Genomic DNA, 72,089 nt, shown 5'->3' on the forward strand with positions numbered 1-72,089 from the left:
CATTGGATAAATGTATGTATTTATACATATATACTAATATACACCCTGACTGGGCTCCTGTTGAGGTCAATGTAAAGGATCCCCTTGACAGCAATGGTCTTTGCATCAAGCCTGTAAAGCTCCCAGTTAACACTCAGGAACATTATTGACATAATTGTCAAAAGTAGACATGTATATACATTTGCCTATACCTAATTCTGAGAATCTGGCCCTATATAGATATTGTGAATGTATGGATATCATTTCTTAGATACTCTGTAATAAAGTTCTGTTCCTGTAGATGCTCACACAGTACAGTTTTGTTTCCATATGTTTTGTGTTAGTTAAAGGAGTATTGCCCGCTTGTTCAAATGAGCACAACTGGATTCTAAACTTAAGAAACATGTCTTAACATAAATAGTCAGAAATCTATGTCACTACTGTTGAGAGCTTATCCAGTAGCAGCTGAATAACTCTAGGATCTGAAACAAAATCACTGTTAGAACCCAGGAGGAATTTTTAGGGTCACAATACCACAAATGGATTCAAAATTCAAAATTGTTACATTCTTAAGCTATTTAAAATGTGACATTGTTGAACAATTCAGAGAGTTACAGAGCTAAGAACACCAGGGAGTTTAATAATTGAACTAAATTGTAGGGTTATAATAAACCCAAAGCATGAATAGAAATTTCTTGTAGTAATGGACACAATACTGTCCAGAATTGTGCAGTTTAACTTCTAATTCTGGGAAATTACTTTGATATTGCTAACAAACTTTGAACTGAACTGTGAATGTGCCTAGCCTGATCTCTTCCTTGGAGTGTTTTGATTTGTATCTCACAGCATTAATTAGTGTTACTTAAAAGATAAGGGTAAAGATGGCTTTAAACATCAGCAGTGCAGCTGAATGCTTGACATTATTTTTTCTTTAAAGTCTCTTCTTCTTTCAAGGTATTTTTCATTGTTATTGGATTAGCCAGCAAGCAAGGTCAGCTCTGAAGGGTTCTCGGCTAAACCAAAGAATTGGTTTAATAATCTAAGACAATGTAGAGTATGCTATCTCCCTAGAGCCTCAGGGTCAATTTTGATAGGGATGAATCACTCTATCTTCTTTCTGGGGGAAAAAGTTTGATTAATCTATAGTTCACTATTTCCATTCTTTCATGACACCTTAAAAACCCAGTCTCTCTCTTCTCTGCACAGATATTAAAGAACTGGAATTTTTCATAAACTTAGAGATTTTTTCTGGTGGATTGGGTAGATTTGGACTTGAACCAAAAGTGTGGATCCAAGCATATTTGGATGCAGATCTGATTTATGGAAATAGCGATTAGTTTTATAATGAGCTAGACCAAAATCATGTATCTGAACAGCCTCAAATCTGGGGTTCAATTCAGATTTGAACTTTTTAACCTTCTGGTATTTGATCAAAATTTCCTTTTCCATCCCAGAGATGGCTGCCTTTCAGGAAAGCAATCTATCTGTTGCCTGTTGAGAACAGAGAACTCTGCTTTGTCCTATCAGCCTGCTTTATCAGGTAATTATTCAATGTTTGATTATCTCAGTTTAATGATGTTTCTGGTGTTGTTTCAGGATATTTTTGACAGATCTATAGCTATTGACTGTTCTTAGTATTTAGCAACAAAATCTGCAATTAAATGGGAATGTATATATATTTGCCTATACCTAATTCTGACACTCTGGCCCTATATAGATCCTGTGAATGTATACAATTAAATAGGTAACCTAGTACACTGTTAAGGAAAAGACAGATGACTGGAATGCAGGGGCAGCAATGGAAGATTATGTAAAATGCCTCAGTTTCTCAGAACTAGGAACCTGTGGTAGTTCCCTCCTGGTAATTTTCTGGAAGCATAGACCAAGGAGTAGTAATGCAGTGAGATTTAAAGGTCACAAAGTATGAATTAGAAATAAATTACTTTCTTTTACATTGAAGTAGGACAGTCCTCAAATTGTTATTATATTGTAAGGTGTGATTTACAAATCTGCAGCAAAGGCAATGCCTGCTTGCCAGCTAGACTCCATAGCAATATAGGTCTCTTTGTATGCTAAAGAGATCACTTTTCTTTGTGCCCAAGGAAGTATAATCTCAGCCTTTCCTTTCCTTTATCTGCAGTCCAGGTGTGGATTTAAAGGCCCTATGAAGATAGGCTGGGAAATTATAAATCAGTGTTAACAAATCCAAACAGGTGTTGAGCAGAACAATCAGCTTGTCTCCATTTCAGCAACAAGAAGTTGGGAGGAAGCAAAAGGGCCCTCCCTCCCTTTTTGTCTTCTAATCCCATCTGCTCTCCAAACACACTTTTTAATTTCAATAGTTGAGGTGTATTCCAAAAAGTCATCTTGCCCTGTGCATAGTGGGGTGATCAGAGAGGAGGAGGATCAGTTATATCTGAGGGCTGGTCTACACTACAGGGGAAAATCGATGTTCGATACGCAACTTCAGCTACGTGAATAACGTAGCTGAAGTCGAAGTATCTAAGATTGAATTACTCACAGTCCTCATGGCGCGGGATCGATGTCTGCAGCTCCTCCTGTCAATTCCGCATCTCCGTTAGGGTTGGTGGAGTTACGGAATCTATATAAGCGAATTCGGGGATGAATTTATCTCGTCTAGATGAGACACGATATATCGATCCCTGAGCAATTGATTGCTACCTGCCGATACGGCGGGTAGTGAAGACGTACCCACAAAGTTGGAAAATAGCTGTTTCGAGTCCCTGCTTAGAAATGCTATGGTAAGTTTGTCTTGTTAATATACCTTCAATACTCTCTGGACAGGGATGGAACCAGCTGCTGCTCTCTGAGCCTTGGTCTACACTATGGGGTTAGGTCAAATTTAGCCTTGTTAGATAGATTTAAAAATGATTGCGTCCAAACAACCAACCCTGTTCTGTTGACCTAAAGGACTCTTAAAATCAACTTCTGTACTCCTCCCCGATGAGGGGAGTAGTGCTAAAATCGACCTCACTGGGTCAAATTTGGGGTAGTGCAGACACAAATCAATGATATTGGCCTCCGGGAGCTATCCCAGAGTGCTCCACGGACAGCACTTTGAACTCTGATGTACTAGCCAAGTACACAGGAAAAGCCCCAGGAACTTTTGAATTTCATTTCCTGTTTGGTCAGCGTGACAAACTCAGCAGAGAAGTTACCATGCAGTCCCTCCAGAATCGCAAACAAGCTCCAGGACGGACGGAAAGAGAGACACTGGATCTGATTGCTGTATGGGAGAGGCATCTGTGAAGGCCGAACTCCAATGAAAAAGAAGAAATGCAAATGTATATGCTATATGGCATGTTGGAGAGACACTACAACAGGGACACACAGCAGTGCCGTGTGAAAGTTAAAGAGCTCAGACAAGTCTATCAAAAGACAAAGGGTCGCTCCGGATCAGAGCCCTATACATGCCACTTCTATGATCAGCTGCATGGCATTCTAGAGGGGACCCTACGACTATCCCATCATTGTCCTTGGATACCTGCAAGAGGGGAGACTCACACAAGAGGGAGGAGGATTTTGTGGATGAGGAAGAGGAGGAGAAAGAGGAGGAGGAGAAGGAGGAGAATGTGCAGCAGGCAAGCGGTGAATCCCTCCTCCCCGGAAGCCAGGACCTTTTCATCATCCTGGAGCCAATATCCTCCCAAGGCTGGATCCCCGAGCTGGACAAGACACCTCTGGTGAGTGCACATGTGTAACTACATAACAGGGTTTAAAAGCAATAGTGTTTAATGTTTGATTTTCCCTGAAGAATTAGAATGCATTCACAGCCAATACAGCTACTGGAAAAGTCGGTTCACATTTCTGGGGATGGAGCAAGAATCCTTCAGGGACATTTCCATGAAGCTCTCCTGGAGGTACTCTGAAAACCTTTGGAGAAGGCTTCTGGGGAGGGCTGCTTTATTTCGTCCTCCATAGTAGGACACTTTACCATGCCAAGCCAGTAGCAAGTAGTCTGGAATCATTGCAGCACAAAGTATGGCAGCAAGTGGTCCTGGATTTTCGTTGCATTCAAGCAACATTTGGTCTATATCTTTCTGTGTTAGCCGCAGGAGAGTGATATCATTCATGGTCACCCAGTTGAAATAGGGGAATTTTTGTAAGGGAACAGTAAAAGGACCCTGTTCATGCTGGGCTATTTGTGCTTGGCTAAAAGGGATCATCCCAGAGAATAGCCACTTGTAGGGGTGGGGGAAGATGTGTGCTTCACATCCACATGAAAACTGCAGCCCCTACTTTTAAATGTGAAACCCAACCCTTTGCTTGCTCTGGGAAAGGAGGGTGCTGCAGTTTGAAAACATTCTCACATGTTATGAAGGTGTAAGAAGCCAACCCCGTGTACCAAAAGGCTTACCATGGCTGCCTGGAAACTGAATTCTCTTGCCCAGTCATGTGTGTGTGATGTGTCACCAAACTGGCAGGTGCTCAACATAAAAGGCAAAATGAAATCTTGGACCTAAAGCACATGTGCTGTGTGCTGTGAATTGTTTGATTCACTGTCAAAGAATCTCCCTTTTGTTCTCAGAAATGTATCATCTTAAATTTTACTCTCCTTTTTTATCTGTCCCAGATGAAAATGTTTTTACCCTCCCCCTATCATCTCCATCCCTGCGGTTATCACAGATTACAAGTCAGCAAACAGCACCAGCGAGTTTTTAAACATCTAAAGGCGCATTCTACAACATTCTGCACTTGCTCACCCTATAGTTGAACTGCTCTTTACCACTGTCCAAGCTGCCAGTGTAAGGCTTAAAGAGCCATGGGAGCAAGGGATAGGCTGGGTCCCCAAGGATAACTATAGGCATTTTAACATCCCCAGTGGTAATTTTGCGGTATGGGAAGTAGATCTTTTCTTGCAGCTGCTCGAATAGCCTGGAGTTCCTAAATATGCGAGCATCATGCACCTTTCCCAGCCATCCCATGTTGATGTTGGTGAAACATCCCTTGTGATCCACCAGCATTTGCAGCACCATTGAGAAGTACCCTTTGCAGTTTATGAACTGGTTGCCAAGATGGTCCGGTGCCAAGATGGGAATATGCGTTCCATCTATCACCCCACCATAGTTAGGGAACCCTATTGCAGCAAAGCCATCCACTATGACCTGCACATTTCCCAGTCACTGTCCTTGATAACAGAACATCAATGATTGCATTGACTACTTAAATCACAGCAACCCCCTCAGTAGACTTGCCCACTCCAAATTGATTCCCGACTGACCGGTAACAATCAGACATTGCAAGCTTCCAGAGGGCTATCACCACTCACTTCTCAATTGTGAGGGCAGCTCTCATCTTGGTATCCCTGCATTTCAGGGAGGAGGAAAGCAACACACAGAATTCTAGGAAAGTGGCCTTACACATGTGAAAGTTTCACAGTCATTGTGAATCATCCCATACCTGCAACACTATGTGGTCCCATCAGTCTGTGCTTGTTTGGCTGGCCCAGAATTGGCATTCCACTGTATCAATCAGCCCCACTGCTGCCATGATGTCCCAATTGCCACAGCCCATGCTTTCAGAAATGTCTGTGTCCATGTCCTCCTCAAAATCCTCCTCGTGATGGCGTCTCTTAGCCCAGTTCTGCATATAGTCCAGGATCATGCACAAGATGTTTACAATGCTCACAACAGCAGAGGTGACTGTGAGCAGTGTGGGCTCCATGCTTAGTGTGCTACGGTGTCTGCCTGGGTAACCTAGGAAAAAAGGTGTGAAACAATTGTCTGCCGTTGCTTTCATGGCAGGAGGGGCGACTGATGACATGTACCCCAAACCACCCGCGACAATGTTTTTGCGCCATCAGGCATTGGGAGCTTGACCCAGAATTCCAATGGGTGGCGGAGACTGCAGGGACTGTGAGATAGCTACCCACAATGCACCGCTCCATAAGTTGATGCTAGTCATGATAGTGAGGACGCACTCTGCCGACTTAATGCGCTTAGTGTGGACATATGCAATCGACTATATAAAATTGATTTCTAAAAATCAACTTCTATAAAATTGAGCTAATTTCATAGTGTAGACATATCTTGAGACAGCTTCCACACTGTGAATGCAACTACAATTGCTGTGGACACAATGACAAGTTCCCTCTTCAATCTTCCACCAGTACAACTTAGAGTATGTATTCACTGCATGCTAATAATCGGATAACCAATCACAAGTTAGTCAATATACAGTAGCATAGCTCCCTACAAGATGGCCACATTGCCAATACCAGCATGTCTGCTGTCATACCCTGCATCTGCACTGCCCCTGTATCTGGTCATGACGAGGCATACAGCTGTCTGGGAGCATATCCCAGGATGCATAGTGCCACAACTCACTGTGTTCTGTAAGCTTTCATTTGCAGTATGGTGTGCAGCCCACTCTGGGGAATGTGGGAGGAAATGGTCTAGACCTGGGAAATTCATTTCCTGGCAAGAGCCAGGCAGGTGTGGTCTACTGTTTTATGCTGAGGGTACAGATCATGCTTTCTTTAATAAATAGGACTCGCCATTGCCTCTTTTTCTGGAGGCAATGTTTCTCTCAGAAGCTGCTGCCAAGACATAGTGTGGCTATTTCAGGTGCTGCTTTTGGCTTAGGGAAGACTAAAACAATGGCTTATAGTTACTTGCAGAAGTCAACAGCATCAAGAGAATAGCGGAGCTGGTGGTGTTTTCCATGGCAGTCTCCTGCTATGCAGAGCACCACATCTGGGCCAGGACCACAATGTAAGGCAAACCCAAATCCAATCCAGAGCAGATCACTCAGCTGCCCCTCTAAAAGAGCTGCACTGAGTCCTCAGTCAGGTATGCGGCAACAACTCAGCTGCACTAACTTACCTTAAGGCATGTGCCTACAGCCTATCCCAGAGGAGACCATAGGTCAGATGACCCACCCCAGGCTCAGGTATTTCCCAAACCCAACAGACCTGCAGATCAGTCTGTGCAAATGCTCACACCTTTAGCTATGGCGGTTACAGGGTCAGTCCCCAATGTGTTGGCCAAGATGGTAGCCCCCATACATGGATGAATTTGTTACATGTCTGTAGAACAGGCACAGGGATTGAAACAGCAGTTTGAACTATGGGAGTGCAATGCTGCAGGTTGTTGTAGGTGTTTTATTTATTTATTTTTGAATAAGAGCTCTCTGAGTATCATCATTTTTGTTCTCACTTAAAATGACAAAACAGTCCCTTCTGGCACTCATTTTATCTGTCTGTACCCATAGTACACATTTCACATTGATACCAGTGAACATAAAGAGATTCCTGGAGATATTATTCAGCTGAGGAAAAGCTATGTCACCGTCTTTGTGAGTCTGACTAAAAATATGAATCTATGTAATCGCAGATGTCTGTTGACAGAGGGGTTCCCATCTACAAAAAATAAAATCCCAAATAATTAACTGTTCAAGATTATGAGATCTTACATCCCAGATGTCCTTAGAATGAGAACTTGTATTAATTCAACATAAAATCAGATGGCAAAATGTAGATTTTAACAATATGCACACACATAGACACAGTTATACAGGCTGATTGAAATAGATAAGCTATTATTTCTTTTTCATTTCTCATTCCTATAATGATATGATTTGTTCCCTAATTCGATATGCTCAAAACTTCTCAGCCTATTTTGCCCTTGTCTTCAATGTCTTTTTTTTTTCTATAGTTTGTATGATCAGTTACTAAATATGGCCCCAGTTCTTCAGAGATGTAGTAGGAATTCAGCAGTGAAAGATCAGGCCCTTTGACATGGAGATGAGTATAGAATAAAAACCAAATAGGTTGATGTCATAAACAGATGGTTAAGAGTTAATGTCTCTTTTACCTGTAAAAGGTTAAAAAGTTCACAGCTAACACCTGACCAGAGGGACCAATGGGGGAACAAGATGTTTCAAAAGGAAGGAGGGAAGTTTTTCCTTAGTTTAAAGTTTCAGTTTCAGCCAGACTGAAAAAGATCAAGGAATCAGCCTCTTCTCAGAGTAGTAAGTTTTAGAAAGGAATAAACAGGTTTATGTTTGTTTCTTTGTAACCTGTCTTATGCAATTAGAGGTGGAATCAAATTGGGTATTTTTTTGTGTAACTAAATTTGTGCTCAGGGGAACAACCTCTGTGTTTGAAATCTGTTGTCTGTGAGAGTAGCTGGTATGCTAATCTCTCCCAAAGGGTTTTCTTTTACTTTTCTTTTCTTTAATTAAAAGCCTTTTTTCTTAATACCTGATTGATTTTTCCTTGTTTTTAGATCCAAGGGGATTGGATCTGGACTCACCAGGGATTGGTGGGGGGAAAGGAAGGCAAATGGTTAATTTCTCCTTGTTTTAAGATCGAAGGGGTTTGGATCTGTGTTCACCAGGGAATTGGTGAAGTCCCTCAAGGCTACCCAGGGAGGGGAAGGTTCTGGGGGGACAGGGAGTGATCCAGACACTGAAAATTCTGGATGGTGGCAGTGATACCAGATCTAAGCAAGTAATTAAGCTTAGATCTGTCCATGCAGGTCCCCACATCTGTACCGTAAAGTTCAGAGTGGGGAAGGAACCTTGACAGTTGAGCTTAGAGATTTTTATGAGATTTTTATGTTTCTTCCCTACTCTCACCTTGCTGAAATGTGACTAATCAAGCACTGCCAATAGCAAAGGGTCCAATCCTGTGATCCCCATTATTATTATTTGTAGTAGTACTACAGTAGTATATAAGAAACCCCATCATGTGCCATCACCCCTGTGCAAGCATAGAAAGAAACATGTTAGGAGCTGTGCAAGCACAGAAAAAAACATGATCCCTGCCCCCAAAGAGGTTACAATACAGAGGCACAATTCATTGAAATCAGTGGGAATGTTGTCTGAATAAGGAGGGTAGGAGGATCAATATATCTTTCTATGTGATAATGCCATCCATATTATTGTGGCATCTGAGGGCCTTACACACTTTAAAATTCAGCAAGATTTCAACCCCTCATTACTTCTCTCCTCCACCTGAATAAAATGTATTACTTTAATACATTATTAATTATTATTATTATTATTATTATTATTTTGTATTGGCATTTTGCCAAAACTACATTAAATAACATTTTATATTTTATGCTGAAGCTGGTAAGATTTGTGACTATTTTAGACACTTTCAAAATTTCCAGAGGAGGGAACTTCACTCATGGAGCTGACATTTCCATTAATTAGGAAGAAGGTGGACTTTGTGGAGAAACCTAGGTACCTAGTGAAATTTGGGGCTTTAGCATTGGCTAATCCTCCGCAGGGCTTTCAGATTAGGACCAAGCCCTTCAGTTTTATGCAGAATTAATGGAGGTGCAAATTTAGTGAGGTGAGTATTGGTATTGTGTTCTCAGAGATCTTTATGAGTAAGATTCTGTATGTTGCAAAAGCATTGGCCATCCAGGCAAGTTCAGTATCTGACAGGATGGGGTTCCACTTCTTGGTAAGCCATAGCAGGAAGCAGATATTTTTAGCAGAACTAGTCATTTGAATATCAAGTCGCAGTGAGAAATTCAGAAGGATGTTGAGGCTACAAACCAGGAGGACCATTTGAAGTCAGAGTCCCTCAGTGGATGATGATAGCTTCCCCTTTCCCACCACAAAGTATTTTGTTCTTCCTGTCAGCATAACCTCTATATAGTCCATATGTGGCTTCAGTCAACGTGTTTCATCCAAGTGCTGGTCTTGGACATACACTAGGATACCTAGGGCAGTGTTTCTCAAATGCAGCCACTGTGGGGGCTTTTCTTGTGGCCACAGCATCCTGGGTAGTGATGGGGAGGGGGCAAAGCAGCCACCCCTACCCAGGGCTGCCAGCAGGGGTTGGTCCTGGCCCCCTTCTGAAGCCACAAACACTGTAGGAACAAGTGACCAGTGTGAGTTCCCCACCTTCCTAGGGTTGGTGGGGCTTGGACTTCGGGCTTCAGCCTGGGGTGATGGGCTTCAGGCTCTGGCCATGTGGCAGCGGTTTCTGTCCCCTAGCTGCAGGGCTTCGGGCTTCAGCACTGGGCTCACCCTCCATTGCCCCTGGTCCTCCCTGCCTCACTACCCTTTTCCCCAACTAGGGCTGAATTTGTCCCCAAGCATGCCAAGGCTGAGTAAGTCTGCTGTGAAAAATGTTATTCACAAATATGACTTTTCTCTGTAGTACATTTACTAGCTAGCATGACTAAAAAAGAATAAAGACAACTGTACATTCTTTTTTTATTATCAAGCCTGCAAAAAACCGAAAACAAACCCTACATAAATAAATTACAATAATTTGGACATGTATATGTGTATATTTATTTGGTTTTCCTGAATTAATTACGTATTTTAGGAAAAATTGTCAGAGTGGCCACCAGCAAGAGTTGGTGGCTGCACTCTGAGGCCACCAAAAATTTTGTTGTGAGAACTCCTAACCTAGGAGATGGTAAAGAAGTTACCTATAACCTTCATATTGTTGGCTCTGAGTCCATGATGCATTATGATTTCCAGCAATGGCTTCATGTATATGCTGCACAGGATGCAGGAGTAGCACGCTCCTGGTGAGAGATTTGGAGAGAGAAGAGCAATTGCGTAACAATAGTTGGTGTTAAGGTGGAAAAGAAAGAGCCAAAAGAAAGGTGACGGAGAGAAATCAGGCCTAGAGTTATCAAATAAAGGTTCTTTCATTTCTATTGCAGTGTTATTGATGGGGGGTGGGTCTAGCATGAGGAATTAAACCCCAGTTAAATTATCTATATCTGAAAGATTCAAGAGTTTGGGATTTGTGGGCAAACTCTCCTTGAAACTGCCCATGACAGCTGTGCTGCTGCTATGTTTTTTTATCAATTTTAAAACAGCTCATATTGTTTTTAATATATTTGACACTGCAAGCTCTGAGCTTTTAGAGCAAGACACAGCTACCGGCTCAGCATTGAACACGATCACCATTTGTCTCTAGGCTCTCTTCAAGCATTGTCCTCTCAGTACCACATGCGTCTGGCATTTTTTACCAGCCCCAGGCACCTAAGATTTAAAATAATAATAATAAAAAAATCCTATAACTTCACTGACAATATTGAGTTGTCTCTGCCTCTAGCCTCTGCTATCCCCAATGCCACAGTTCTGTGACAGCTGTGCCACAGGCACCTATAGCAGGTGTGCCAATATTTAATAACCTAAAAAAACCCTATTTTTACTTACTTACAAACTAATTGCAATGGACAGACTTTTAATCAAAGCATTTCCCCTCTGCTTCCACAAAATTGGGCTGATTTACTTTTTGCATGCATCTTACATGGAAGTTGAGAGAATCGAAAATATAGTTACAGCTGTACTTTGAAGTCCAAGCCAGACGTCTCTACTGCTGAAGATTACACAGCTGGACTCAGACAAAAATAAGTGTCTTCCCATAAGGTGGGAATGAAAATATCTCTGGATTGACTGAGATGAAAGAAAGGGCTTTTGTGTTCTGGGGAGAGAACAAGGCTCCACACAACCTCTTCAATCCACTGCTCAGCATGAATGACATCTGTGCAGCATTAACTTAGGTTAGCATTTCTGTTGGCAGGGAGGAGGGAGACAACTTTTAGAAAGAGTTGTGTTCCATGAAAATCACTGACAGGCAGACTTCAATATTTTAGTTCAGATGACATACACTATGAAGATTTTGGAGCCATATCCATACTTGTGGGGGTTTTCCATCACCAAGCCATCCTTCCCTCAACATATACTTGTTCCATTCCTGGCCCCAGCCCTCCTCCCCCCATACCCTAATTACTTCCATGTGACCCCCTGCCTTCAGGGATATTCTGAGAGGAATGGGAGCATGCATGCTGAGAGAGAAATAAAAATATCACATCCAGTTTTGGCTAATTGATCTAATTACATCATAATTTAGACATTTGTGGGGGAAAGAGATGGTCCAAAAATTAATGTAGCACCTGGAAAGTGCCAAAACATGTGGAATTTGAATGTAGCAGTTGTTCCAATAAAGGCTATGAGATTGATTTCAGGAGAGTCTAGAAAGGTAAAGGGAGACTTAGCCATGGAAGACAGGTCCATCAAGATGGCCAGGGATGCAACCCCATGCTATGGGTGTCCCTGTGTCTCTGACTGCCAGATGTTAGGACTGGGCAACAGGGGATGGATCACTGGATGATAGCCGTTTTCTGTTAATTCCCTTTGAAGTATCTGGCATTGGCCACTATCAGAAAACAGGTTACTGGGCTAGTGGGACCTTTGGTCTGACCCAGTAGGCCATTTTTATGTTCCTATATTATGTTGTTTAAACAAAGTTTCAAGATTCACTTTATGACCAAAACTCCAGTAAATGTAAGTAGTTTCTTATTTCTCCTAAACTGGATCTGAAGCATCGGCAATCAGACCAACAGCATGAATATGTCGTGATTGTCACTCCTACTCAGACAGACTCATGTATCTGGAATGAGATGACCACTACTGACTCCCATTCCCTTTTGTCACCATGTGGCGGAGGGCTGTTTGCTGGTCTGAAGATCCACATGTAAGCAAGGAGCTGGAGGGAGAAGGTTTGCAGTGTGGCTGTGAGTAAATGTGTCATTCCCCACAATACTCCCTCAACTCCAATGTAAGATGTATGCAAAAAGTACTTCAGTCCAAGCTATATTACCTTTTCTGTGGCAGTGCCCTTTATGCTGCAGGAACCTCTGGCTCCTGCCAAGCACCTATGGAAGATACCCTGGTAACAGGGCTCCAAGGGATTCCAGATGCTGGGCAGAACCAAAATGGCTCCTGGAATCACATCAGGCTAAACCTGGGGATCCAGAGGATCTTTCAGTTTTGGGAATAGGATCCCTGCCGCTTCTAGGAAGGGGAAGGGCAAGGCAATCATTCTGAGGAAACTTTCTATGAAGTTCCTCCTATAAATTTCATCTTTCCAGGCCCTATACCAGGAAATCCTGTGGAAATAACTATCATCTCCCTGTGCTGCTTTTTTTTCTTTTTCCTTTTACCCATATATGAAATATCAGACATACAATGCAGATGTCAAGAAGGGTACTTCTCTCTCACATATCCTACATTATTATACAACTGATGGATGCAGAATGTGTACTGTATATCTTTACATATTCTGCTGAGCATCAGGTTTTCATTACTGCAAAGGTTTGATACTGGACATGACTGAACCGCGCTCAGATATGCAATGGTGAATCCTGTGTTTCAGAAGGAATTGCTCCATCAGTTTCACAGTGTTTCTGGAACTATTTTTCTCTCTGCAGGAAACTACCTCAACAGCAGCTGCCAGTTCAGGGCCCAAATCATTAAAATAGTGTTCTGGCTTTTTCAGCCTTCCACGGGTTTGTTAGTAAATTAGATTCTTATTTGGGAATATTATGACTCTTTCTAGATTCAGTTAATTATTGCTAAAAGCAGCGGGTCTATGTGTTATTAAATGTTAACACCATATTATGATAGCTCAGCTACAACAGTAAAATTATGTCTAGATTATAAAAGATAACCAAGATATTTTATGTTCAGTCCCTGATTTACCCAGCACCCAGTAGATTTGATTTTTTAGGAGTTCATGTATGGGGTTCCCTTTATGCAAAATGTTATGATCTTATTTAAGATACTAACATTGCCTCTGAGTATATATTTTTTGGTTTTTTTTGTTTTGTTTTTTAATAAATACCCAAGAAATCTACTTTAAGGAATTTATAATGTTTATCCAGTTATTCATCCAAGCTACTATTATCTAAACCAAAGAAAAAAGATGTTTCTCTTTCATTCTACAAGCTGCTTTTGAAGAGATTAGAGGTATCTGGTCTATTGACCTTTCAGTCTTTCTCACAGATTTCTGCAAAGTGTTGTTAAAGTGAGCTTTTTTTCTATATAGCAATACAGGGAGAGGGGGAACAAGGGGAAAACCCCTATTTTCTTCTGCTTGAAGGAAACACAGGAAATGGTTTATGAAAGTTGTATTCATGAATTGTATTTCTAATGTAGAACTGAAACAAAATGATTGATTTGAATCTGTATGTCATAAACAGATAGCAAAGGGTTAATGTCTCTTTCACCTATAAAAGGGTTAACAAACAGTGACCTGAAACACCTAACCAGAGGACCAATCAGGAAACAAGACTTTTTCAAATTTGGGGGGAGGGAAGTTTTGGGTGTGAGTTCTTTGTTCTTGGTCTCTTCTCTCTCTCGGCTCTGAGAGTGATCTCTCTATCTCCAGGCTTTCTAATCTTCTGTTTCCAAGTTGTAAGTACAAGGATAGTAAGACAATATGTTTATATTGGTTTTTTTTTGTATTTACATGTGTGTAGTTGTTGGAATGTTTTAAATTGTATTCTTTTTGGATAAGGCTGTTTATCCATTTTTTCTTTTAAGCAATTGACCCTGTACATTGTCACCTTGATACAGAGACCATTTTATGTCTTTTTCTTACTTTTTATATAAAGCTTTCTTTTTAAGACCTGTTGGATTTTTTTTTTTAGTGGGGGCTCATAGACTCATAGACTCTAGGACTGGAAGGGACCTCGAGAGGTCATCGAGTCCAGTCCCCTGCCATCATGGCAGGACCAAATACTGTCTAGACCATCCCTGATAGACATTTATCTAACCTACTCTTAAATATCTCCAGCGATGGAGATTCCACAACTTCCCTAGGCAATCTATTCCAGTGTTTAACTACCCTGACAGTTAGGAACTTTTTCCTAATGTCCAACCTAAATCTCCCTTGCTGCAGTTTAAGTCCATTGCTTCTTGTTCTACCATTGGAGGCCAAGGTGAACAAGTTTTCTCCCTCCTCCTGATGACACCCTTTTAGATACCTGAAAACTGCTATCAGGTCCCCTCTCAGTCTTCTCTTTTCCAAACTAAACAAACCCAATTCCTTCAGCCTTCCTTCATAGGTCATGTTCTCAAGACCTTTAATCATTCTTGTTGCTCTTCTCTGGACCCTCTCCAATTTCTCCACATCTTTCTTGAAATGCCGTGCCCAGAACTGGACACAATACTCCAGTTGAGGCCTAACCAGCGCAGAGTAAAGCAGAAGAATGACTTCTCGTGTCTTGTTTACAACACACCTGTTAATGCATCCCAGAATCATGTTTGCTTTTTTTGCAACAGTATCACACTGTTCACTCATATTAAGCTTGTGGTCCACTATGACCCCTAGATCTCTTTCTGCCATACTCCTTCCTAGACAGTCTCTTCCCATTCTGTATGTGTGAAACTGATTGTTCCTTCCTAGGTGGAGCACTTTGCATTTATCTTTATTGAACTTCATCCTGTTTACCTCAGACCATTTCTCCAATTTGTCCAGATCATTTTGAATTTTGACCCTGTCCTCCAAAGCAGTTGCAATCCCTCCCAGTTTGGTATCGTCCGCAAACTTAATAAGCGTACTTTCTATGTCAACATCTAAATCGTTGATGAAGATATTGAACAGAACCGGTCCCAAAACAGACCCCTGTGGAACCCCACTTGTTATACCTTTCCAGCAGGATTGGGAGCCATTAACAACTACTCTCTGAGTACGATTATCCAGCCAGTTATGCACCCACCTTATAGTAGCCCCATCTAAATTGTACTTTCCTAGCTTATCTATAAGAATATCATGAGAAACTGTATCAAATGCCTTACTAAAGTCTAGGTATATCACATCCACCGCTTCTCCCTTATCCACAAGGCTCGTTATCCTATCAAAGAACGCTATCAGATTAGTTTGACACGATTTGTTCTTTACAAATCCATGCTGGCTATTCCCTATCACCTTACCACCTTCCAAGTGTTTGCAGATGATTTCTTTGATTACCTGCTCCATTATCTTCCCTGGCACAGAAGTTAAACTAACTGGTCTGTAGTTTCCTGGGTTGTTTTTATTTCCCTTTTTATAGATGGGCACTATATTTGCCCCCTTCCAGTCTTCTGGAATCTCCCCCGTCTCCCATGATTTCCCAAAGATAATAGCTAGAGGCTCAGATACCTCCTCTATTAACTCCTTGAGTATTCTAGGATGCATTCCATCAGGCCCTGGTGACTTGCAGGCATCTAACTTTTCTAAGTGATTTTTTACTTGCTCTTTCCTTATTTTCTCTTCTAAACCTACCCTCTTCCTGTAAGCATTCACTATACTAGACATTCCTTCAGACTTCTCAGTGAAGACCGAAACAAAGAAGTCATTAAGCATCTCTGCCATTTCCAAGTCTCCCGTTACTGTTACCCCCTCCTCATTGAGCAGTGGGCCTACCCTGTCCTTGGTCTTCCTCTTGCTTCTAATGTATTGATAAAAAGTCTTCTTGTTTCCCTTTATTCCCATAGCTAGTTTGAGTTCATTTTGTGCCTTTGCTTTTCTAATCTTGCCTCTGCATTCCTGTGTTATTTGCCTATATTCATCCTTCGTGATCTGACCTAGTTTCCATTTTTTATATGACGCCTTTTTATTTTGTAGGTCACACAAGATCTCAAGGGTAAGCCAAGGTGGTCTTTTGCCACATTTCCTATCTTTCCTAACCATCGGAATAACTTGCTTTTGGGCCCTTAATAGCGTCCCTTTGAAAAACTGCCAACTTTCCTCAGTTGTTTTTCCCCTCAGTCTTGATTCCCATGGGACCTTGCCTATCAGCTCTCTGAGCTTACCAAAATCCGCCTTCCTGAAATCCATTGTCTCTATTCTGCTGTACTCCTTTCTACCCTTCCTTAGAATTGCAAATTCTATGATTTCATGATCACTTTCACCCAAGCTTCCTTCTACTTTTAAATTCTCAACAAGTTCCTCCCTATTGGTTAAAATCAAGTCTAGAACAGCTTCCCCCCTAGTAGCTTTTTCAACTTTCTGAAATAAAAAGTTGTCTGCAATGCAGTCCAGGAACTTATTGGATAGTCTGTGCCCCGCGGTGTTATTTTCCCAACATATATCTGGATAGTTGAAGTCCCCCATCACCACCAAATCTTGGGCTTTGGATGATTTTGTTAGTTGTTTGAAAAAAGCCTCATCCACCTCTTCCGCCTGATTAGGTGGCCTGTAGTAGACTCCCAGCACAACATCACCTGTGTTTTTTACCCCTTTTAGCCTAACCCAGAGACTCTCCACCCTTCCGTCTCCTATGTCCATCTCCACCTCAGTCCAAGTGTGTACATTTTTAATATATAAGGCAACACCTCCTCCCTTTTTCCCCTGTCTATCCTTCCTGAGCAAACTATACCCATCCACACCAACATTCCAGTCGTGTGTATTATCCCACCAAGTTTCAGTAATGCCAATAATGTCATAGTTGTATTTATTTATTAGCACTTCCAGTTCTTCCTGCTTATTACCCATACTTCTTGCATTTGTATAAAGGCATCTAAGATACTGGTTTGATCTTGCCTCCCAGCTTTGCCCTGACCCTCCTTCCTCTCTGCTATTATAGCCCGTGCTCCCTCCTGTTTCCAACCCATCTCCCAGGTCTTGTTCCCCGCTTACCTGTGGGCTTTGCTCACCTGTCCCCGTCGAACCTAGTTTAAAGCCCTCCTTACTAGGTTAGCCAGTCTGTGTGCAAATAAGGCCTTTCCCCGCTTCGAAAGGTGAACGCCATCTGTTCCTAGCAGTCCATCCTCAAATAGCATCCCGTGGTCGAGGAAGCCAAAGCCCTCCTGGCGACACCATCTTCGCAGCCAGGCATTCACCTCCACGATGCATCTGTTTCTGCCCAGACCCCTACCTTCAACAGGAAGAATCGAAGAGAATACCACCTGCGCTCCAAACTCCTTAACCCGTACTCCCAGAGCCCTGTAGTCACTCTTGATCTGCTCAGCATCACACCTCGCAGTATCATTTGTGCCCACATGGATGAGTAGCATGGGATAGTAGTCAGAAGGCCGGATAATCCTCGACAAAGCCTCTGTAACATCTCGGATACGGGCCCCTGGCAGGCAGCATACCTCCCGGGATGAACGGTCAGGGCGACAGATGGGTGTCTCCGTCCCCCTCAGCAGAGAGTCTCCAACCACCACTACCCTACGTTTCTTATTAGTGGTGGCAGCAGACCTCCCAGCCTTAGGGGTACAAGGCTTCACCCCCTTAACTGCTGGGGGTGATTTCTTCTCTCCTGTATCAAGAAGAGCATAATGGTTATCTTTTACCACAGCAGGAGGGTTCGCAGCAGCGGTGGAGCACTGCCTGCTGCTAGTAGTAACCAGCTGGCTGTGTCCACCCTGAGCCTCCTCCTCCACTGGTGTGTCAGACACACCCGGAGGCATCTCCTCCTCCACTGGTGTGTCGGTAGTCCTGTCAACTGGGACAGCACCGTCAGCTGTCTCCACATGGATACTGTCCAGGAATTGCTCATGGACATAGATGTTCCTCAGCCTGGCCACCTCCTCCTGTAGCTCTCCCACCTGCTGCCTGAGAGATTCCACCAGTAGGCACCTTTCACATTGGTTGCCACCCCCAGCCTGGATATCAGTAAGTGAAAATTGCAAATTACAGTCTTAGCAAGCCCACACCAGAATCTGGGTAAAAGCATCCATGCTTTGGTGCTCTGTCTGGCTACAGGCGCAGGTGGAGGAGACAGAAACAGTGCTGGCACGGGTGTTGCGGGTCCTCCTCACCATTGTAAGCCTCCCTCTGTCAAACTCTTGCAAATTCCCGTCTACAGCTCCCTGTCCACTCCTCTCTGCTGTAAACAGAAAGGTTTTCGATGTGGCTCAGGTTATGGGTTCAGGGGACCAAAGGGACCCCCCCTCCCTTCCTACTCCCCTTCCAAACTCCCTTGCAAAACTCCCTGTTAGCAGCTCCTGTTCGCTAAGCTCCCTGGTCGCTTGTGCGCAGCTTTATAAAACTGTGGCCTGAGTGAATGCCCCGCCCACTGGTTAAGGTTCAGCCAATTACCAGAGGCTTCTAGCTTTTAAACCTTCCTAGTAGCTCCACCTCCAACTGCCAGCTACAGCACACGGTCCTTCAAACAAACAAACCAAACAGACTGACAAACACAAGCTCAGCACACAGCAAGTAACCCCCAAACACACACACACACACCCCCAAACACTGCAGACAGTCACTTACCCCACAGATGCTGTATGTATAAATATAGTTGACTTATCTGACCTTTAAAATAAAAGACATGATTAATTTTAAGCCAATGGTACAAAAACAGTGCATCACAGTGTTTCTGTCACTCCTTTCATTTTTAGCTGCATATTCTCCTATGAGTAACAATGCTATTGAATTTGATTAAAGTGTTACTTAGATAAGCGTGATATCACTGGTGTACCATTTGCATTGTTATTTTTGAGGCTGAGTTGGTCTTGTTATTCCTGTTTGATCTCTCCTGGAGGCCAGTCACCTTTTTATCATGGTTTTTCTATTGCTCTTCTCTTTTTATCTCCTTATTGGTGATGGACATTTTCTCCTCTCCCAACTCTTAACACTCTAGGACAGTGTTAAAAGCAAAAAGAGCACACGGGCCTTAGTCATTAACTTGTCATGTGAGGAGTAGGTCATTTTTTGTTTAGATACCCAACACCCACTTGGGACTCAACTGTGAAAAATTAGGCACAGCCCTTATGCAGGGGCAGTGTAGTGCTGGATTGCTCCTGGGGTGGGATAGGAAGACAGAATGCTCCTGAGAGATAGATAGCCTTGCAGAGGTGCCAGGCATACAGTAGCAGTGCATTAAAAAATCTCATTCATGGGGTAAAGCTGGCTAGTGTGTCAGGTGGACAGAGCCATAGCCCTGATTTTTTCTTACTTCTCCATGCCTCACGGTGCTGTACACCCACAGGGGAGTAGAGAAGGAGCAGTCTGTGCGCTCAGAGGAGTGCAGGGAATATAATGATATAACCTCCTTATGCTGGGCATGTGGTGAGGATGATGAAGGAGGTTTCATGTGACCTTCCACTCATCCACTCTCTGCATATCCTTGGATGTCCTTTAGAAAGGGGCCTTTAGAAAAGAAAAAAAAACACAATTATTTTCTGAGTAGGTTTAATTAACCATCATTCTTTATAGAAAATGGGAATGACCACCTTTGGTAATGATTAGGGATAGTCTGAAATGTCTGTACATCTGTTTAATCAAAGGCAGATGTTTTATCTACAATGTTATTTTCATAATGGGCAATCGTGTCAATAGAAAGCTATAAAACTAGTAGGAAACATAAGATCTGAATAACATGCATTTCTGTGATGTTGACTAATTATTGGTATTGGTCACTATTATTTAAATCCTGGTGTGATAAACCATGATATTTGGTACGTGACTGTATGATATAATCACTTTCCCCGTTCTCTACTGTTCTTTTGATTTTGCTTTCTCTATATAAATGGAGAAGATATAGATATCGACAAACATAGCTATACAATATATTTAATGTACCGCCTCTAATTGCTGCATTCAGCTGAAAGCCAAATAATTATAAATGTTATTCAGCAAAAGTCAAATTAGAAGATGAATTAGTCATCACAATATTATGTGCTGAATGTTCCAAGTAAACAATACGAAGGACATTGGAGCACTTCTGTTTCATACAGTTATGTTGAGAAAGTGTCCAGTTGCCATAAGTCACTGGTTCCCATTTAATGTGTCACACCAGCAGATAATTTTCTACTGTTGTCACGTTCCTAAGTGCACTGGAGACTGGGTGGTCTTGAACTGACCAGATCAGACTACGCTTTGAGGTCATACACAGCATGGTTATGGTTTGAATGGGATCCTTGTCTTCCCCAGAGAGTAGCTTTATAAAGTCAGTTAAAATAAAGTGCCCTACTCACTCTGAGCACAGTAGGAGACTTACTTAGCTTTTGTCAGCTAGAAGGCACTGTTCAGTATATCACACATATTGTTTGGCAGCCTTTATTCTCAGACGAGGAGCACAATAGCAATAATTTTATACAGTTATTTTTAAATACACCTAATACAATGGTGAAACATGTACCGTATATGTTTTAATTTCCTCCCACCTACTGATTTGACATTAATGGAGAACTAGCAATTCAATTACTGGCAAACTTGTCCAATGTGCATGCCCTAAATAGACACACCAAAGTGGGGGGAGGAGTTGAGGTGCTAACGTCACCTTCCTTTCTGCTAGCAAAGATATCTTTCCAGACAAGTAATAAATTCCAACCACATTATCTCTCCGCTCATTTACAGCAGCCTTTCAGTAAATCATCATGTGAGTCTCTTATGAGATATAATAATGTCACTGGCTAAAATAATGAATCACAACGTTCCACTCAAAATATGAACAATGCTTTAATTTGTCTTGCAAATGCCTTTTGCTGTTCACTATACAGGAAAAGAACAATCTCTGGATTAACATTGCAATGACGGGAGAGCACTCTGAAGTGGCCAAAAAGTTTCAGATGATTAAAAGTGAGGTGTGTTTAAATAAAATGAGAAAAACGGTAGAAAGATCATTTTACTGTGCTTTGCTGCTGTTTGTTTCGGTCTCTCTCATTTACTGAATGGGGTAAAGTGATAGAGTAGATTTTTTGCATTTATTACTTGCTCTTTCTCCCTCCCTGTCTCCACAAATAAATGGAGATGTAGTACATCTATAACCATCCTTAGAGGTTATTCTTTATTAATGTTTTAGAAATACATAGGTCCAGATCTTCAAAAGAGCTCAGCACTCAACAGCTCCTACTTTGGCCCCTACCTGGGAATGTCTAGATTTTCAAAAGTGCTCTGCACTCAGCAGTCATCATTATTGTCAATGCGAGATGTTGGGTTTTGGCACTGTTGAAAATTTGGCCCACTGTTTTATAAGGCCATTCTACATTTGTGTACTGATTTTAAATTCTTTGTCCCCATCTACACTAGGGGCCTTACTCAAGGTAACAGCTTTGTAGACCTGTGGCCTGATGCTGTAATCCTGGCTCACACGGTTACTGCTTACTCACGTGAGAAGGCACATTCACTTCACTTGGTTCACTCCCAAATCCTCAGTAAGGATTAGTCTTTTGAGAAACAGTTTCAGGACTGGGTTCTGAGGTTATAGCACAAACAGTTCTGTAATCTGTTAATAACATGCTTACGCAGCACCGACAAAGCACTCAAGAGACATGTGATTTATAAAGAACGCTAACATGTTATGCTCTAACTGCTTGTGGTGGGGCATGCTCATCTTCTTGCATCTGGATGTGATAGCACTGGACCTCCTGCTGGCTGCCTGCCTTTCGTTTCAGGCCTTCTGTGTCTCAGCCCTCTGGCCAAGTCACAAAGTTCAAACACCTTCCAGGGTATCATGAACAATTCATAATTAACCTAAATAATTCTTATGCCCTTTTGGGCTACTGAACTCTTCCCTTTCTACTTGCAAACCTATTCAGTGCTTCCCTTATAGGAGCCTACCCTGACCCTGTGGTGCGCTTCCTTCTTTATCCTTCTATTAGGCAATAGCTCTGGGCTTCTTTCTGCCAGAAAGAGACCAATGTCCCCTGCTGCAGACTCTCCCCAACTGAACTTCTTTAGTGTACTGATTATGGCTTAGTGATGCCCCTGCTCTAGCCACAAGCCAATTACCTACTCACCTCTCCAGGTGCAGAGCATGGTTAATTTGGTATATTTGCTAACCCTACAGGGGATGGGGATTAGGCCTTTCCCCCTACTCCAGGTACTCTCTCACCATCATTGTATGGGTCTCTGTAGTTGCTCCATCTCTTCCTAAGTCATGTACTTGGGTAAAAAAAACACATCTTCATGGTGTTTTTTTCTGGTATTCTCTATCTTGGATATGTGTTTGCATTGCCTCCTCTGCAGCAGTTAATTTCTCCCAAATTTCCCAGATCTGTGTACTCCTCACAGCTGGTCTGACCTCCTGCTATCACCCTTGATGTGGTGGGTCAGGGTCCACCATCAAGGTGGCTTCTCCTGTCTCCTCATTCAGGATGTCCATTCCCCACACACTCTCCCAATTAGTTTCCTCTTCCACATGGGGCCTGTTCTTGGCTTCTACAGACCAGGGCACCCTTGTGACATGATTCCATGGTTCACAGTGCATATAGCTCTCATTTGAGTTAGTGCAGTCTATTCTTTTCATATGCCAGGTTAATTCTTGTTCAGATCAGTTCTTGTTCTTGCTTTGTATTCTCCTCTATTGTTTTCTGTCATAAGGCTTTCAAATCCCCCAGGTCTTGGTTTGCGTTGTGTAACTATGTCTCTAGGGCCTGTAGTTGACTCAGCATCTCTTGTTTGACTCTCTTGATTAGCTTCCCCATGTCTGTTGAACTCATGTACCTTGACTTCACCTCTGGGCCACTTGGCCCAACAACCCAAATCTGAACATGGGTCACCTTACTGTCCATGTGGTACCCTTTCTTATAACAAGGCTGGGAAATTAGGCCTACAGTTAGAGGCAAGGGAAGTCTCTTACTATGCCAACCCTCATCTTGTCCTTTTTGACCTTGTATTTCTATCTCTACCATTGCTGTCAGGTAGACTCATGTCTGTTTGTGCAAACATGAAATGGGCACTGGCACTGGCTGATATGTTTTTAAAGTCTGAAGACTATTCCCCTGAACTAGCATCTGCTTGCACCTGAAGTCAATCAGTCCTCTCATTTCACATCCAGCAGTTCTTTGGTAGGCTAAAATCTGCCCCCTTTCGAGGGAGCATCCCAAGCCACAGACTTGGCTGTAATAGCAATCCAATTAGCTTTATTCTATGAGCAGCAGTCCTTTCTTATATGAGCTGGCTGGCCACACTGGACACAAAGAATCATGTTCTCCTAACCGATTGTCAGGTGCCTACATCAGGTACCTGGTAACAATGGAGGCACTGCTACCTCTTCTGGTTTCTTAGTACCAAATTCCCTAATAATTTTTCCCCTTGCATGTCCCCCTTGCCATCCTAGGATGGAGTTCTCTGTCACCTTGCTTCCCTCAGAATAGTCCCCTTGATCAAACCTCTCATTCGTGTGGGTTGGTATTATTCATCTCCATGTAGGCCTCAGCCTCCTCCATGGCTTCATCAGTGGAAGCCGGTTGAAACCTGTGGACCCAGCTTTAGACTCTGGCAGACAAGACTCTTCGGAAGTGTTTAAGATTAGAAGACTGTTTAAGGAAATTGTCCTGAGCTGCAACTGTCGTGTTGTCAGCTCCCATAAACATTGTGCTGCCACTCTAAGGCACACCCCTCTGGGAAAGGCTGTGTCCTAAACCAGTGTCTATATGCTTCCGGGGTCAGGCCCAGCCTATCCAGAATGGCTTCCTTTACTGTTCTGTAGGACTGCGCCTGCTCAGCAGACAAAGCACAATATGCAGCTTGAGCTTCTCCTGAGAGACATGGGGTGGCTCAAGCTGCCCAAGAGGATTCAGCCCAACCTACTGCACTTGCTACCCTCTTGAAAATATGCAAAAATGCCTGTGGGTTGTCACCTGGGCACAATTTGCCAGGCTGGGTACTAGTCAAGCATAATTTTCTTCTCCCAAAACTACCCAGGGCCCTGGTGTCCATTTCTTTATGTATTGCAATAATTTTCTTGTTGGCCCCTTGCTGTTGTTACTGCTTTTGTAATATATACAGCAGAAGAGAATGTGTCTGCTCCTGTTGGGCTGCAAGCATTCAGACTACCCCCTTCTCCATGTTCCCCAAAGGGGAATAAAGGGTCTTAGTCTATACATCTGCACCTCATCTTTAAAGTAGTTTGTATCTCCCCCCTTCCTCAGCATGGGGTCCCCACATGTTACTTCTGGTACTAATATATGGTAGGGCTCATTCACCTTTACAGCACCCTCTTTCATTCAGGCATAATATCACTGATATCCACAGCTCCAGGGCTTCCTGCTGGCTGTCTGTCTGCTCCTGGTTCCAGGCCATCTGTGGCTCAGCCCTCCAGACAAATCACAAAGGTCAAACCCCTTCTGAGGTCTCACAGATAAATCCAAATTAACCTGAATAATTCTTCTGCCCCTTTGGGCTACTGAACTCTTCCCTTTCTATTACTTGCAAACCCTATCTCAGGGCTTCTCCTGTTAAAGCCTACCCTGATCCTGTAGTGTGCCTCCATCTTTATCCTTCTATTAAATTAAACCTCTGGGTTTCCATTTGCCAGTCAGAAACTTGTCTTCTCTGCAGTCACTTCCAACAACTGAACTTCTTTAGTCTACATAATATGGTTGAGCTCCACCCCCTCTATCCAGGAACCAATTGGCTACTCATCTCACCAGGTGCAAAGCATGACTAACTGGGTGCATTCTCTTGCAGGTGATGGGTAGGGTGACCAGATGACAAATGTGAAAAATAGGGACAGGGGATGGGGGATAATAGGAGCCTACATAAGAAAAAGACCCAAAAATTGGGACTGTCCCTATACAATCAGGACATCTAGTCACCCTAGTGATGAGGGTTATCCCCATCTTATTGCCCCACGTAGTCTCAGCTGACAGGGATGTGCAATGCAAGCTAAGCACCTTGTGGAGTGTGCCAGCTGAGTCCACAAGGAGTGTACATTAGTGCAACACTTTAGACTGCTTTAAAAATTACACCCTTCTGGCATGCTTTGCCATGCTGTATAGACTAGCCCTCAGTTGACAGTGAGCATTCAACAATGACTGTAACTTTGTAGCAAGGATTGTTTTTAAACATGGATTTCGAGAAAGGAAATAATACATTTTAAAAATTCACTGTAGATATAGCCTTGTGTCACTGGAAAAATGTGATGTGTACACTTGACAGCACATCCTGGAATCTGCACTGAAAAATGATCTCATTAATATTGCCATTTTCTCTATTTCCTTTTTAAGTATAGAAAAGTGGCTCTAGTGTAGTGTATCTGATTGCCAAAATAACAAAAGTAATTATTAGAAGAATAAATCTGAAAATATCTCCCCACATCATATCTGAGGCACTTGAATTTAATGGAAATATCTGCCATATTCTACAATAAGTGGCCAACTTCTACAACTTCTAATGGCCAGTTCAGGATGATGTATGGAGAAGGCAGAAATCCAGTAAATCTCAGCTTGAGGTGGGAAGGGTGCAAATTGAGATACCACCACTGTTGCAGCACCTCCTTGCCTGATCCCTTTTCAAGTTGTCTGTGGGAACTGGGCTCCATCGTATTTGAGAGGGTGGGCAAGACTCAAGATGAGGCAGGGCCTTGAAGACGCTCTCTTAAACCTGTGGGACTAAAGAAGATAAGTTAATACTGAAAGAATTAATTCTTCCCTCTGTGATGTTCCACTTATCTTCTCTACCCCAAGTAGATATTTTAAGAGCAACAGCCAGAAAGGGAGCCCCTGACATCTATTTATCATTTGCAAAGTCAACAGAAATCCCAGATTCACTGAAGCCAATTCTGCCCAGATTCAATCCTACTGAAATCTACATTTATCTGTGGCCATAATTTAGCCACACATATCACTGATTCATAGATTTTAAGACCAAAAGTGACCATTATGATCACCTAGTCTGACCTGCACAGCTCAGATCATAGATTTCACTCAGTGATTCCTGTATCAAGCCCAAAAGAACTAGAGCATTGTCATAAACAGATAGTTAAGGGTTAATGTCTCTTTTACTTGTAAAGGGTTACAAGCAGTGAACCTGGACCACCTGACCAGAGGACCAATCAGAAGAGAAGATATTTTCAAATCTTGGGGGAGGGAAGTCTTTGTTTTGTGTTGTTTGTTTGTCTGTTGTTCTCTCTGGGTTCTGAGAGAAACCAGACGTACCTACAGGCTCTCTAATTTTCTATTCAAATAGTAAGTACCAGTAGAAGGCGGTTTAGTCTTTTTGATTGTTTTCTTTATTTGCAAATGTGTATTTTGCTGGAAGGATTTTAATTTGTATTTGTGCTGGGGGGAAGGCTTCTCTCTAGTGTCTATAAGCTGAAAGACCCTGTAACCTTTACCATCTTAATTACAGAGACAACTTTTACTTTTTTCTTTCTTTTATTAAAAGTTTTTCTTTTTAAGACCTGATTGATTTTTCCCCCTTGTTGAGGCTCAAGGGAATTGAGTCTGTACTCACCAGGGAATTGGTGGGAGACAGGGAGAGAGAAGGGAGGGGGGAAGGTGGAATCCTTCTGTTTTAGATTCACGGAGCTTGAATCTGTATTACCTCTTGGGGAGGAGGAAAGAGGAGGGGACAAGGTGCATTCCTCTCTGTTTTTAGATTCAAAGAGTTTGAATCACAGTGATCTTCCAGGGTAACCCAGGGAGGGAAAGCCTGGGAGAGGCAACGGTGGGGGAAAGGGTTTACGTTCCTTGTGTAAGATCCAGGGGGTCTGGGTCTTGGGGTCCTCTGGAAAGGTTTTGGGGGGACCAGAGTGTACCAGGCACTGCAAGTCCTGGTTGGTGGCAGCACTACAAGATCTAAGGTGGTAATTGAGCTTAGAGGAATTCATGCTGGTACCCCATCTTCTGGACGCTAAGGTTCAGAGTGGGGAATTATACCATGACAAGCATAAGTTTTAGAAAGACATGTAGGGTACATTTACATGGTACCAAGTCTCAGAGCCCCCGTGGCGGATCAGCTTCTGGGCCAATAAGGGGCCCCGGACAATTAGGGGGAGCCCGGAAAAATGGGCTCTATCACACCCCGACCCGCTCTTCCTGCATGCTCGGTGCTCTTGCCAGGGAGTGGGGTCAAGGCGGGGAGGCTTTCCCTATTCTGCCCACCTGACACACCAGCCAGGGAGCAGAGGAAGCTCTCTTACCCCAATCCTACTCCCCAGCAGGAGCACGAGGGGCAAGGGAGATTACAGATGGAAGTGGTGGGGAGGGGCTCCCACTTGCTCTGAGTCAGGGCCCCACAAAAGCTTAATCAGCCTCTGCAAAGCCCAGTCAGCTTGGGCTTGGGCTGGAGGACTATAAAATTGCACTCTAGACATTTAAGCTTGGGCTGGTGCCCTGATTCTGAGACCCAAACCCTCCGATAGGGGTCCAGTCTGAGTCTGAACATCTACTCTGCAATTTTATAGCCCTGCATCCCAAGCCCCACGAGCCTGAATCAGCTGACGCAGGCCAACTGTGGCTGTGCCATGTATCTCTTATTGCAGTGTAAACATATCCCTCTTAATTTAAAACCTCCAAGTGGTGAAGAATTTACTGCATCCCTAGTTAAGCTGCTTGAATAGTTAATTAACTTAATTGTCAAAAATGTGCACCTTGTTTCCAGTTTGAACTTTGCTAACTTCAGCTTCCAGACACAGCCTTGTTGGGCCTTTTTCTGTAAATTAAAAAAACTTTTAGCATCAGAATGTTTTTTTCTCTATTAAACACTTAAAAAAACCGTGTAGCCTCTGTACTGTAAAATCAAACAGAAAACAAAGGGATATTTTTACTTTTAGGACAACTGATCAGCATGTATTAGATCTTTCCTTGCAGGGTATCTTGATGCATTAGACTGAAAGGCAGGCTAAGTGTAATGAACAAAGGCTCTATTCTCCAAACTCCATTACACTCTCAAATTCATCCTTTAGTTCTCTTTAATAGCCAGAGTCATGCTAATCTCTCTTTTGTTGAATATCACATTAAACTATTTAAGGTTCATTGTACATAAAGAAGATACCTGTACGTAATTTTGTTAGCGCACACCAGTTTTTAATTGAAAACTGAATACTACTTACAGCAGTTTTTCTGTAAAGGTTTCCATGGAAATTCTTTTGAAACATTCCAGAAAATGTTGCTTTTTTGTGTGTGTTTTTTTTTTTACACTGGATGTCTTCATCCAATTTAGCTTAAAAGCATTTCACCAAATTGCATATGTTTGATGTAAATTACCATTAGTTTATAATTTATATACTATAAATATATAACCTTTACTTTTTTGTATTATGCATGCTATACATAAAAGGGTGGGAAATACATATGTGGTTGTTATCAAAATTTATAGACTATAGAATTCAGGAAGCTTTTAAAAAAGGTATTAATGCTCATAAATTATACTTGAAGTAAAATGTCATTGTGTATTTGGACAGTCTCCTCTTAATAAATCACTGCATGCCAGAAATGAGTTCACGCTGTGTGGATTAAAGTGATAACTAGTGTTCATGTGATACAATTTTCACTTTTTTCTTTAACCATTTGTTGCTGTGTTTTTTCCCCCAGAACATCTCTGAAGTGCCTTGTAAAAAACACCTAAAGTAAGGGATGTATGTTTTTAAAGAATTGACTGAGCTTTTCCTACTGCAATCTCAAGCAGAACTTTTTCATTTACTACTGCATAGAAATTAGTGCATTTGTACAATTTAGGATCCAATCCTGCACTTCCTACTCTGGCAAAACTTCCATGAAATTTAACAGGAATATCTGAGTAAGGAGTACAGGTTTGGAGCCATTAAAGCCTATATATTGGATTGGATCCTAAATTGAGAAAATGCACTACATTCTTTCAGCAGGTCTTGATTGTGCTATTCAGTACTGCTCGCATGTGCATTTCACTCAGTAATGTCAATCACAAACTAGCACCTGGGAAAGGAGCAGAAGAGCAGAGCTCAAATCCCTGTGTTGACTGAAGGGGAGAATTTTGCCTACCTATGTAATTTATGAGGGATAGTACTTTTGAATTAGTATGTTTCCTGTGGTAGCTGTAAATTACCTATTAGGCCCTAAGTAATTCTTATGCAGATTCCAAAGTCAGTGAGTCAGTTCTGTTCCCTTATACTAGTATATTGCTCAGTCCTATTCTTAAGGAAGTTAATGGGAAAACATCTGTTGATAAACATGGGAGCAGTATGAAGCGGTGGATTTGGGGTAACTCCACCTGCATCAATATACTTTTTAGTTAACTTGATTTTAGTGGAATTTTCCCAGATTCAGAGCTTCACACTGCTTCTATGGAAGTCAATGGAAGTTTTGCCCCTAAATTCCACAGCAACAGAATAACTCTGTTTAAACCTAATTCTGCATGTAGGGTTGTTCTCTTCAAGATACTTACATACCACTAACTCTTCATTCCACTAGAAACAGTGTGAGTTTAATACAGAGGGCCTGATTCCGATCAATAACTAGTTATAGACCCAAGTAATTCCTGATTTTAATAGAATTACATTAGTGTTTGTGAGAGGAGAATCAGTTCCAGAAAGATAGAGCTGTATAGTGTTCTGCGTTCTTATTTTCTTCTTTGAGAATTTATAAAAAGGTAGATGGCATGGAAATAGAAACAGCTAATAGCAGTACATATATTGCAGTGCTATTTGAAATGGACTTGGTGCTTTACTGATATGAAGATTCAGAAGGAAGTAAATGAAGAATCAATAATGTGTTCTTTAAATCTTTCTTTTTAAAAGTATTCTTCACAAGGAATTCTAGTAATTTCAATTTGCTGTTAGAGCTGGAAAATGTGTAATATATTGAATATAATAACTTGAATAAAAGGTCAAAGAAGGGTGGATCATTCCTGAAATATGTCTGCTTTTGAATTGGAAGAGCAAAATGTCACAGTTGTAAGTAAAAAACTGCTCAGCTCTTTTTTTTTCAAAACAGAATCATAATTTAAGGGAAAGAACAGACTGATAATTATTTGGCTCCATTAACCCTCACTTCAACTCTCTTGCAAAAAATAACAGACAAAAACCAAAAAAATGCTCTCTAGCTGTGTGCTACAAATTGTGCTTATAGCAAGTCTGTGCAGAAACATACTTGCACTATTTTAACTCTGTCCTTTCTTTACCTCCTTCCCCCCCATGTGTTTGCTTAATCATGCTGTTGCACTCTGTCTTATACCAAGATCCCTATTCTTAATATTGTTAATAATATTAATATTTAATTGTTGTTATGCTTCCAGTTTTTCCAGATGTTTGTGAGGATTTGTGGCAGATCTGGCCTTTTTAGCATCTTTGCTAATGATCTAAAACAGGAAATGAACTGCATGCTAATTAAATTTACAGATGGTGGTAAATTAAGAACTGTAAACACCAACATAGGCAAAGATATAATTCATCTAGCCCAGTATCCTATCTTTGAACAGTGGCCAACGCAGGTGCCCGAGAGGGAATGAACAGAACAGGTAATCATCATAATATCCATCTCCTGTTGCCCATTCCTAGCTTCTGGCATTTCCTATAATTTCCTCTAAACTTGCCACATGGACTCAAATATCAATGCTTGTACTATTTGCTGTAGATTAGTCACAGGGCATTGATCAAAGGGAAAACAAAGGGGCAGGTTGATACATCATCTCTGAAGGGGAACACAACAGCTATTCTGGGAAATCACTGAAGGAAAATGGAACTATGTAACAGAAGAATTTAATTTGTCCAGTGCCCATCATATATATTTGGGGCCCATATTCCTGCAATTTTCTCTCAGTCTCCCCAAAATCCTATTAACACCTGTGGGAATTTAGCTGAATTAAGAATTACAAAGTCATGCGCTACTTGCATTCCCAAACTGCTTGAAAAAAGTCTCAAATAATTCAATACAGGAGACAATATTGAACATATTATTCAAGGTACAATACCCTCGTGTTAGGAATAATGCTGAATAAATTAGTTTTTCACAAGACTAATGAATGGAAAGATAGTAACTTAAAGGCATAAACGAAATAGAAGATATATTATAGGTTGTGATTTGAAAAGAAATGGAGAGTAACTAAAGGACAAAGGTATAGGAAGAATTGTAGGAACTGCAGAGATGAAGGCTCTTGAATTGATGGTGGCAGGATTCTGTGAAGAAGCAGCCAGTGGAACAATGTCAGATAACTAGGAAGGGGAGGAGACAGAAAAAAGGTTGTGTCTATTTCACTGAGGGACCAGCCACAGTGACATGAAGCAAGCTGGCTTGGAGAAGAAAGAGGGAGAGAGACTTTCCATTATTCTGAAGAGACACCATGTGCAGGAGAGGGAACCAGGCCTCCTCAGATCACTCTGCCCTAAGCCCAAAGGACTCTCCAGAGTGGTGAGTAAACTGAGACAGGGAAATACATACAAGAGTGTTTTTTATTTTGGCTAGATCTGTTTGTCTCTTGTGTTATCTAAGTAAAAGTAATGGTATTTAGAAGCCTGTGCAAAGCCTATCTGGGTATCTGTTTAGTTCACTATCATATGCCCCTGAAGAGCAAACCTGTGAACCCAAAGCATTCATACGATTGGTGTTCTGAGAGAGGCTGTGCTTAAGTGGTGTGGGACTTTGAGGAGTCAGCACTGGTCTTGGTAACCAAGAGAAGTTTGGCTGCAAGGTCCAATTTCTGTGAACATTTAAGTGACTCAGTGCCTGTGACTGGGAAGTGCAAGAGAGGCCAAGGAAAGAGACAATGCTAGCTCCTACTCAGATCAAGGAAAGCTTAAAGCATGCAGTTCTTGGATTGGAACCCAGCACAACAGCCTGGTGAATGTCCAGCCAAAGAGAGTTTGACCAGGACTATGTGCACGCGACAAGGAACTTGAAAAGAAAGCTCATGCCATATTACTATAACTTGCATATATTAGAAATTAATAGGTTAAATAATTCAGTAGTTATCAAGGATTTGAAACAATCTCAGTTGTGGACAACGAAGTGCTATATAAAATACTGTGCCCATATTACAACCCATCAAGTCTTAAAATGATCCTAAAATGTGTGAATATATAGTAGAGAAAATAGAAATTGCTCTCAAAGAAGATTGTGCATCTCACAATGCATATGCAGACCAAGCATTATGCTGCTGTTAATGTTTCAGGAGAGATAAACATATTGTAATAGTTGGTGCCACGAAGTTTTCATGTTGAATTTAATCTTTTAGAAAATGAGGCCAAATTTGCAGATTAGTAGTTCTCTTCATAATAATACTTTTACATTTCCATTACAATTTTTAGGATGATATTTCCATTGTAATATAACAACTAACTTGAATAGTGATAGTGAGAATTATTAAAAAACTAATCATTTATGTTTCTTAATACAATAAAAGCATTTGACAGAGGCTAAAATCTAGAAAAGAAACAACTTTTCAAGGCAGTAGCTTATTAAAAATGTGCCTGCAAGGTAGAACTCAACCTATGATATATTTTGGGAAAGTTCTCATTCAATAAAGATAGTCTGTGAATGCAGGCCCCATTGTTTTCAACAAAGACTTATGGAACATCATTATAGCAATCAAGCTAGGGATTGTTACACTTAAGCTTAAAATTCAACTTCCATTTAAACTCCTTTTATCCTTTGCTAAAAACTACCCCACTCAAATACTCCTAATTTATTTAACTAATTTTCTTCAAACTTAGTTTGCTTTAGAGATCTCAGTGAGAAATTAAAAAATCAAATCAGGTCTAAAAATTGAATTCTGCGCTTTACGCTAACTTATTGTATGAATTAAATGTACAGGATTCCAGCTTATCATTATATCAATAGTCTGGGAGTGACTGCTTTAATTGAGGTTGCAAAATAGTTTCCATTGTAGCTTCATTTTCTCAAGTATTCATACATTAGAGAAGCTATCATTTTATATGCTATAATTTTCCATGGCTAAGACTGATCAAACATGGGTCAACTTTTTTTAAGTGAGAGCGGAATGAATATGAGACTTTTACTGATATCAAAAAAAAATCTTGTACTTTTATTGTTTTAAAAAGGCTATAGCGAATATGATAAAGGATTGAACATTTCTATATGGCATACACATAGTCCTCTATGCAGAGCATTGCAAGACCTTATTCCAGAGGAAATTTATTTTGATTTGAAGAAGAAATGTATATTTGACTATCATGTACTGATCTAATACTTTTTTTTGTTTGTTTGTTTGTTTGTTGCTACGCTTGTTATCGGAAGCGCTCTCCTAAGGAAAGATATGGTATACAAGTGAAGCTAGTCTAGTTTTGTAGTGAAATGGATAATCCCTAGAATGGTTCTGATCTTGCAAAAGGTTGCTTTAGATCTAGCGAGAGATGTAATAATGAGTACCAACAATGACTCTTAGCCTAGAGAAATAGTCACAGAGCACAGAGGGTGAATTATTGCAGTCAAATTTATTTGAGGAATTTGCCCACATGCTGTTTCTGAATTATTTGTGTTCAGACCTCTAAGACAGAAGCACTAGAAAGCAGAGTTAATATTGAATCAACCTTAACTCTGCAGTCCACGACTCCTGAATGCTTGATTTCTCAACTTTACTACTCCATTTTGGTGAATTCCTTTTTGCATGATTTATTGTAATGAAAGTAAAGAATGCTTATACCACCTGTTGGTAAAATGTAGAATGGCAAGTGACTCTTACTAAAGCAAACGTAGAGGTTGCCACAAATAAACATAAAGAAAATCATGTTTCATTTCATTTTATCTGCATGTTATCACAAATTGTAATGGAATGATGGAGCAGGGGGGAGAAGAGCTAAGAATTATTGTACGGCTCTTAGTATTTAAATATTTCAAGGTAAATTGGTTTAAAAGATTTTGTTTGTTTAAATTTATATTTAGACTGTGTTTTAATAAATTATTTAATATTAATATTAGCAATAATATAATGTAAATAATTAGAAAAAAAGGATCTTAAATGTAAAAAGTATTCAGCAAAGCTCTAGTATAATGTGAATTCTCATCCTGATATTATGGTGAAGGTGATTTTTGAATTTCTAAACAGAATAGATTAATTCTTGTGTTAAAGAGAACATGCTTACTGATGCATATGTCTCATAGAAGTAGAGTGGACCCTCGTAGATTACAAGCAAGCCTGTATAGTGGATTTGTTTGATTTTTGGCTGAATTTGTTTTTAATAATAATAAACTTAAGAAGAGAGTTTCTAGCTAAGATTCTGCATTAAGAATTCCAGGAAAGACTTACACTGACTATTCAGATGTTTGAGAACTCATTCAGTTTTTATGATAATCTTCCTCTCTCAGGTCATGGTAACTGTATTGCTATTGTGAACTGAATTTTAATCATTTTGCTTTAAGAAGCAACTTAACTAAACATTCTCCCTTCATCACTAGATTATCTGTTTCCTCCCTTGACAGCCCTGGAAATCTGAAGTTTCTTCTGGCCTGATCCTTCAAACATTTATTTATTCACATGTTTAATAGTGAATAGTAGATTTAATTGGGACTACTCACGTGTGTAAAGATATACACATTCTCTTGTGTATGCAGCATTAAGGCCTTATTCAGTTTCTACTTTCAGCCATGTCTTCCCTGTAATTTTCTTCCCTTTGATAAGCCCTTTTGTGGAAGCTATGTGAAGCCACCACATTCACTCTTTTTCTTTATTGATAAAAGAAGTATAAGATAGCAGTAAATAACTGTTGACCAAAAGGGTAAGAAAAGTGGCACTCTTCATCCCTTGCTAAGAGATTGATACAGAAAATAAATTTCCAAAGGGTGTGATATGATCCAAACATCACTTTCTTGCTACTTTTCGTGATCCTTACTTTAATTTCAAAGAGCTGCTTCCTTCAGCCACAGACAATTCCTTCAATTATATAGAGAAATGTTGGCTTGGATCCACAAAGAGACTTCGATGTCGCAGGGTTTAACACTGAAATGTGTAATTGTAGGTTTCCTGGAAAATCATTGGAACACAGGAACCTTGGGAAGGGCACCTACGCTCCCTATACAATATACATGGAGAGAGATGTGCCTAAGAATGGAATCCATAAAAGCCAGCATGTCAAGTAGAGAGCTGCCTAAACTAGATAGTGAGAGAGGCCAATGAGACAGATGTGTCCAAAGCCCTGCCCCTCTGAGTTAGGTGACTAAGGGATGGTCTAAACTAATACTATAAGTCAACCTAAGTTATGCTAGCTCAGTTACGTAAGTTACGTAACTGAAGTCAACATAACTTACACAGACTTACAGTGGTGTCTACACCACGCTATGTTGACGGGAGATGCTCTCTCATTGACGTAGCTTCTGCCTCTAAGGGAGGTGGGGTAGAGATGTCAATGGAAGAGCGCTCTCCCATCAACTTAGCATGTCTTCACCAGACCTGCTAAATCCACACCACTGCATTGATTGCAGCAGTGCTGATTTAGCTGGAAGTGTAAACATGACCTTACTGTGACCTGAAGGGAGGTGCCTATCTTTGGTTGAGATCCACAACCAGGAACCCTCTCCTTGAGTTTGAGGTATCTACTTGCGGGAAAGGCTGTGTCACACACCTACTTCTGCACATAAAGTCTGGGGAGGTAAGAAAAGGGGAATGAAGAAGAAGCAGGAAGCATCCTCTGTTATAACCTTCAGCTCCGTGATTTGCATACTCACCCTTATGTGTTAGACAGAGGTTCAGTTTTCCCCTCTGTCTGATGATAAGCAGGATAAGTGCCCTAACTACTTGACCATGGGATGTTCAAGTGTGGGATGCTGTCAGTCTCGCCTGTTGAAATCAGTCCACTTTCTATAGATACTTACATATACACCGAACCAGAGAGAATGTGAGTGCCACTATACTCCAGTGATTAAGGCACTGACCTGAGAAGTAGAAGACTTTTTATTGAAATCTCTTCTCCTCATCAGAAGGAAGAATTGAACTAGTCCCATATCCCAGTTGAGTACCCTAAGCAGTAGGCTTCAGATTACAAGGGAGGCAGCTGTTACTTCTCTTATTTTGTGTGGAGTTAGATGTGCTCTGAGTACACCTACCAGATGGGGCCCCAGAGGTGAGCTAGATATTGTCTTGCCTATTTTCACCTGGTCTGAGGATCACACTGGGGCTTAGGCAGGAAATAGGCATTGAAGTGCATACCTGGGGCAGCAGTGCAGATGCACAGAGGCAGGAATGTAGGCACCTATTTTGAGGTGGGGGAGAGGGTTTTGGAGCTCTCTAGTGCCTAAATCTCTTTGTGGAGCTGAACCATTGTGTGAAGTCGTTGAAGAGCAGTGACAAATATTTCACTACTCTGGGGTCTTGTGACACTTTAGGGTTCAACCCAGACCAGGAAGGAGTTGTGTCACTACCTGCTTTGCACCTCTGGGTGCCTTCGGTGCTGTGAGTTACAGTCCTGACACCAACAGACAGCCTTACAAACCTTCCCCAGCCCAGTTCCTTTTTGCAGAGTGACCCCCAACATCTTCCTAGTTCTGCGTTTCCCCCAAACTGTCTACCAATGCAATAATCTGCTGGGGTTCCCAGAACTGTGAGATACTGTGTTACCTCTCTCGCCCTCACCAAGTGAGAGATTTGCTACTGCTGAGCTATATGGCAACTTCCTGACACACTAGCTTGTATACCTTGCCAGCAAACTCTTCAGAACTCTGCCAGTCCAAATCTCGCCTTGCAGGTAACAAACAGTGAACCCAAACACCTGACTTCCCCAGACATGTTGCCTTGCATTATCCATCCCTGTCCTTGAACATTCACTATAGTTATTAAGTTTGTCGCTCCTTTAAAGAGACAATACACTGCAATGCATTACTTTAACTGGGGTTTGACCTCGAAGTATTGTTTGATCACAGGATGACTATGAGCTGTCAATGTGATATGGAAGTTAAAAAAGCTAATGCAGCTTTAGGATGCATCAGGCGAGGTATTTCCAGCAAAAATAAGGAGGTGTTAGTACCGTTGTACAAGGCACTGGTGAGACATCATCTGGAATACTGTGTGCAGTTCTGGTCTCCCATATTTAAGAAGGATGAATTCAAACTGGAACAGGTTCAGAGACGAGCTACTAGGATGATTCGAGGAATGGAAAACCTGTCTTATGAAAGGAGATTCCAGAGGGATTAATATCAGAGAGGGAGATGAATTATTTAAGCTAAGTACCAATGTGGACACAAGAACAAATGGCTATAAACTGGACACTAGGAAGTTTAGACTTGAAATTAGACGAAGGTTTCTAACTATTAGAGGAGTGAAGTTCTGGAACAGCCTTCCAAGGGGAGTAGTGGGGGTGAAAGACATATCTGGCTGTAAGACTAAGCTTGATAAGTTTATGGAGGGGATGGTATGATGGGATAGCCTAATTTTGGCAATTAATTGATCTTTGATTATTAGTAGGTAAATATGCCCACTGGCTTGTGATGGGATGTTAGATGGGTTGGGATCTGAGTTACTACAGATAATTCTTTCCTGGGTGCTGGCTGGTGAGTCTTGCCCACATGCTCAGAGTTTAACTGATTGCCCTATTTGGGGTCGGGAAGGAATTTTCCTCCAGGGAAGATTGGCAGAGGCCCTGGAGGTTTTTCGCCTTCCTCTGCAGCATGGGGCAAGGGTCACTTGCTGGAGGATTCTCTGCAGCTTGAGGTCTTCAAACCACAATTTGAGGCTTTCAATAACTCAGACATAGGTTAGGGGTTTGTTATAGAAGTGGATGGGTGAGATTCTGTGGCCTGTGTTGTGCAGGAGGTCAGACTAGATGATCATAAGGTCCCTTCTGACCTTAAAGTATATGAGTCTATGAACTGTCCCTGCCTTGAAAGAGGGAGATTTAAGGAATGAGCCTTCATTTCTGGTCTTTGCTAAAAGTGAAGAGTTAAATTGAGGCTGTTTTTAGGCTGTGCTGATTGACCAGCTATCGCTCCTCCACTGAGGAGGGAGTTAAAGGCACCTTGTGTCACCACATTGTCCCGTCCATGAGGTCATTCTTCCAGCGGTGGATCTGTGCCTTAGGTTATAACAGTAAAAGCCAGCAGACCACAGGGCCCAGTACTTGACATAAGGTTAATGCTGCTCATAACTCAGATTAGATTAGATCAGTTTCAGTTTGGGTGAGAAACTACAAATTTCCCAAATAGCCTAAAGAAATCAGTTTTCAACCTCCACATTTAACAGGTTTTTTTTTTTTGGTTTTTTTTTTTTCCCCCTGAACAGCTCAATATTCTGGTAGTGTATTTGAGAACTTAAACTAATGACATAGTGAAATAAATGTTGTACAGAATTTCACATGTTCAAGATCAAATCCAGTTTGGTTTTTTTTGTATTTCTGAAGGAAATATAAATGTATTCCACCTCACCCAAAATCATGAAACACTGAGTTCATTTTTTTTGTTAATCTTTCATTCAAACCAGGATCACGTTCTTGTAAATGAGATGGGTCTAATCCTTTAGTCAACTATCTGTCCCATTCCTCAGCTGGAGTAGTAATATTGACACAATGATTTACATCCACTGAGGATCTGTCTCGTTAGTTATTTGTTTTTTACCTCTTCTTGGCTTCTGTCAGTGTGATCAGAACTAAATGTGTAGACCTGTTATTTGCATTAAGCATTATTGTAGACAAATCAAAATGTCAGTGCTGTTTTCTGCTTTTGAATTGTGCAGGGAGGAGGAAATACCTGAATATAACTTCTTTTGCCAGTTAAGTTTTCTTTCTGTGGTCATTCCATTTTGCCTCTGACAGTTTGTTTCCTCTTCCTAAATTAAAGGATGAGCCAGCAGAAAATTCCATCCCACAGCTACAAGTCCCTGGAAAGTCCTGTGATTTGTAGATGTGGATTTGTATGGCATGGGCGAGATACCCCCGGTTCTTATACCTCTTTGTCTGTACAACTAGGAATAAAGGAAAGATCGCATCAGTGTTAGTGAAGGTTTGGCTATTGGCAAGTACATTTGAGAACATGTAAATAACTTAAGTATGATATGCATGGGCAAGTGCACTGGTGACTTATGACTCTTTGTGCCAGAATGACTGCTGGTGGAAGGCCTGGGGTGCGGGTAGGGATGGTACAAAGCTGCTGAAAGCCTCTACTCATGAGAGTGGGACTGATGGGGGCTCAGTGTGACTAGCCCCGTTGGCCCAGTTTGGGTTGGTAGCCCCCATCACACAGTCATCAGGATTGCTTGCTAATTCAGGGAGTTGCAGTAAGGTGGGTTACAGTCCCCTGGCAGTCCATATCCCATGAGCCTCTGGGCTAGGACTGACAACCGCAACTGGAATTCTGTCCCTTTGGATGAGGCAAAACAACAATCAGTCTGTAGCCCCTGGGTGGGGCAGCACAAACAGTTTCCAGCTCCTAAGCCTCCTGGTTGAAGCTGAGAGCAGACTGCAGCCATGCCTGGTGACCTGTGGGGTGTGGTCAGGGAACCTGGTTCCACGGTCTTCACCAGTTTCTGATTGAGGGCCCTATGAAGCTGGGGAAGGCCCCATTAAGGGTTCAGGCATCGGCTTCCACTACCTTCCCTGGGTCACTCCCTCCCACAAGTTATGCACTGGGTATCCCCTCAGCTGGCAGCAGTTTGTCTTCCCCATCAGTCTCCACAGTCAGCAAGTTGTCCACAGCATATTCCGGGTCCCTGGGCTCTACCGCCTGGAGCGTTCCAGGCACATCTACAGGAACCTGCAGTATACGTCCTTTCTCTGCCACAGCCAGCCCCGACTGAGCAGGGCTGCCTCCTTTTATCTGGCTCTTCTACCTGGAGTGTGTGCAGCAGGGACAAGGGGGCATGGTTCCCTGAGCCTACATTGCTTGATCCATTCCCCTTGGCTCAGTGCGGGGTTGGTATACCCCACCACAGGGACCAAAAGCTAGGTGGTGCCAACATTTCCCCAGCTCAGATGTGGGTTGTGAGTATAAATTAATTGATTTTGTAAGTAAATTCTGCTACTATGATAATGGGAGCAAGATACGCAACTAAAACCAACAGATACTTTCTCATCTCTGTAAAGTATTTTGAGACCTACTAATGTAAAGAAATATAAATGCTACATGCTGTCATCATTTATTATCACTACCTAAGGCTGTGTCATTGCAACTGTAGTCCTTGGTTTTCATTGGTATATGTGAGAGCAGAGAGGATAAGAGAATCCATTGTTTCAGTGGCTCTTAAGCCGCTCTTGCCACAATGAATGTCTTGAGATTTCAACAGCTTAGCCCCATTTTGCTGATGCCAGACTTGTCACAGAGAAATTAAATGACTTGTCACCCAGAATCAGTGGCATAGCTGAAATTAGAAACCAAGTATTCTAATATTTTTGTATCTTATTCACTGCAGTGGGGCACACTGTAGACAGGGCACTGCTCTCACAGGGAGGTATAAGTGCAGTCTTGCTGGGTCTATCCCTATAGTCTCAAGTCTCTGATTTGGTACATCAGTCAAATCTCTGCATCACATTAATTGCAGGTTTTGAACCCCTGTGTCTCTGTATATGATTTTCCTCTACAACTTATGGCATTGTCACACACATTCAGCATTTATGCTAGGTGACACATAAAATGTATAAAAATAATTTAGTGTTCTATAACAGCACTCATATTGGTCCTTATTTGACCAAGGCAGCAACTGAAGAGCACAGTGGGGAAGGCTGTATTTGACCTCCTACCACATAAGACATATGAGATCTCCTGTTACATTTATAACATATTTTTTCAAAATAATTTATTTTCATTGTGCGTAATGGGATATGAAATACTCCATGATGGTACAGAATTTATCTTTTCTTGAGTAAGGTAAAACCTGACAATCACATGTTCTTGGGAACTGTGAATTCTTCATGAAAATTTCTTGTCAGGACCAGAAACCATTTTGCGTAGGCAGGACTACAGTGTAGCCATTTGGTGTGTCAAGCAGTCTCATGGAGAGACAGGGTATTGGAGAGACAGGGTATTGGTGAGTGGTATGTTTTGTACTAGGCCCAATACTATTCAACATTTCATCAATAATCCAGAAGTAATTATAAAATCGCTGTTGCTTAAAATGTGCAGATGACACAAATGTTGGCAGAGTAGAAATAGTGAAGAAGTTAGGGCAATTATACAGAATGGCCTGTTTTACTTTGTAACCTGAGCCCATTCAAACAAAATACTTTTTAATACAGCAAAATGCACAGTCATACATCTAGAAACAAAGAGTGCAGGTCATACCTGCATACAGAATGGAAGGCAGTGTACTGGGAAACAGTAGGTCTGAAAAGATTTAGGGATAGCGGTAGGCAAGCAACTGAACATGAGCTCCCAATGTAAGCTGGAGGCAAAAAGTGCTAATGTGAACCTTGGATGCATGAACAGGAGAGCAGTGAGGAGGAGGAGTGAGGTGATTATGCTTGTCAGACAGCCTATGTGCATATTTTAATAAAAAGTCTTTTAAAGGTATTAATTATTAATAGTGTATTTTTTAAAGTGAAATGCACATGATGTTTTCTCCCAGGCATCAGAATGGGAGTGAGGGCTGAGGAGGGTGCAGTTATGGCCTAAGGGAAAACCACATTTACATGGCATAGCCATTCTCTTTCTTCCAGTTCCACATGACACGTTTGGTCTTTTCTGCTAATAATAAAGGTGATAAAGGAGGAGATGGAAAGCAAGGTTGAATGGTGTCAATCTACAGCTGCAACCATGGTGTCTCTTCCTAACCCTCACTGACATCCAAACCTTAGGCTATGCACAGGTCATGTCTTGATTTCATTACTACAGTATCCTTCTCTTTCTGACTTCTGCATTCCTCATATTGTGCCCCTCTATACAATATGTAATCCAGAATCATCTGCCTCGCCTCACCTTCCATTACTGTTAACACCTACCTTCCTGTAAGGGTGGGGGCTATCATTTTTGTATCATTTTACTTTACTCAGTAGTAACACAAAGGACCTACTGGCCTGTATTCTGTAAGACATTAGCTAAAGCCATTAGCATAAGACTTTGAGGCTATGAATTTTGGCCCAACAGTAACACTGAATTTTGGGGAACTGAGAATAGTATGTTTAAGTAGGGGTTTATACTGAACAATAATAGGTAACTGCAAGACCATTGAATTGATACTAGATTTGGATATTTTAGAATAAAATGATGTCAGATGCTTAACCACAAACTTGCCTTGGCAACCAATTGATGTATATTTACTAATATGTGCCATTAAAAGTGGGTAAACTTTTGTTTTTCCCTCAGTGTGAGTGTCTCCATTGTGCAGAGCAGGGTACCCAACCATACACTGAACTTGATAATCTTGATTCTGTGCCTGATTCTGGGACCCCCGAGCTCTTTAAATTAGTAATTAATTGGAAATCAATAATAATCAATAACTACTAAAGAATTGGAAAACACTTTTTCACACTTTGGCTGTATTCCTTTTTTTTCCAGTAAGGAAAAAAGGGGATGGAGAATAGAATATTTTCCCCCATTGAAATGAAACAGTATTATTCAAACATTTCTCTTCCAATTTTTTGTTAATAACATTTTATTGAACAAGAAAAATTTAACAAAAACATCAAATGAAGCAAAACAGTGTTTCTTTCAAAACTTTGTTTTTTTAATATATTTCCATTTTTGACCCATTGTAGTTTTAAGATATAAAATTAATTGATTAAAAAGATCACAAAACAAAGATATGAACAAAGACCATCTAAGAGGTAACATATGTAAGAGTAAGCACATCTCAATGAATTGTTGTTATAACTTTTTTCTCTACCCCACCCTCCGCTGTCTTTTGGTTTTAGTTGTTACTTGATGTGTTTGCACATGCACTTTAGACTCAGAATTTCATGGAGCCAGAATCTGTCACTTTTATTAATCCACAAAGTACCATGCACACCTATGGCCCTATATATATAACTATAACAAATGGTAGTGCACTTTACCCAATCCAACGTATGTAGTATTTGTCAGCAGGTCAGTCCAGCTGGGGTTGGATATGTGAGCACAGACCCATGAAATTTCACAACAGATTTTGCAATAAATGTAACAAGTCAGATCCTCAGCAGGGGAAAATCAGTGTAGCTCAATTGAAGTCAACAGAATAACATCAATTTACACCAGCTGTGGATCTGGCTGAATATTTTAAAAGTCGCAACAGCCAGGGGACAAACCGGGCTGGAAACAAAAGGTCAGTGTAGCAGCAATTTCACTTTTCTGCTCTAATGTAACTATAACGACTACTTTATAAGGTTAGAAGTTACATCCAGCAGGCAAAGCTGTAAATTATGAGCTGTTTTGGCCTTGTGGCTCAGTTTTCTCCTGGCACTCTTCATGCCATGTGATCAATTGGTTAGTCTAATTTTGTGCTGAGATGCCATTTCGCTCCATACTTTAAGTAGAACTCCACAATATAGTTCAAAAAGTTTAGACAGATCCTTATTAAATGTTCCAGAACAAGTTGATACACTGCTGGCAAACAGGCTGGCTACATCCAGGTGGGGGAATAGAGGACTATGCCCTGAACTTTGTAATAACAACTTAGATTGTTACTAGTGAGAGACTTTTTAAAAATGTATTTTATTTTTCATTGTTTATTAGAGTTGACTAGAGAAACTCTGATGAAATTATATCCCATTGGAATATGCAGGGCCCATAAAAATTGAAATGCTTTGTAAAATTTGAATGACTTAGCTGGAATGTCATGATGGGGCAGGCAAGGGACTCAGAAAAACAGTCCTAACCATATTTACATTGCTGTTACTGTAATGGAACTTTCCCCTTCTTTTTTTAACATATCCATTTTAATGTTTAAAAAGAAAAAAAAATGCAAACATTTGAATTGCTGTTTGCTCTTTTTGGAAGGTTGGGTTGGTGTCAAAATTTGACCTTATACTTTTTAGCTAACATCAGTACTCTTAAGAAAAAAAATTGTGCTTTATTAGAGAGTAGAAAAGATGGCATTTTTTTCTTACAATTAAAATTCACTCACTGACCAAAGGATTTATTGATACTTAAATAGTTCCATTACCGACACACCCAATGAAGCAAATTGGAAACCCTACAGAAATGTGTAATCGTTAATTTTTACCATGAGTGATTCAACAGGTCTCCGGTGTACAACAACAATTATCTAATTAATATAATGAACACATTCTTTAGAACAAAGCAATAAAAAAAGAAGATTTAAGCAGAAGGACAGAGTAACCCAGACCGGCTATCAGCATAATGATGTAAGAGACCTAAAGGCTGTGCTGAAGATGTCAGTGTAACTGTCTAATGAGGCTGCCAAAGAACCAGATGCTGCTGCAGGGAAAATATCTTTCTCGGCTGGCATTTGGGTCAGTGTTTGCCATCTGAAAAGGGAAATGACTGAGAATTATAATGTGGTTGGGTAAATGGCACTCCTCCACCACTCTAGAGTCATCTTTATTGAACTTCTTTGAAAAGTTGCTTGAAATACTTGTGACAAAAGAATTTTGTGTAAATTGTCATGTGACACATATTTAGTGCTACTTTAGATAAATAATAACATGAAACACAGTCAAACTCTATTTTATTGCTACAAAGAACTGAATATTCCCTTTATACTTTGTATCTTATTGCATAAATTTTGAGAGTGAATTAGGATATTAGTAATTTTCTCCCTAGTGAAACTGAATATATGAGGAGGTTTAAGGGGGCATGGATGGTGCCAGGATTTAGAGGATACTCTGCCCTCATAGACCAAAGCTTGGGACACATCAAATAGACTTGTGTGAAAAACAATGGCAAAATTGTTTTGTTTTGTTTTGTTTTAATATGTCCAGAGTGTCACAAACACATCTCAGATTTTATGTGAAATCTAAAAGGCAATGATATTCCCATTGGCCTCTGACCAGAAACATCCTAAAACCCTAATAACCACCTTCCTAACTCAATATGTGTGGGTGAGCATACATGTAGAGATGACTTTTCTCTTTTGCAATCCCCTGGTTCTGTGGGTGTTGTCTACTTCAGTTATGTTTTAACAATTATGGTAGCCCATGGCCCCAGTGGGACACGTCATAAATCGGGGATTGGGAGACATCTGTGTGGGAAAAACAGGGGAAGTGTAGAAGCTGCTATGGTACTTCTGCAACACTCAAAGATCTCCCTATGTTTGGGTGAGCTGTCTGTGGCTTGATAATCTGGCTTTGAGAGTGTTTTTTACTAGTGGAATGGCTGTCCTAATATAGGTGAGAAACTTGTCCACTGAACAGCAAATAGAAATCCTCAAATTGAAATTCTTCTGTGATAATCTTCACTGGATAGTTTCCTCTTGTGTTTTGTACAACCTGCATTCAGCCTGATTTCACTATCTGAGAGACAGGGTCAGACCTAGACCAAATGGCACCCCAGGTGATGAACATCTAAAGTTCCACCGCTTCATTTGTTAAACTTTTGAATACATTACTTTTTATTGCATTTGTAGCCCATTTCATGACTTTGATCCTTTTTTGAATGCCTGTTATATAAGATGATAAGATGATAAATGTGCACGCTAGGATCTGTAAATCTGTATCTATCCATATATAAGCATATAACAATGGTTTCTTCTAAGCCTATAGAAACTTTTTTTAAGTTTAAGAATAACTTAAGTGTAGTAACATCAAGAAATTGAACTGTGCACCAACATTGGGTGGACCAGTATTAAACAGCATTACAGCTGGTGACAGCCTTAGAATGTTAAATCTTGTCCAATAGTCCAAAAGGTGGCTTTCCTCACCTTTGCTTTACGAACTGAAGTACAGCATAAGAGAGATCCAAAGACTGGCCAATGGCATTTTCAGGCAATAAAATAGCAAATGATGTCAGTCTTGTGTTGGCCATTGTTGATTGAAGATATGTTTTAATGAGTCTGAACTTCGAAAAGCTGTGTTCACCACTCCCGACTATGACTGGCAGAGTAAGCAAAATCCCCAAAACTATTCTCACATTAGGAAAAGTGTCCTTCAGCTCTGAATCATAACTGAATGGGAGAATTTGAAGTGGAGAGTGCTTCCCGTGTTCAAAATGTAATGGAAGTTGTCCAATTCGACATAGAGGTCTATATTATTCATGTCTCACTATTCCCCATGTGTCACTGTTTGGTAAAGGGCCGTACAATTATACAAGGGTGTTTTCCTATTTGCTGCCAGCCTACTAAGGTCATTCAAAACCCGCCCCTCCCCCCCCCGGTCTTTTCGTGATACTTCATTTGTCCAAACCTTTCTTTGATGGACACTTTATCAGTGTAAATGGGCCATCAAAAAAACCTCCCTCTTGAATTTTTCTTCCAAGCTTCACATCATCTCATCTCTGCTCTCATAACCAAACTGTCTCTTCTTCCAGTGTATAAGAGGTTCCTTGAAGAGAGGCTCAACTCCTAAGTTTCCCAGCATTTCTTTAGAAGCAGTGATATTATCTTCAATTCTGTTGTCCCTGTAGGCCACAACGAAATCAAGGCATATTCTCATCAAAGTAGCATTGGTCGTGATGTCCACTGACTGAGTTTGTAATGCCTTGCTTACAATGTTTACTTGAAATAGGATATTGTGCCAAACCACAGTTGAGACCTGAAATTTGAAGACAGTGAACTGGTTTGCCAGGCTTTTACCTCATGTGGGATTCCAGCTCCGGCTTTACTCGACTGGGCCAGTTCCCTCAGGGCATCATAAACCTCATTCACTTGGTACCTCACTGGCCTTATGCTGCTAGTGTGGCTCTCCCTGAGAGTGTCACTTAGTGGCTTCATGATCAGATTTGTAAAATGAGGATCTTCCACCTGATAGTTCAAGCTGAAAACAGGACGTATATCCTTTGCAGTACTGCAAAGAGAGATACTGAAGGAGATGACACTGCATCTGACACAACCAGGTTGAGGGAGGATGCCACTCTTTCTTCCCTTCATGTTCATACCATTGTCATAGCCTTGGTCATGGCAGTCCTGAAGTTTTATTTTATTCTTATTTGAAATATTCATAAAGAGTTCTATTAGGCCTTTTCCAGTACATTTGTCCACAGACCAGAAACATGTGAAGTGTTCCTTTATTTTAATATGGCCATCCAGTTCATCAACAAATCTTACTGTACATGCTCTCTTTTCACTGTGACTAATGTTGGGAGTGCAGTCCATTATTATGGCATACTATTTCACTTTGCCGAGCTGCATCAATATGTTATCAAGCACCTTCCTTGCCATAAAGTCAATCAATTTGTTTTGAATTGTTTTGCTGCAGCAATGGTCCATAGCTTCTTTACAAACTACTTGGCATAGGTGCTCACATCATCGTATTTCCCAAGGAGCTCTACCAAACTGGTGAAATTACCATTATGTTCAGTGAACAACTTATCCAATGAGCCGCAGAAAGCCAAATTATTCTTTTCAAGGAAGATGGTAATTGAGATCAAATGCTCAAGTACATTCCTCTAATGCTCGGTTTCCACATTAATAATGCACTGATTTTCTGCATCTGTGCATTTATTCAGCTTGAGCCTGGATTCAACCTCCATCCATTTGGAGTAGGCTGTAAAATAGCTGGGTGACTTTTTATGTTGCTTCAGAGCAATGGCTAAGTTGTGCTAGTAATTGTACCCAGAAAGTGTAAGCAACAATTTTGCATTGTAAAATATTTTGCAACAAAAATGGAACACTTTGTCAGTTGATTTCAAATAAACTAGCCATCACTGATTCAAGTTTGACACTGAACTTGGAGGAGTGGTAGATACGCTGGAGGGTAGGGATAGGATACAGAGGGACCTCGACAAATTAGAGGACTGGGCCAAAATAAACCTGATGAGGTTCAACAAGGATAAATACAGAGTCCTGCACTTAAGACGGAAGAATCCCATTCACTGTTACAGACTAGGGACCGAATGGCTAGGAAGCAGTTCTGCAGAAAAAGACCTAGGGGTTTCAGTGAATGAGAAACTGGATATGAGTCAAGAGTGTGCCCTTGTTGCCAAGAAGGCTAACGGCATTTTGGGCTGTATAAGCAGGAGTATTGCCAGCAGATCGAGGGATGTGATCATTCCCCTCTATTCGACATTGGAGAGGCCTCATCTGGAGTACTGTGTCCAGTTTTGGTCCCCCCACTACAGAAGGGATGTGGAAAAATTGGAAAGAGTCCAGCTGAGGGCAAAAAAAATGATTAGAGGGCTGGAGCACATGACTTATGAGGAGAGGCCGAGGGAACTTGGATTATTTAGTCTGCAGAAGAGAAGAATGAGGGGGGACTTGATAGCTGCCTTCAACTACCTGAAGGGGGATTTCAAAGAGGCTGGAGATAGGCTGTTCTCAGTGGTGAGAGATGACAGAACAAGAAGTAATGGTGTCAAGTTGCAGTAGGGGAGGTCTAGGTTGGATATTGGAAAACACTGTTTCACAAGGAGTGTGGTGAAGCACTGGAATGGGTTACCTAGGGAGGTGGTGGAATCTCCATCCTTAGAGGTTTTTAAGGCCTGGCTTTACAATGCCCTGGCTGAGATGATTTAGTTGGTGTTGGTGCTGCTTTGAGCAGGAGGTTGGACTAGGTGACCTCCTGAGGTACCTTCCAACCCTGATATTCTATGATTCTATGATACTATGATACACTGACTCACTGTAAACCAAGTGGGATTCAGATGCAGATTTTCTTCTTCTAAAATAAAATAATAAAAATCATTAATGTGACACTCATTTAAACTTTTTTCCAATTATTCCCTGTGGAACTGAAAGAGTCACTCGTGCCAATTGGAGAACAGCCTCTATGCGAGTTGATAATATAGTATTCATTCAACCATCTATTTATGGGCATCTGTTTGGCATCCTCAGCATCTCCCAATGTTGTGAAATAATTAATTCATAGTATTTTAATTCTCTCTGATTATGCACTTCTGTTTCATGCAAACAAGGACATCTATCATTATTAATTAAATTGTATATGATTTATATTTAATCAATAATAATTTTAACACTCCTCGTGGTAAAAACAGTTTTCTACAGAAAATTTTCACACCAAATTCCAAAAGCAAGTAACTGGTTCAGTGACATGAACTAGAGAAATATTGGGGAAGTTTTTTTGGATATGTATTGATAATTGTTTTCAATTCTTCAGTCATTAAACTGATGTCAAATTCTTTCCTTCCTGTTATACTGGAATCAGTGAGCCTGCTTTGGAAATCTCTGATATGCTGGTAAAAGAATATAGCGTTGTTGTGTTCTAAAGGGACTGGCCCTAAAACTGGTAATATTTTTCTTTATAGAGACTTTGTCATTTGGGAAATTTTCAGTCCCCCCTCCCATATTTTATCAAGCACTGTGTGTTGCAACCTGATAAATGCCCTCCCATATGAGTGCATGCACATACCAAGTCTCTAAGTACTGTACCATCTTTATCACAAAGGCAAAACACAGGTCGAATGAAACAACTTAAAGTTTTATTAAACCGAGATGGATGGGTGAACTAAGATTAAGCAGGTTTATCCTTGAAATCACTTGGTAGTTGTGACAGCAAGCATGCCATGAAATCATTTACGGTATCTGAAAATCTTGTAATAGTGTGACACAGACCTTGCCAATCTTTGTGATTATTTTAAGAATGAAAGCATTATGGCTTATTATTTTTACAGCACAGTAAGTATACAGTACATTACATGACACGAAAGAACAGAATTCTTGCTCTGAAGAGTATACACTCCAAAATAAGGTAAAGATACAACAGAGTGAACAGAAAGAATGGCAGTGTTCTTAGCCAGTGTGGTTTGTGAAACAGGTGGGAATGCAGATGTGGTTAGCCCCTAGGAAAACTAAGATCTCCTCCTCAAAACCCCAGTTCTTGTCTTATTTATTTAATTTTGGCCAGAAGGGTATGACAATATAAGCAAAACAAAATAAACAATAAGGAAGACCACCAGCTTTCTTGAACATCTCGGTGGACCATAAATCGTGTTTATTTGTGCAATATTCATATAGAAGTCAATTGGGGCTTTGACTGAGTGAGAACGGGAACATCAATCCTATGCTTATAAAGCAATTTGAAAATCTCATATGAAAGGCTCTGTTTGACCATTATTTATAGCCCCAGAGCCTTAAAAAGTCCATTTGTTATGCCCTTGAATAACATTAGACACTACTATGGCTTCACGTCTTAAGCAGAATTCCCCATTGAAGTCAATGGAAAGTCCTGATTAAAAATTGATGGTACTGTTTGCCCTACTGAATTCCATGAAAACACATTCCCTTCTGCAAGTCAGGTGGAATTTTTAGGGTCTGTCACACTACAAACCTATCAGCCCCTAGTTAGATATACAGGGATCATTGATCTTCAGCTGGTTTAAACTGGTGGTATTCAATTGATTTACACCAGCTGAGGATCCAGCCTGTAGTGTCATTAGACATCTCATCTACAATACAGTAGACTAGCAGATGTCTCTTTTTTAGGTTCCACTTTGTATCTTAACACTAGTAAAGTAAATATTAACTTCATGATTTAATGTCTTCAGTCATGTAAATATTCAGAGAGTCCTCACCATGGCAGAGAGCAGTCACTGGATTATTTTGTTTGTTTTTTGAATTGTTGGGAAGAACCATAAAACTGGGATACTTTGTGGCAGGCAACCCAGACAATCACCTGGGGTGCTGGGCTTAGGGGGCACTGGGTTTGGATGCTGTTGTTTTTTTTGTTAGCAACAACAGGAAAAATGTTTAAAGTAATATGTTTCATGTACTACATATGTGGATTCATTTTTCATTAACCTCCTAGAATGTTCGGGATCTTTGTAGAATCTCATTGAGCCTGTCAGATTTTCTGAGAACTACATTTTCCTTGGACCTCCTAGAATTTTGTCAGCCATGCCCTTCTGAATATATAAGAGGCAGGGTATCACCAGTCAGATAATGAGATATAAGAATGAAGTGAGAGCCCAGCTGTGATATTGTGAACCTTGTTTTATTGTGTAATTGTGAAGTGTTCTTTTGTTTTAAGACTTGAAGAGTGTAAGTAATGACTAATAAAGGATATATTTAATGAGACACCAGATATACCTACCAAAACCCTGTCTACACAACAATATAAAAGAAATACTGTTAGTTCTTTTTCAATGCTTAATGTATAATGTTAGATGACTTTCTAAAGCTGAAGAACAGAGACTTTTGCTCTTCCTAATACTGTCTATTTTCCCCATAGAAAATATAATATGTCCCCCAAAAAGCCTTCAGAAGCTCAGTATAGGAAGTGAAAAGCTCAACTGCAATCTAGTTTGTAGCAATGGGCAAATTTGATGGGAAAATATCTGAAACAGAACAACATAGACAGGGCTTTAGGCAGTAGCAATCATCCCAGTGCAGAAAAAATTGAGGAGTGAAGTGTACATGATGGAAGTCCTATTACTAAGGAATTAGCAGATTTACCTGAAGATAAGGAATGGAAATGTGAGGAAAGTGTTAGAGAATCGTCCAGTTTTCTTGGCAGCATAAAAGACAGTGATGATATACAAGAATGTGGCTCACATGAAAAGGGGAGTAATGACAAACATAAATCTGGTTTACATGAAAAGTAGAGAAATGATAAAGAAGAATCAAACTTGCTGGATCTATCCCTACCCTCCGGCATATCTACATCTGTCCCCAGCTTAGTTTCATCTGCAAACTTGTTGAGGGTGCAATTAATCCCATCATCTAGATCATTAATAAAGATATTGAACAAAACCCACCCCAGGACTGACCCCATGGGGCACTCTGCATGATACCAGCTGCCAACTAGACATTGAACCATTGATCAAAACCCGTTGAGCCTGACAATCTAGCCAGCTTTCTATCCACCTTATAGTTCATTCATCCAATCCATACTTCTTTAACTTGCTGGCAAGAATATTGTGGGAGATCGTATCAAAAGCTTTGCTAAAGTCAAGATGTATCACATGCACCACTTTCCCCATATCCACAGAGCCAGTTATCTCATCATAGAAGGCAATCAAGTTGATCAGGCATGACTTGACCATGGTGATTCCATGTTGAATGTTGATCCGTGTGCTTGTTTGTTTGAACAGGGTGACCGTTTGACCAAAAAGTGTAAATTGGGAGTTATTTGTTCCAGGTGGGTCTTGAGTGGTTGATTGGAGGGAAGGTTTTGAGCCGGGCCACCTGCTTTGAGCCAGCAGTCTTATAAAAAAGGCAGCCAGTTGCGAACTCTCCGTGAGTGAACAGACGACAGGCAAACAGAGGGAGTTTGCCTGGGAGTTCACCTGTGGGGAGTTGGCACAGAGTGTTTTTGCCTTTCAGACTCCTTTGAGCAGCACATACAACATCTGAGGATCCTCTTGGAAGGAAGGCATGGCTATTGAGCAATCAACTGTTGTGACCTTCTCAGAATGTGCCATGTTTGTCTTTCTTCTAGAGGACAGAAGCAGCTTTGTCTGTATGAAGTTCAAGCTGGTCTGCATATTGGAAGAGAAAGTTAAAGGACTAGAGAACCAAGTATCAACCCTGTGTTGCATCAGAGAACATGAGGATTTTCTGGATAGAGGTCAGCATTTGGTGCTGGAAGCACAACACGCTGAAGAATCAGAGAGTGCAGGGCAGAACACGGAAGAATTTTGGCAGCATGTGACCTCCAGAAGAAGAAAGAGGAAAACCTATGTATCTCAATGCAGATAGAGGTGCAAAACCATTTTCAGGCTTTCTGCACAGGTGTTACTGCAGAGAAGGATTTAAAAGAGCCCTCTGAGGGAAGGGATCAGAAGGAGACCCATCACTTCAATTCAGCCCTACACTTTTGAGGTAATCTCAACTCATAAGGCTGAGAGAATAATTGAGAATGAATCATTTATTGGTCAAATTTACTTTCATTTTCTGATTTCAAGCTGATGACAAAATTCTTACATTTCTTATTTTTGTTACTTATGAAATGTTTAACCTATCTGATTGGCTCATGAGAAATTTGTCGCAATTTGGGCTTTGAAATTCATGCTGTGAAGTCTCAAGGTATTTTTCCTCTTTTCTGAGGAGCTGACTTTGTTACAAATGATCTCAGTGGACATTTTGATTATTATAATCTCACTATATCATTCCAAATTTTCTTTCTGCAAATACTGAACATGCAAGCTTAAAATTAACTTTTACTGTACCGAAGAAGACATTATTTTTCACTAACAATATTGATAGTCTACTTATATTTTTGTTTTATGCTTCTTTCATTTATTACAAATATTCAGGACTTTTTTCCTGACCGCTGTGTTCCATGACATTTTTTATAGTGCCAGGCACAGAACAGCCATCATTACTGTGACTCCTAGACACTATCCCAATACAAACAGTACATAATAATTTCATAAAATGCTTGATAGTGCATCTCATTGCTTGATCTTTAAGACACTACTGGAGGCAACTTAGTATTTACACAGATATCTGTAACAAAATTGAAACACCAATTTATTAATTATTAAGTATGTTTAGTGTGGTAGTGTCTAAGGGCAAATCAAGAAAGGGGCCCCATTGTGCAAGATATTGTAGCAGACAGTTCTTGCCCTGATCAGTTTACAGTCCAAATAGACAAGACAGACAGAGAGTGAGAGAAAGTATATAACCCCCAACCAGGGTAAATAGTGAAGGTGGCACATATAGCGTTGTTTCCACCATCTTTTTGGTTGGGATGTGGGGTAGGATTGATTAAGGGGGAATAAGATAACTGAAGGGAAGAGTGATGAGGGGGACAGAGAAAGGGATGGTAAGAGCAGGTGGTGAGGAATGACACTGAGGTGAAAAGACTGTGAGGGCGGGGAGGAGAAGGGGGTTGGAATGAACCTCCAATCAGCACAGGGCAGAGAAAGGCCAGTCAAAGCTGTGGTAAGTTATCTGTATGTCTGAATGTCCATGCCTTGTCCGCTTCTGCTCCTACTGGCTGGAGTCTCTGGCTGTTCAGATTCCTTCCTGCAATTTTTTGTTTCCCAAGGCCACATGGAGGGAGGTACCACTTAGAGTGGGGAAAAAGATCTCCCCTGCACATATCTAGGTATGGGAAAGTATGGAGGGGAGGGGTGTTCCTGGCTTGTCTTCATTTTACTGCCACCTACTTCTCCTCATGGTGCAACAGACCTTGTTTTGGCTGCTTCTCCAGCTGCACCTGGTGTTGAAGTCTCTCAGTGATTTGAGGGGGTTTTTTTCTTCGTTTTAACAGTTATTCAATTATATTGGACAATTCCACTTCTTATTTTTCTTTACAGTATTTTAATAGAATGGTATCAAGGGTGGATTAATTCCTGTTATAACTTCAGTGACCTCACTGAAGTTTCAGGTTTGATCCCTAGTGTGGAAATCTGGAAGTTTGTCAGCCACACAGCTATTTCTCTCCCTCCTATTGCATTATCATTTGCACCTTCTGTCCGAGGACTGTCAAACCCTTTATATTGAGATAGCAGTTCATTCACTTTTTACTTTAGGGAAGTCCAACCTACTCAAATAAAATATGAGTTTACCTAACAGTTCTAATGGATGTAGGGTGATTAAATCACTAATAAATGCAGTCTGAGAAATAAAAAGCTCTCTACAAGATTGTCTCACAGATTTTTCTTATACAAACCATGACTTTGTTTATTTAGTTGAACAGGAGAGAATAAAAGCAAAGCAATTTTTTTTCTCATTACGACAGGAAAACTTTTGAAAGTTAAGAGCATATATTTGCCTTAATTCAGAATTTATGCATATTTAAACATATATAAAATAGTGTTAATGGAAATTGAATAGTAAGCACTTACTTCTGTTACTGTATGTAATGTTCACCTATTAATTTCTCTAGGATTAAAACATCATCCTGAGGAACTGTTCTATCTTTATAGTTACAAGACTAATCTGGGTACTGTCATTTTACTAGTCCATACATTTAAACATTTAGTTTAATGTATAATTAAAAAAAATGGTGTAAGAAGGGGCTAACAGATTGTTTCCTCTGGAAATGGAGAACCCAGGGAGTAACATTCACTTTGACTATTAGTTTGCAGTGTAGATGACATCAGATACCAGTTCAGTCTTAAAGGGATTACACAGTATCAATAAAATATTTCTAGCAACTTCCTTTTTTATATTTTTGAAAGAGTCACTTAGACAATGATGTATTAATATGAATGCTTGGATTATCTAAACTGGTGGCTAGTTATGTAACTAAGGACCACTTAGTTGACTATCTGTGAAAGAAATAAAGCAGCTAAAGGAATTATCCACCTGGTTTCTTTAAATTGTCTATATACCTGACATTGAAAATCATTTGTCACTATAAAGTTAATGATTTTTATGAACAGATACCCAGCATAATTAAAGCCAATAAAATGTTATAGCATCTACATAATTATCAAAAATGTTGTGGCCTATTTTATCCCAAGATTATGTTTCTAAAAAAAGTGTTATTAACAAGCATATGTTTCACTCAGTCCTGAATGCTTTGATTTGCTGCAGATTTAAGGATTTGGAAAGCAAAGATAATGACACATATGGCTCAGAACAAGATATAAATTGAGTCCTACTTGTCTAAATAGCATATTTATCACCTAAATACAGAGCATGAGTAAAAACTCTGAAATGGAGGCACAAAAATCCTTCATACTATTGATGTATCTAATGAGCCCCATTTGATTCACAGGGTAGGGTGGCTCTTTACTGTTAAGAACAGGGAGCACTACTCAAATGTTTTCACCTTCTTGGGAAGGAAATGCTTTACTGTGATCAACAGTCACTCTTCCATCTGATTAATAAGTATCTTTCTAAGCTGAGAAGATAGTATGCACCTTGATAAAGAAAGAAAACACAGAGGGAAGAGAGATATTTGGAATCCTGGCAAGTGTGTTGAGTATCTCCAGAGGGAAAAATAAACATTACAGTTATGTAATATTTTAATACAAAAATGTCTGTTGAAATGTATTGTATTTACTACTCATGTCACCTGCAGTCTAAACATATAAATAAGTGGCTACATGAAATGAAGTAACAGTAATGGACAGAAGCATGTAAATTTATGAGTAAAAAAGTTTATTCTCATAGATGAGTTTAATAAAATTAACATCATCCTTCATTTAAAATAAGATAATGTTAGGGTTAAATGACCTGTATTATTCATCTTTAAAAATCTCCCCATAATTTCCTGCAAGAATTGTATTTAGAAAAGGGCAGCTTAAAAGAAAAAGGGACTGAGAGAGAGAAACAAAACTGCTAGTAGAAGAACTACTCCAGTCTATCTGTGCAAAATCACCACCCACAGACTCTTGGTAAAGACTGTAACAGAATCCTGTACCATCTCAGACCTCAGTTGTTCTATTAATTTGGCCTGTTACAAGCAAATTTATCACTTGTGTTATGCTGTAATTGCTTAGCCAAAATTGGAACAATGGAGTCAGCCCTGGCACAAGGAAGATGCTTTGAGTGTTTGACCATGTTGACATTCCCTCCAGTTTGGCTCTAAATTAATGTCTACAACTCACACATTATGGAAGCAATGATGCACCTGGAGTTGCTCAGGTATCATGGTGATGAGCCCAGTGCAAAAACCTAAATAGAAAAAAAGAGAGATACTGTCAACGCAGTAACAGGTACCAGTGAATTGAAATCCCAGGGAAGTGTTCTCAAAACTTTGGGAAGATAAACAGATTTTTTGAGTACATTTTCACATTCCTTTGGAATCAGTGCATGTTTGTACAAGCAGACTGTTCGTCTGTGCATCACTACACATCCCCTTGGGACCTACCAGCAGACAGACTGACGATAGAAATGAAGATTCACATTGTAAATCTAGGCTTCAGTGTGAATGAACACATATCAGATATGCATTGACAGCTTGAATGTGACCTTTAGGAACAACCCAGAGTTGAGGGGGTGCAGAAGTAATTCCTCAGAGAGGGTACTGACGTTATTCTGTCCCTATGAGGCTTTCCTCCTCATGGTACTCCCAAACATTCAGCCCCTATGCACCTGCTATTATTCAGCTTGCCTTGTATGGCTTATTCCCCCAGGGTGGCTGGCTAGCACAGCTAACCCATGCATAGAGGTTGTAGAGCCAAGAGTTTACTTCCACCTCACTCTTTTGAGGTGCATACACATCCAGAGGTGTAAGAAATAGAGTAGCCCTTGTGCTACCCACATCATGGGCTGCAGTTGTGCTTGGCCCTACTTCAGGCCATGTAAAGAGGTCAGGGGAGAGGGAAGTTCCATACTTCCTCCCCCAACAGCATACCCATGTAAAGGGCAGAGAGATCCAAGCCTGGAGGGCAGGGGAGACTGGGGAGACTAAATTAATAAAGCTACAGGTGATAATATTGTGTTGGTCATACCTTTTTATTTAGGGCTCAATCTGGCAAGGTGCTGAACAACCTCAGCTGTCAGTAGAGTCACAGGAGTGCTCATCAGCTTGCGGGACTTGGCCTTTGCAAGAGATGTGACAACCATAAATGAGACTTGACATTTATGAGATTAATGAATTTTTCAGAACTCTATTTTGTAATAATGATATTTTATTACTATACCTCATTCTTAGATATAATTTATAATCCATAGATCTCAAACTACATTATGAATGAGGTAAGTAGTAGTATCTGCATTTTACATATGAGGAAACTGAGGCAGAGAGAGGCAATGCTACTTGCCCAAGGTCACTCAGTAAGCAAGTGACAAAGCTGGGAATAGAATTCAGATCTCCTGAGTCCCAGTCCAGTGCTATATCCTGTGAACAACACTGTCTCCTGGTTTAAATTTAAAGGTTCTCATTATAATTGTTGATTAGATAAACAGGAGCACTCTGAAATTCATTATACTGTACAGTAAAAGTATAAATATATAATATACTGACCTCAACGTGCATTATTAGCATTAGCTAAATATTCTAATTAATGAACAGAGAGAATGTAAGCTGATTTATCCATCACTGCTAGGTAGCCAGTTTGGAAGTGGATGGTAAGATAACAACTCTTCAAAAAAATATACAGTGGAACCTCAGAGTTATGAACACGAGAGTTATAAACTGACCATGCACCTCATTTGGAACTGGAAGTACACAATCAGGCAGCAGCAGAGACCAAATTTAAAAAAAAAAATCCAGTACAGTACTGTGTTAAACATAAACTCCTAAAAAAAAAAAAAAAACAGAAAGTGGCATTTTTTTCTGTAAAGTTTAAAAGCTGTATTAAATCAATGTTCAGTTGTAAACTTATGAAAGAACAACCATAATGTTTTGTTCAGAGTTGCAAACATTTCAGAGTTATGAACAATCTCAATTCCTGAGGTGTTTGTAACTCTGAGTTTCTAATGTTGGAAAAGAAGTGAAATAGAATGCTGGATCCAGCTGAACCTGCAAAAGGGAATTTATGGCCTGCTCCTGCTCCTATGGATGTAAATGGCAAAGCTCCCATGGACTTTATTGGTACAGGATCAGGCCCTTAGTGAGTAGCGCTGATCAAAATATCCAAAAGTTTCAGAGCAAAACATTTCACACTTGTTTTGATTTCCAACTGTTTTAGGCTAAACCATTATTCATTGGGGGTCGGGGGGACGGCTGGACATTTTTGACCATTTAAAATAATATTGTCATAAATCTAACAAGGCATGAAATTCTTCACCAAAAATGAAAATATTAATACTGGCAATTTTTTGAGAAAAAAACATCATTGTAGAAAAGGAAGAAAAACATGTTTTGCTACAAAAACCCAGTTCAGTGAGCACAAATATTAATAACCAAATGGGATCTTTTTCTCCTTCCTTATCTAGTCTCTTTATCTCTTACCCCTTGATCCTCTTCTACGCCCTTTTTCTCCTCCCATGTCCATGTTTTCTTTCTTTCTTTCTATCTTTCTTTCTTGTGCTATAGTGGCATTTTACTCCCTCCCCACCCCAGACTGAGCATAGACAGAAGGGAGAGGAGAGTCTTTCCGGCTTACAGGCAACTGGGCTGACTATAACTCTGTGCAGCTGCCTGAACTGGCAGTCATGAAGACTTGCACCCACAGCTGTGACTAATAAAGCAAACAAGCCCAGATATAAATGGGAGAGAACAGAGAGGGAAAGAGAGGCAGAAAAGCCTGGGATAGCAGGGGGATATGGGCAGGGTAATGACCTCATGTCAGGCTCCCCCTGAGAAATTCATAGGGACACAAAAGAAGACTGCAAGTCCTGCAGTTTATCGGCTAATAGACTCAATTTAAATTAAAAGGTTATAGCCTGGTCTCACTGTAGATGATCAGAAGGGCATCTGTTAGTAGATGGCTGGGACACCTAGAGAGACTTCACTAAGAGCAGTTGACACTTCTCCTTAAGGGGCAACCCTCCCATATTGTATGGTATAAAGGATTATTAAAATGGCATAATTAGAGTGAAGTTCTGGAACAGCCTTTCAAGGGGGATGGGGTGAGGGGGGAAACTTAATTGACTTCAAGACTGTTTATTGAGGGGATTGTACAATAAAACTGCCTACCGTCGCTAGTAGCCAATCTGTGACTATTCATAGCAAACATTCCTGGAGGCTAGTGATGGGACATTAGATGGGGGGCTCTAAGTTCTTACAGAAAATTCCTTCCCAGTTGTGTGATTGTTGCATCTTGCCAAAATGCTCAGGGTTCAAATGATTGCAATATTTGGGGTTGGGAAGGATTTTTTCCCCAAGTCAGAGTGGCAGAGACCCTGGGTTTTTTTTGCCTTCCTCTGCAGCATGGGGCAGGGTCACTTGCAGATTTAAACTAGTGTAAATGGTGAGTTCTCTGTAACTTGAAGTCTTTAAATCATGATTTGAGAACTTCAGTAACTCAGCCGGGGTAAGGGGTCTATTACAGAAGTGGGTGGGTGATCTTCTGTGGTCTGCAATGTGCAGGAGGTCAGACTAGATTATCATGATAGTCTCTTCTGGCCTTAAAATCTATGAGTCTATGTTGATCCACTGACCTGAACATTTTTAAAGCCCTCTGTGACTCTAGGCACCCTTGTATTCATGTCTTATATACTACTGCAATAACATATGTACAAAATGTGCCTTGCGTGGTGGTATATGAAAACTAATAACATGGAACTGGAAGTACACAATGAGTCGCTAATATTGTAAAATGCATGTGTTAACATTATATGTAAAGTTATGAATTCCCGATGTTATTAGAACACATTTAAGACAAGATAGCCTAACCTAGGTAAAATGATCAACAGGTCTGTCTTAGACAAAGGAATATGGGCTTACCTCAGTTTATATATTAGCAATAAACAATCAAGCTGAGCCAGCAGGGGTTGTACAGTTCATGAACTCAAGAGTGAGTTAAAATGGCTCCTGCACTCCAGAGAGACCCAGGAGACTGAATCCCCAGGAGATAAAGGCGAATAGGGGACCGCAAAAGGGGAGTCTGAGATGGGGAGAAGGAAATCCCCCTGCTGAATGAACAAGGTGTGAGTACTAATCTTGGGATGAGTGGGTTTGTTTGGCTGTTGTGTTTTTCTTTCTCTTTCAGATTATTTCAGTTACAGGGTCAGTTGGGATTGTGTGTCTGGGGACTGTTTGAGTCTTTGTTCCCTGGATCATCCTTGATCATCTTTCATCAGCCTCAACCAGCCTTGTAATCACTCTCCCCCTGTGTGACTAATGATGGGGTAGGGCTGACCTAGGAGAGAAGGCCTTAAAAGTCAGAGGATAAGCGACCAAGGGGAGCTAGTGAACAGTGGAGTTTGAGAGGAAATTTGTGGGAGAGAGACGGAATATAATTTCGGTTGTTAAGAAGGGCCGTATTGCCAGAGCCAACACTGCTCCTGCCTACTCCACCTGTCCCTGTATCTAGACAGACGCCTAATCAGGGATGCCTCCACCCAGATGCTGGTGTGGACTTGCAGAGATTGTGGCTGCATTTCTCACTCACAAAAATCCAGGCTGGGGGGACCATGCAGTGTGAAAGGTGCCTGCTGGTGGAATCTCTCAGGAAGCAAGTAGGAGAGCTACAGGAGGAGGTGGTTAGGCTGAAGAGCATCTGTGCCCATGAGGAATTCCTTGAAAGTATTCACATGGAGACTTCCAAGGCTGAGGATGCAATCCAGCTACAGAGGACTGCTGTCTCACCACCGGGGAGAAGGATATGGCTCAGTCAGACGGCCATACTGGCTGGGGGCGGTATTTGTGGCAGCAGGCAGTACTCCATCCCTACTCCCAACCCACCCACAATGGTGACAGAGAACCATTATGCTATCCTGGCAATGAGCGATGAGTAATCACCCCCAAAGGTGGGGGATGTGAAGCCATGTACCCCCAACGCTGGGAGGATCACAGCCATTAGTCCCAGGAGGAAAAGACGGTTACTCACCTTTGTAACTGTTGTTCTTCGAGATGTGTTGCTCACATCCATTCCAGTTAGGTGTGCGCGCCGCGCGTGCACGTTCGTCGGAAACTTTTTACCCTAGCAACTCCAGTGGGCCGGCAGGTCGCCCCCTGGAGTGGCGCCGCCATGGCGCCCAATATATATCCCTGCCGGCCCGCCCGCTCCTCAGTTCCTTCTTGCCGGCTACTCCGACAGTGGGGAAGGAGGGCGGGTGTGGAATGGATGTGAGCAACACATCTCGAAGAACAACAGTTACAAAGGTGAGTAACCGTCTTTTCTTCTTCGAGTGATTGCTCACATCCATTCCAGTTAGGTGACTCCCAAGCCATACCTAGGCGGTGGGGTCGGAGTGAGAAGTCGCGGCACGGAGCACTGCAGTTCCGAAGGCCGCATCCTCTCTCGACTGCTGTACCAGGGCGTAGTGGGAAGCAAAGGTGTGGACCGATGACCAGGTCGCTGCCCGACAGATTTCCTGGATGGGCACACGGGCGAGGAAAGCTAGCGACGACGCCTGCGCCCTGGTAGAATGCGCAGTCACACGGCCCGTAGGGACATGGGCCAAGTCATAACAGGTCCTGATGCAGGACGTAACCCACGAGGATAACCTCTGGGAGGAGATAGGAAGCCCTTTCATACGGTCCGCTACCGCCACGAAAAGCTGGGGGGATTTGCGGAAGGGTTTGGTCCTCTCTATGTAGAACGCGAGAGCTCTACGGACATCCAGCGAGTGGAGCTGCTGCTCCCTGCCTGAGGAGTGAGGTTTTGGGAAAAAAACCGGGAGGAAAATCTCTTGGTTGACGTGGAAGGCTGAGACCACCTTGGGTAGAAAGGCAGGGTGTGGTCTAAGCTGTACCTTGTCTTTGTGGAAGACCGTATATGGGGGGTCTACCACAAGGGCTCGGAGTTCCGACACCCGTCTAGCTGAGGTGATAGCTACTAGAAAGGCAGCCTTCCAAGAGAGGTAAAGCAGGGAGCAAGTAGCTAACGGCTCAAAGGGGGGCCCCATGAGCCGGGACAACACCAGGTTAAGATCCCAGGTTGGAGCAGGGGGACGGACGTTAGGGAATAACCGTTCCAGCCCTTTAAGAAATCTCGACACCATCGGGTGAGAAAAGACGGAGCGACCGTCCGCACCCGGGTGAAAGGTGGAGATAGCTGCCAGATGGACTCGCAACGACGATAAGGCCAGACCACGTTCTTTGAGGGACCAAACATAGTCTAAGATTTCGGATACCGAAACTTCCATAGGGCGGAGATTTCTCTCTACGCACCAACAGGAGAAGCGTTTCCATTTTGCCGAATATGTGGCTCTTGTGGACGGTTTCCTGCTGCTCAAGAGCACCTCTCTCACAGGCGTGGAGCAGCGCAGCTCGGAACCAGTTAGCCATGCAGGAGCCACGCCGCTAGGTGCAGCGACTGCAGGTCTGGGTGACAGAGAGACCCGTGGTCCTGGGTAATCAGGTCCGGATGAAGGGGCAGGGGAACCGGGTCGGCTACGGCCAAGTCTAGCAGCATGGTGTACCAGTGCTGTCTGGGCCATGCCGGGGCCACCATGATCACACGAGCCCTGTCTCTGCGCACCTTCAGGAGGACCTTGTGAACCAGAGGGAACGGAGGAAACGCATAGTACAGGTGGGTCGACCACTGGATGAGGAAGGCATCCGCTATCGACCCCGGCTCCCTGCCCTGAAAGGAGCAGAACGCTTGGCACTTCCTGTTCCCCTTGGACGCAAAGAGGTCCACCCGGGGATAACCCCACCTCCGGAAAATGGAGAGAGCGACGTCCTTGGCGAAGGGACCCACTCGTGTGACAGGAAGGATCTGCTCAATCGATCCGCCAGCGTGTTCCGTACTCCGGGAAGGAAGGAAGCCCTGAGGTAAATGGAGTGGGCTACGCAAAAGTCCCAGAGTCGTATCGCCTCGAGGCACAGGGAGGAGGACCTGGTGCCGCCCTGCTTGTTGTATAATACATGGTCGTCGTGTTTGTCCGTGAACACGGCTACACACGACCCTGAAGCTGATGACAAAACGTTTGGCAAGCAAGGCGGACCGCTCTCAACTCCCTCATGTTGATGTGTAGCCCCACCTCCTCCTGGGACCATAGGCCCTGCGTCCGCAGGGTCCCTAGGTGGGCCCCCCAGCCTAGATCTGAGGCATCCGTTGTCAGGGATACCGAGGGCTGAGAGGGTGAAAGGGAAGACCCGCACACAATACGGACTGGTCCACCCACCAGCCGAGGGAATCCTAAGACCTTCTGGGGGACTGTGATTAACATGTCTAGCGGTTGCCCTTGGCCTGTAATGACTGATAAGCCACAGCTGGAGAGGCCTCATGCGGAGCCGAGCGTAGTCGGTCACAAAAGTGCACGCCGCCATGTGGCCTAAACAGGGTTAGACCATGTCCTCACTGACGTCAACGGGGCTGACCGCAAGCGTTGAACGATCGCCGCCATGGTCTGGAACCGCTGCCGAGGCAGCGAGGCCCTGCCCACAGTGGCGTCCAGGACGGCCCCGATAAATTCCACCTTCTGAGTGGGCCTCAGGGTGGACTTGTCTGTGTTATCAAGAGGCCCAGACTCGCAAACATGCCGGTGATCACGCGGACATGGCTGTACACCTGCTGCTCCGACGTGCCCCGAATCAACCAATCGTCCAGATAAGGGAACACGTGGACACGGTTGCGCCGAAGATGCGCCACGACACCTGCCATGCATTTTGTAAACACCCTCGGGGCCGTGGACAGGCCAAACGGGAGGACCGCAAATTGATAATGACGAGCCCCCACAACGAAGCGGAGGAAGCGTCTGTGGCGTGGCCAAATGGCAACGTGGAAATACGCGTCCTGCATGTCGAGGGCGGCGTACCAGTCTCCCGGATCCAGGGATGGAATGATGGTCCCCAGGGATACCATGCGGAACTTCAACTTCACGAGGTATTTGTTGAGCTCTCGCAGGTCGAGGATAGGCCTGAGGCCCCCCTTGGCCTTGGGGATCAGAAATAGCGGGAATAAAACCCCTTGCCTTTCTCGTTTTCGGGAACCGCCCTCTATAGCTCCTTTGCTGAGAGCGTCCGCACCTCCTGCCGAAGGAATTGCTCGTGAGAGGGGTCCCTGAAGAGGGACGAGGAAGGAGGGCGGGAAGGAGGAAACGAAACAACATGCAGGCGGTTACCCCGTTCTGCACACGCTTAAGACCAGCGGTCCGATGTTATTTGGGACCACGCCGGGAGGAAAAACGAAAGGCGGTTGGAAAACGGGGGGGAAGGATCCATAGGGGAAACTGTTACTGCGCCCCTCGAGCGCACCTTCAAAATGAAGGCTTAGGACCAGGCGGGGGTTTTGAGGAGCCTTGGTTCTGCCCCCCTTGGTTCCCCGACTGCCTGCGCCTCCCGTTCCTGCCGCGGCGCCTGTAAAGGTCCTGCCGCTGGCGGAACTGGGAAAACGGCCGACGGTGTGCTGCTGTTGTTGCGGCCTAAGGGTCTACGCTGTGTCACGGGGGTGTGCATCCCGAGGGACCGCGCAATGACCCGGTTGTCCTTAAACTCTTAAGTCTGGGGTCTGTCTTATCGGAAAAACAGGCCCTGGCCTTCGAAAGGAAGGTCCTGTATCGTGTGCTGGAGCTCTGGCGGAAGGCCGGAAACCTGCAGCCAGGAGATGCGACGCATCGTACTCCTGACGCGAGGGTACGGGCAGCCGAGTCCGCAGCGTCCAAGGAGGCTTGTAAGGCCGTGCGCGCGACCTTCTTGCCTTCGTCCAGGATGGCCGTAAACTCCTGGCGAGCATCCTGTGGCAGCAGCTCCTTAAATTTGTCCACTGCCACCCAGGAGTTAAAGGCGTATCTGCTCAGCAGGGCCTGCTGGTTAGAGACCCTGAGCTGCAGCGCCCCAGCCGAATACACCTTACGGCCAAGGAGGTCCATCCGCCTGGCTTCTCTGGATTTGGGGGCCGGAGCCTCCTGGCCGTGACGCTCCCTATCGTTCACCGATTGCACTACCAGTGAACCGGGAGTCGGGTGAACATGTAAATATTCGTACCCCTTAGAAGGGGCCATGTACTTCCTCTCGACTCCTTTCGCTGTCGGAGGGATGGAGGCCGGGGACTGCCAGATAGTATTGGCATTGGCCTGGATGGTCCGTATGAACGGCAGGGCGACCCTGGTGGAGCATCGGAAAGAGAGGATGGTAACAATTGGGTCCTCTATCTCCGAGACCTCCTCTGCTTGCAGACTCAGGTTTTGAGCCAATCGCCTGAGGAGGTCCTGGTGCGGCCCTGAGATCCAGCGGGGGGGGACTGTTGGAGGAGGTACCCGCCACCGCCTCATCCGGGGAGGAGGATGATGAGACCCCAGGCACAATAGTGTCCAACTGAGGTCTTCCTCAGCCCTCGCCTCTGTCTCCGGAGCCACAGCGGAGTCCTGCTGTTTGGACCCTTCGTCCCCTTCCGGGGAGGGAGGGGGGCGAGACAAAGAGGCTTCAGGGCCCTACGCTCCGCAGTCGCCGGCCTAGCAGGGAGCTGCTGGGGGCCCTGGGCCTGATGGTACGCCCAGGGTGTCCAGAATCCCCACTGTTGTGGGCCTTGGTCCTGCAGCGGCGGATCAGCAAACAGCGCCGCCTGCCGATCGGTGCCCAGCGCATAGCCGCTGTCCGTCTGGGAGGATACGGACGGCTGCCTCGAGGGCCACGGCGGGGCCGACCCTGGATGGTACGGGTCTGCGCGGGCCGGCACGGAGGATCGTCTCGGTGCCGGGGACCGGTGCCGGGAGTCATATCGGTGCCGGGATCGGGACCGGGACCGGGATCTGTCACGGTGCCGGGCGCCGCTTCGGTGCCGGGCGCCGCTTCGGTGCCGGGACCTACTACCAGCTCGGTGCCGGGAGATCGACCGGGACCGGGACCTGCCACCAGCTCGGTGCCGGGAGATCGACCGGGACCGGGACCTGCCACCAGCTCGGTGCCGGGAGGTCGAGCGAGACCGGGACCGGGACCGGGACCGGGACCGGGACCTGCCACCAGCTCGGTGCCGGGAGGTCGACCGGTGCGGTGAGTAGCGTCGGTACCTGCTCCTGGAGTTCGCGGTGCGGGTTGACGCCGACTGGAGCCTGACCGCGACCGTCTCGATGCCGACCGTTGCCACGAGTGCGACCGGTACCGCTGAGGGGAGCGGTGCCGGGACTGCGAGCGGCGTCGGGATCTGGAGCGCCCAAGACGTCGGGACCTGGATCGGGAACGACTGTCTCTGGGCGGTGCCGACATCATGGGCTTGCCTCTGGATACGACCCGCACCGGAGGTACCGGGGGTGGCAGCCGAGTGGGCTCAGTCAGGGCAATAAGGTCCCGAGCCGAGGCGAAGGTCTCCGGAGTGGATGGGACCACTATCTCAACCCAGATCTCATGGGGGAGCTCGGCGGCACCGGACTCAACGGACCCGCCGGGCCCGGAGTCAACGGTGCTGACGGTGCCGGCGGTGCCGCGGCCGATGTTGAGGCCGGGCGCTCAAGCGGGTCTGCCTGGCCGGAGTATTAGACTTCGACGGCCTAGGCTCTGATTCCGGTGCCGGAGAAGGTCGGTGCCGGGGAGTCTTCTCGGTGCCGGAGCGATCCGGTGCCGGTGCCGAAACCACGGTCTGCCGAAGCCGACGGGTCAAGTGCCGCCTCCATTAGGAGAGTCCGGAGCCTCTGATCCCTCTCCTTTTTTGTCCTCGGCTTAAAAGCCTTACAGATGCGGCACTTGTCCAGATCTGTGCGATCCCCGAGGCACTTCAGGCACGCTTCGTGGGGATCGCTGGTAGGCATGGGCTTCTTGCAGGCCCGCACACTGCTTGAAGCCTGGCGAAACAGGCATGAGCCTGACGCCCGGTGCCGGAGGGCTAGCCCCCCGGCCAGGAACTACTTAACAGCTATTTACTAAACTATCTACTTAACAATACTAATTTAACAACTATATAGAACTAGAGATAAGCGATAAACAAGCGATAGAAACTAGGAGAGCTAGGGACGTGGAGGACAGCTATGCCGCGCTCCACAGTTCCAACGACCGACACGGCGGTAAGAAGGAACTGAGGAGCGGGCGGGCCGGCAGGGATATATATTGGGCGCCATGGCGGCGCCACTCCAGGGGGCGACCTGCCGGCCCACTGGAGTTGCTAGGGTAAAAAGTTTCCGACGAACGTGCACGCGCGGCGCGCACACCTAACTGGAATGGATGTGAGCAATCACTCGAAGAAGAAACATAAGGTAGTGGTGGTTGGTGACTGTCTTCTGAGGGGGACGGAAGCACCCATCTGTCACCCTGACATGACATCCCAGGAGATATGTTTCCTGCCAGGTGCCCATATCTGAGACGTTTCAGAGGGATTGTTGAGGATCATCCAGCCTTCTGGCTACTAACCCATGCTACTCATCCATGTGGGCAGTAATAATACTACAAGCTATGACCCTTAGCAGATCAGAAGAGACCTACAGGGCTCTGGGAGTAAGGATGAAGGAGTTGAGAGCACAGGTGGTTTACTCTTTGATCCTTCCAGTCAAGGGTTGTGGCCCAGGTAGAGACAGATGCATCCTAGAGGTGAAAGCCTGGCTGCAAGGATGGTGTTGCCAGGAGAGCTACGGATTCCTTGACCATGGAATGCTGTTCCAGGAAGAAGGACTGCTAAGCAGAGATGGGGTCCATCTATTGAGGAAGAGGAAAAGAATATTTGGATATAGATTAGCTAACCTAGAAAGGAGGGCAGGTAACCAAAGCCCACAGGTAAGTCAAAAATATTGACTGGAGATCTGGGGAAAGGGTCAGAATTTGGGGGGAGCATTGGCTGTTATAGCATGAATATGGAGAGACAAGACAGAACTGGGGAGGGGAAATCAAATCAGTATCTTAGATGTTTGTATACTAATGCAAGAAGTATGGGAAATAAGCAGGAAGAACTGGAACTGCTAGTAAATAAACACAACGACATAACTGGCATCACAGAGACTTGGTGCGATAATACACATGACTGGAATATTGGTATGGAAGGGTACAGGTTGCTCAGAAAAGACAGGCAGGGAAAAAGGGAGGAGATGTTGCCTTATATATGAAAAATGTATATACTTGAACTGAGGTTGAGATAGAAATAAGAGAGAGACTCATTGAAAGTCTCTGGGTAAGGATAAAAGGGGTAAAAACTGGGTTGATGTCATGGTAGGGGTCTACTACAGATGATCTAACAGGAAGAAGAGGTGGATGAGGCTTTTTTTAAACAACTAGCAAAATCATCCAAAGCACAGGACTTGGTCTCATGGGGGACTTCAACTATGCAGACATTTGTTGTGAAAATAACCCAGCGGGGCACAGATTATCCAACAAGTTCTTGGAATGTATTGGACACCATTTTTTTATTTCAGAAGGTGGAGAAAGCTACTAGGGGGAGGCTGTTCTAGATTTGATTTTGACAAATAGGGAGTTTGAGGTTCAAGTTGTGTTCTTGGTCATCCTCCTTGTTGAAAGAAAAAGCCCAAGTAGCGACCATCAAACTGTGGAGGTGAACGTGTGGTTACGCAGGTGGTGTCAGAGAGAGGGCTTTGGATTCTTCGACCATGGGATGTTGTTCCAGGAAGAAGGATTGCTAGGAAGAGATGGAATCCACCTAACAAAGAGAGGAAGAGTATCTTCACAGGCAGGCTTGCTAACCTAGTGAGAAGGGCTTTAAACTAGGTTCGCTGGGGGATGGTAGGGAAGTGGGATACTGGGAGGAAACACAAAGAGGAGGGTACAAGATGGACGCTTTCTGATTCATACTGAGAAAGTAGGGCAATCAGCTAGTTATCTTAGGTGCATGTACATGAATGCAAGAAACCTGGGAAACAAGCAGGAAGAATTGGAAGTTCTGGCACAATTGAGGAACTATGATGTGATTGGAATAACAAAAATTTGGTGGGACAGCTCACATGACTGGATCACTGTTATGGATGGATACAAACTGTTCAGGAAGGACAAATATGGGAAGAAAGGTGGAGGAGTTGTATTGTATGTAAGAAAGCGGTATGATTGCTCAGAGCTCCAGTATGAAACTGGAGAAAAGACTGCTGAGAGTCTTTGGGTTAAGTTTAGAGGCGAGTGCAACAAAGGTGATGCCGTGGTGGACATGTGCTATAGATCACTGGTTCAGAAGGATGAAGTAGACGAGGATTTCTTTGGACAACTAATGAAGTTTCCTGATCACAGGTGCTGGTTCTAATGGGGGACTTCAATCACCCTGACATCTGCTGGAAGAGCAATACAGCAATGCACAGGCAAACCAGGAAGTTTTTGGAGTGTGTTGGGGACAACTTCCTAGCATAAGTGCTGGAGGAAACAACTAGAGGCTGTGCTCCTCTTGACCTGCTGCTTACAAACAGGGAAGAATTGGTAGGGGAAGGAGAAGTGGGTGGCAACCTAGGTGGCAGTGACTATGAGATGGTTGAGTTCAGGATCCTCCCAAAAGGAAGAAAGAAGAGTAGCAAAATATGGACCCTGGAGTTCAGAAAAGCAGACTTTGACTCCCTTAGGGAACTGATGGGCAGGATCACCCAGGAAGCGAATATGAGGGGGAAAGGAGTCCAGGATAGAGGGCTGTATTTTAAAGAAGCCTTATTGAGGGCACAGGAACAAACCATCCTGATATGCAGAAAGAAGAGCAAATATGGTAGGCAACCAGCTGGGCTTAAAGTGAAATCTTCATGGAGCTTAAACTCAAAAAGGAAGCTTATAACTAGTGAAAATTTGGACAGATGACTAGGGAGGAGTATAAAAATGTTGCTCGAGCATGCAAGATTGTAATCAGGAAGGCCAAGGCACAATTGGAGTTGCAGCTAGCAAGGGATTTGAAGGGTAACAAGAAGGCTTTCTGCGGGTATGTTACCAACAGGAAGAAGGTAAGGGAAAGCGTGGAACGCTTACTGAATGGAGGAGGCAAGTGACATATGATGTGGAAAACGCTGAAGTACTCAATGCTTTTTTTGCCTTGGCCTTCACAAACAAGGTCAGCTCCCAGACTGCTGCACTGGGCAACACAGAATGGGGAGGAGGTGAGCAGCCCTCACTGGTGAAAGAAAAGGTTAAGGACTATTTAGAAAAGCTGGACATGCACAAGGGTCCAGATCTAATGCATCCAAGGGAGGCAGTGACTCAATGAATGGGCTTGCTCAAAACTGCACTGTAGACATGTCTTTGGAAACCAAATAAAATGTCAGGAAAAAATAAGCAGAGAAATAATGCTGTGGTTACTAGCTAAATAAGAGCTGTATTTTCAAACAATTTAGGTACACAGCTTGTGTACAAAGTAGGCATAACGTTATGTTTCATTTATACATCAATTATCATAACTGCACACAGAAACTGGGCAACTACATGTGGAAATTTGGTTATATTTGCACACACCTGACGTAACCTACAGGCTTGCATTTCGGGCAGCATTTAGTGGTACATATCATGGAAAGAACAGTGGGGATTATACATACGTTGGAGGACACTTTGTGCCTGCAGACTTGCTGGAGCTAAGCATGGTGGCTCTTCTGGATGGGTCAGAATCATCCAGAATTTGGGCGTGGTGAGGTCTGGGCATGCTCATTACCTGTTTGAAGGTAGTAGAGTGATTTCCATTGAGAGTAAGGAGCCTGGCAGAACATATCTAGAGTCATGCTCTGAGACAACATCTACACTTGGAGCTGGGGTTGAAATTCCCAGACTGAGTAGACTATTCATTGAGCAAGTGAGCTAAATAAAATAGGGTAACCACAGTAAATCAGACAGCAATGGCACAGGCCCTGAGTACAATCCTGCCTGGACTCAATACTTATGTCCTTGTGGCAGCTAGTACATGCTGCCATTCACTCCTGTCCATGCTGCCACATGTACACTACTATTTTTGGATGTCAGTGCAACTGGGAATCACACCCCCAGCTATAAGTGTAGATAAAGCCTAAGAGTGGAGCCAATAAGAACTCAAGAGAGAGGGAGGAGTTTACAAATAGGAAGAGTAGGACCGAACTGAGAATTTCAGTAGTGGAGCAGTGCCATGATCAGAAGGCTCTGTCTTAAGGACTGTGTTCCAGGGATTTTGCCAGTTTTGTTGGATTGAGACTGCAGATTCCCTTACCTCACTGGAGAAGAAGACGACAACTAGAGTTGCTGCAGGAATTGCAAACTGCAGACTGTCATTGCAGAAACTCAAAGGGAGTTTGTAGGAGACTGTGGGACTGTCACTTGTTTCCCAGACTTTAAGAAGCTTCTCTGCTTTACAGAGGGTTTGGACTCTATTCCACAGAGAGTGAGTCAGGTAATTCATCCCAGAGAGGAGCCCTAGGGAAGTGTATATATATATTATTTGAATTTGTGATAGTAATAAATAATAATTTTGGGGGGGAACCCTGAAAATATTGTCTTTAAAAGAGCTGTTTTGTCAGTATTCATGACTGTTTCAAGTTGTAAGTAAATTGTTATATACACACACACACAAATAGAGAG

The 72,089-nt window shown here is 42.8% G+C and overlaps 1 long non-coding RNA gene across 1 annotated transcript; it reads left to right on the forward strand.

The window, feature by feature from the left end:
• The first annotated feature begins 38,070 nt into the window (after window positions 1-38,070).
• LOC115645230 lies at window positions 38,071-45,959 on the forward strand. Its single transcript, XR_003998685.1, has 3 exons — window positions 38,071-38,162; window positions 41,722-41,723; window positions 45,948-45,959. It is a non-coding gene; the product is annotated as an uncharacterized LOC115645230 (long non-coding RNA).
• The last annotated feature ends 26,130 nt before the right edge of the window (window positions 45,960-72,089 follow it).

This window comes from Gopherus evgoodei, chromosome 2, assembly GCF_007399415.2.
Source record: "Gopherus evgoodei ecotype Sinaloan lineage chromosome 2, rGopEvg1_v1.p, whole genome shotgun sequence".
Taxonomy (NCBI): Eukaryota; Metazoa; Chordata; order Testudines; family Testudinidae; genus Gopherus; species Gopherus evgoodei.